This window comes from Budorcas taxicolor, chromosome 6 (genome assembly GCF_023091745.1).
Source record: "Budorcas taxicolor isolate Tak-1 chromosome 6, Takin1.1, whole genome shotgun sequence".
Lineage (NCBI taxonomy): Eukaryota > Metazoa > Chordata > Mammalia > Artiodactyla > Bovidae > Budorcas > Budorcas taxicolor.
Window position 1 is genome coordinate 13,694,523 of NC_068915.1, and position 72,089 is coordinate 13,766,611.

The 72,089-nt window shown below is 39.4% G+C and overlaps 2 protein-coding genes across 2 annotated transcripts; one reads left to right on the top strand and one right to left on the bottom strand.

Annotated features, from left to right (window-relative positions):
* Positions 1-12,794: 12,794 nt before the first annotated feature.
* Positions 12,795-19,656, top strand: TIFA (TRAF interacting protein with forkhead associated domain). The gene is made up of 2 exons (XM_052642328.1): positions 12,795-12,823; positions 19,075-19,656. Exon 2 carries the CDS (start codon positions 19,099-19,101, stop codon positions 19,654-19,656), a length of 558 nt encoding a protein of 185 aa, XP_052498288.1. The 5' UTR covers positions 12,795-12,823; positions 19,075-19,098.
* An 8,217-nt stretch (positions 19,657-27,873) lies between these two features.
* AP1AR (adaptor related protein complex 1 associated regulatory protein) lies at positions 27,874-55,075 on the bottom strand. The gene is made up of 10 exons (XM_052642173.1): positions 54,993-55,075; positions 44,710-44,758; positions 43,161-43,187; positions 38,827-38,852; positions 36,454-36,550; positions 35,162-35,260; positions 32,704-32,762; positions 31,939-32,012; positions 30,996-31,124; positions 27,874-28,225 (listed from the first exon to the last, which is right to left on the bottom strand). Exons 1-10 carry the CDS (start codon positions 55,073-55,075, stop codon positions 27,960-27,962), a joined length of 909 nt encoding a protein of 302 aa, XP_052498133.1. The 3' UTR covers positions 27,874-27,959.
* Between the last annotated feature and the right edge of the window lie 17,014 nt (positions 55,076-72,089).

Genomic DNA, 72,089 nt, shown 5'->3' on the forward strand with positions numbered 1-72,089 from the left:
GAAATGCACACATTTACTCTTAATAAAAATTCCAGCTTCTAAACCCAAGCTTAAATCACACAGCCCTTGAAGGGAGATTGTTACAGTTTAACAAGTCAGGTGCGCTCATTACACAGTATTATTTTGGGTGGGATTTTATAATATCCATCATAATTTACATATGGCTTTTTCAACTTCAAAAAATATTTATATATATTTATTGTCTCCCTACTTATGCAAGTAGATGAGTATAAAATTCTGGTGTCTTGCTGGGGGAAGAATTGAAGAATTCATCTCAGGCTCAAAAAGATATTTGAAGTAGAAAGTAAATCATTGCTAGAATAATTTAAAGTATTTTGTTTCCTTGAGGCTACAGGTTGATAGAATTTGGACAGAAGAGATGCGAAGGGAGACAAATTTTTTTTGGATATAAAGCGGATAGAAAGACTTGGTTTGACAATTGTTTAGGTCTGTGTGTCTTCCAAGTGGTAAATTAACCTACACCCACCCCCTACCCCAAATAATGCATACCATACAGTCACATAATCTGTTGACACACCAATCAGACCTGGGGGAACACAGCTTCTGTGATACGACTACTATTGCCCATTTTAGTTCGCAGGGAAGAAAGAGGAGAAAGAAAAGAATGTGGAGACCATGCTGAAACATCAGTAAAGACTTGTACAGCAAAAGTGATTACAAGTGAGGAATTAAAGATGTTTATAACAATAAAGTATTAGCCAACCAAAAGCGGATCCTGTTTCTCATAAGAGTGCTAGCTGCACCGAGTTTAAAGAGGCAGAGACAGATAGATGCGAACGCTACAGAGATGCCATTATGTTGTGACATAAAGCCCCCTCCTTTCCCACCCTGCCTCTTTGCACACTCACCCACCTGCAAATTCCAAACAATTCTAAAGGTTTTTAATCTGTGGCTTTCCAAAGTCATTTGGAGCCTTAATTTTAAATGCTAAAATTGGCGTTTTAATGAAAACGCTTTGGAATGAAAAGACTCTTTGGAATAGAAATACGAAGAATTTTAATTTTTCTAGATATTTTCCCTCTACATAATACTTCTTTATATGCAGAATTCCCCTCGGTTCGTCCCAAATGAGAAGAGTAATTCTCCAGCCAAAAGTGATAGCTGCTGTTATCACTACCTACATACTCCAGCCAAATGTCCCAGGGTTAATTTTTCAAATAAGTAATCCCAACTACTTAATCAAACACCTCAATTCAGTGATAAATGAAGCCAGATTTTCACTAGCAGCTCTAGCATGCCTCTGGACTTGAGGACTTCATCATTTAAACCTTAAAAAAACAAAAAACAAAAAACAAAAACCGTTTCTTTTCTTCTCTTCCTAATAACCTAACACCACTACAGGTGGCCCTTCCCCGGCCCCCACTCCCCCTCCCTTTCTAGGGAGTTTTCAGAAATGCAAATGTTCTGGAAACTCCAAAGTTATTTAAATGTAGAGAAGACCACTGGATGAAAACAGGATCACAATTTAAGAAAACACTTCCTTAAAAATTATTCCTTTATACCCACGTATACTGCGCTTTTGTCATTAGAAGGCTGATACTCACCATTATCTCGAGGAAGAGGAAATACACTTTAAACAAGCAAATCTAACTCTTAAAAAGTTAATTATAGCACAAGTTCCCTGAAATATACTGTTTCTCATAAACAGCCTCCATTTCAGGAAGTAGGAATTTAAAAGAAAACATGGCCTGTTATTGTCTCAGAGTCTGTGTAATTCAGCTCGGGGACTTTTCAGCAGTTCTGCGCCATAAGACACTCCCCTTTAGGAATTGCTTTAGTGAAAGGTATTCTGGGAGTTGTATTGCTCCAGAGAAGTCCCTTCTTAAAAAAGTGCAAGAAAACTCCTTATTTGGATTGAGTCAGAATGGAGAGCCAGTCCACTGAGAGCATTTCAGTTAGAAGAAATGAGCGTGACGTTGTTTTTTATCTATTATCAAAAGAAATTCTTGTGAAGGCTCCATTCAGTACTCTATCTATTTTAGAATTAGTGTGTACAGCTGAGCTTGTCACAGGGACACCTATATTACCAAGTTTTTTTGGGGGGGGGGGGTTGAAAAATGAGGTTGGAATTTATCTCATAGAAAATCTCGTTGGGCTGCTTGATTTAACAGTGAGGACTGTCTAATTGCATCACATAGTGGACATCATCCTTCAGTATAAATCTGCGCTCCAAATTCTGACAAAAAATACCAAAAGTACATGAAAAGGTTGGTAAATGTTTAACATTTTATTGAAAAAACTATTGATGTCAATACTTTTAATTTTCTCAGTCCTTTCTGAGCCTGCTGGGTTAAAGAAGTATCTGAAAGTGAAGGAATAAAAGATTTCACTAGTAGTAATTTGATAAATCTTGGTAGAGCCCTTTTGATATGTTTCCCCAAAACTGAGAAAGTAAATGACTAATAAAAAGAAAAAAAGTTTTAAGTGTTAGTCACTCAGTCATGTCCGACTCTTTGTGGCCCCATGACCAGGCTCCTCTGTCCATGGGATTCTCCAGGCAAGAGTACTGAAGTGGGTTGCCATTCCCTTCTCCAGGGGATCTTCCCGACCAGGCACTGAACCTGGGTCTCCGGCACTGCAGGCAGACTCTTTACAGTCTGAGCCGCCAGGGAAGCCCTGGTGGAACAATTCACTCTCCCAAACTGGCCCTTCTCCTCCTGCTTCCATAGCCTCTGGCTCTCATAATAAGTGATTGGGGATTCCAGGATCAGATCTACTGGGGATCTCATAAGCCACTGGGCTCCTCTAACCAAAAAAACCGTATTAGTGTTCTATTGTTACCTAAAAATTAACACAAATTTAACACCCATTAAACAATCTGTTCTATGAAGTAAATATAAAATATTTTATAAATGAAGATGCATTTAAATGTCTATAAAATGATATTATAACCAGATGTACATTTTATAAGCATTTAAGAATTTAAAAGAAAAGTTATAAAGGTTCTTTGGTATACAAAAGCAAAAAAAAAAAAAAAAAAAAAAAAGCAGGCCAACTCCTCTCTCTCCATCCTTCAAGTGCCCTGCCAATTTCCTTCTCACCATCTCATCATTCTCTTGAGAGCCTGAATTTTATTGCAGTTCTCCACATGTGAAAAATATTGAAGCATCAAAAAATTAAGTGAGAATTTAATGTGTGTGCTTAGTCACGTTCCATTGTTTGTGACCCCTGTGGACAGGCTTCTCTGTCCATGGGATTTTTCAGACAAGAATACTGGAGTGGGTTGCCATTTTCCTTCTCCAAGGGGTCTTCCCAACCCAGGGATCAAGCTTAGGTCTTCTGTGTCTCCTGCTTTGCAGGTGGATACTTTACCTGCTGGATGCAAGTCTCTGTCCTAGCAGACTGGAGTCCAAGATCCTCCTGCTGGTTTTGAAGTGAGTAGCCATGTTGTGACAGGGCCTGTGAGAGGCCAACAGCCCCATGGCCAGGAACCTCGAGTGACACCTGGGAGATGAAAGCACCCCAGATGCCAGCTAGCAAGAAAACAAGGGACCTCAGTCCTACAACCTCAAGTGAATCCCACCAACAACCACATGAACCAAGAAGAAAGAAAGAAAAAAAAAAAAAAAACCACAAGCTTCTAAAAGGAACACAGCCTACTTGTTGCGGGAAAGAGAGTAGGGTATGAGAGGATGGTCACATCCCAGGTCACATCTGAGTCCCTGGGAGAGCTGCCAAGTGTGAGTTCTTGGCTTCACAAAAAGAGGCCATCTCATAGGGCAAGAGATGGCAAGGTGTGGGGTTATCTGTTCTTATAGGGGAGGGTATTTCTTAGGCTAATAAGTGGGAGGAGCATTCCAGCTATTTGGGAGAAGGGGTGGGGATTTCTAAGAATTGGCCCCCTGCCCACTGTTTGACCTTTATGGCTGGCCTTGGAATGAGCATGGTGCTTGTGGGTGTGTCATCTCGCTTGCTGACGTATAACAGTGGAAGTTGACTCGTCCGCCATCTTGGAGCTATTTGGTTCTCTTTAGTTCCTGACGTGTTCTTGGATTATGTCATTCCTTTAATGGTTGCGCCCTGCCCCCTTCTTGTCTCATGACCAGCATTTTGATTATAACCTTACGAGACCCTAAGCAGAGGACCCAGCTAAGATACACTCAGATTCTAGATCCATAGAAGCTGTGGTATAGGAATTATATATTGTTTCAAACCACTAAATTTGGGGTAATTTGTCATGCTACAATATATAACTAATGCACATATGATAATCTCCTTCAAACTCCAATAACAATTATTCTCGCAAAAAAGGTTTGTGTTGCTAGTGCTATTTTCTTTCTCCATTAGAGGAGAGAATATAACTGAATAATTTATAGATGTGTACATCTCTATTTTAATTCAAAACTTTAATGTAGAATATAATGCTCCATGTATGAGTCTCAAAACATAAATTAGTTGAATTCAACATTAAAAAAATACCATTATCTTAGTACTTGAAAATTGAAGAGTATGCCCTCCCAAATCACTTCATTGTTATTTTTTTAATAAAGATTTTATTTTTAAAAGTTCAGAAGTGCAAAATTATTGTGAAGCTAATAGAGAATTACTGTATACCCCACTCCTAGTTTCTGGTGTTGTTATATCTTATATTGGGGTGGTACATTTTTCACAATTAGTGAATAAATATTGAATATTATTATTAACTAATAAAAGCTTCCCTGGTGGCTCAGACGGTAAAGCATCTGCCTGAAATGCGGGAGACCCAGGTTTGATCCCTGGGTTGGGAAGATTCCCTGGAGAAGGCAATGGCACCCCACTCCAGTACTCTTGCCTGGAGAATCCCATGGATGGAGAAGCCTGGTAGGCTACAGTCCATGGGGTCGTGAAGAGTCGGACACGACTGTGCGACTTCACCTTCACTTTACCTGCTGAGCCATCGGGGAGGCCCAAGAACGCTGGAGCAGTTTGCCATTTCCTACCTCAGGGGAAATCTCCCAACCCTGGCGATGCACCTGTGTCTCTTGCATCTCCTGCATTGGTAGGAGGATTCTTTACCCCTGGAGCCACCTGGGAAGACTTGGTTTTTCTTAAAAAACAAAAACAAAAGCAAAACTCTGTGTGTGTGTGTGTGTGTGTGTGTGCCATATTGCATGCAAATGAGACCGAGATACAAACAGTTTGGAAAAGTACGCAATGAAAAATCTCTTCCATGTCCACCTTCTCTGTCTCTCAAATTCTTTCTCTCAGATTAACTGATATTACAGCTCCATTTCTTGGATCGCTTTGTAGATCACGCGTTTACAGACATCTCCCCCCTCACCACCACAGTTATAGCATTTTTGTTCTGCACTTTGGTTTTTTGCTTTAGTGGTGCATCCAGCAGATCTTTCCACATAGATCTAAACTGTTTTAACTGCAGTCGTTTAACCCCACAAAAAGCGAGAAAGTGGAGTCCAGAGTAGCTTTTCTTCATTCTCAATACTTTGGACCTACTCTTGTCCCCCATTTAGGGGACAATGGGAAAAGAGCTGAGTTATCTCAGTTGATCCCGAACGTTTTCACAGGCTGGCAGAGACGATCAGCCTGAGAAGGGGCACTTCTGAACTGAGTTAGTCCGAATCTGAACATCTGAGCTGGATTGGTTAAAGTTAGATGAGTCTGTATCCAAGATGCTTAGAGTGCATTGAGCAGAGGAGAGTATCATAGAACCTGGTTACGAAGCAACACAAAAAAGCACCACTTTCTAATTTTTTTTCTATTGTGTGTGATTGCTCAGTTCAGTCGCTCAGTTGTGTCCGACTCTTTGCGACCCCATGAATCGCAGCACGCCAGGCCTCCCTGTCCATCACCAGCTCCTGGAGTTTACCCAGACTCATGTCCATTGAGTCAGTGATGCCATCCAGTCATCTCATCCTGTCATCTTCTCCTCCTGTCCTCAATCGTTCGCAGCATCAGGGTCTTTCCCAATGAGTCAGTTCTTCACATCAGGTGGCCAAAGGACTGGAGTTTCAGCTTCAGCATCATTCCCTCCAAAGAAATCCCAGGGCTGATCTCCTTCAGAATGGACTGGGTGGATCTCCTTGCAGTCCAAGGGACTCTCAAGAGTCTTCTCCAACACAGTTCAAAAGTGTCAATGCTTTGGTGCTCAGCTTTCTTTATAGTCAAACTCTCACATCCATACATGACCACTGAAAAAACCATAGCTTTGACTAGACGGACCTTTGTTGGCAAAGTAATGTCTCTGCTTTTTAATATGCTGTCTAGGTTGGTCATAACTTTTCTTTTATGGAGCAAGCATCTTTTCATTTCATGGCTGTGGTCACCATCTGCAATGATTTTGGAGCCCCTCAAAATAAAGTCAGTCACTGTTTCCATTGTTTCCCCATCTATTTGCCATGAAGTGACAGGACCAGATGCCATGATCTTAGTTTTCTGAATGTTGAGTTTTAAGCCAACTTTTTCACTCTCCTCTTTCACTTTCATCAAGAGACTCTTTAGTTCTTCTTCGCTTTCTGCCATATGGGTGGTGTCATCTGCACATCTGAAGTTATTGATATTTCTCCCAGCAATCTTGATTCCAGCTTATGCTTCATCCAGCCCAGCATTTCTCATGATGTACTCTGCATATAAGTTAAATAAGCAGGGTGACAATATTCAGCCTTGACGTACTCCTATCCCTACTTGGAGCCAGTCTGTTGTTCCATGTCCAGTTCTAACTGTTGCTTCTTGACCTGCATATAGATTTCTCAGGAGGCAGGTCAGATGGTCTGGTATTCCCATCTTTTTAAGAATTTTCCAGTTTATTGTGATCCACACAAAGGCTTTGGCATAGTCAATAAAGCAGAAATAGATGTTTTTCTGGAACTCTCTTGCTTTTTCCATGATCCAACAGATGTTGGCAACTTGATCTCTGGTTCCTCTGCCTTTTCTAAAACCAGCTGGAACATCTGGAAGTTCATGGTTCACGTGCTGCTGAAGTCTGGCTTGGAGAATTTTGAGCATTACTTTGCTAGTGTATGAGATGAGTACAATTGTGTGGTAGTTTGAACATTCTTTGACATTGCCTTTCTTTGGGATTGGAAAGGACACTGACCTTTTCCAGTCCTGTGGCTACTGCTGAGTTTTCCAAATTTGCTGGCTAATTGAGTGCAGCACTTTCACGGCATCATCTTTTAGAATTAGAAATAGCTCAACTGGAATTCCATCACCTCCACTAGCTTTGTTTGTGGTGATGCTTCCTAAGGCCCACTTGACTTCGCATTCCAGGGTGTCTGGTTCTAGCTGAGTGATCACACCATCATGGTAATCTGGATCATGAAGATCTTTTTTTCTATAGTTCTGTGTATTCTTGCACCTCTTCTTAGTATCTTCTGCTTCTGTTAGCTCTGTACCATTTCTGTCCTTTATTGTGCCCATCTTTGCATGAAATGTTCCCTTGGTATCTCTAATTTTCTTGAAAAGATCTGTAGTCTTTCCCATTCTGTTGTTTTCCTCTATTTCTTTGCACTGATCACTGAGGAAGGCTTTCTTATCTCTCCTTGCTATTCTTTGGAACTCTGCATTCCAATGGGTGTATCTTTCATTTTCTCCTTTGGCTTCTGTGTCTTCTCTTCTCAGCTATTGTAAGGCCTCCTAGGACAACCATTTTGCCTTTTGCATTTCTTTTTCTTGGGGATGGTCTTGATCACTGCCTCCTGTACAATGTCACGAACCTCTGTCCATAGTTTTTCAGGCACGCTATCAGATCTAATCCCTTGAAAATATTTGTTACTTCCACTGTATAACGTAAGGGATTTGATTTAGGTCATACCTGAATAGTCTAGTGGTTTTCTCTACTTTCTTCAATTAGTAGCCTAGGAATGCTTAAACCATCCAGAAAGCATTTTGCTTACTCTGTGTTATCTGTGAGCAACACTCACAGTATCTGGCTGTGTCAAATGAAGTTACAACCAAGGTTTGCTATTGTTGTTGTTTAGTGCTAAGTCATGCCTAACTCTTTTGCAGCCTCATGGACTGTAGCCTGACAGACTCCTCTGTCCATGAGATTTCCCAGGCAAGAATACTGGAGTTGGTTGCCATTTCCTTCTACAGGGGATCTTTCTCACGCAGGGATCAAACCTGAGTTTCTTGCTTAGCAGGAAGATTCTTTATCACTGAGCCACCTGGGAAGCTCTAACCAAGTTTTAAAGCCACCTCAAGTCTTCCTTCATTAAACTTACTGGAAAGGAGTTTAACCACATTATGTGTAATTCAAAATATGTTGACAGTCCATGAGTAGTTGTGAGTGCAAGAGAAAGTGCTTGAAACTTCAGAACTGAAGAATGGGTTTGTCAAAATAACAAAATCACATTGGAACCAAAACAAAAATTGTTTTGTTCCTTTCCAGAGAGGAAATCTGCAAATAAGAGGGCCTCAAAAGCGACTTTTAGCACGTACCTTCTCACGAGCACATTTGTGAGCACGTACTAGAATCCTTACCTTTCTTCAGTCTGATGTTACTTTGGCTGAAGTATTTTCAGAGGGCACTTCTTATGATTCATTGTTCTCAGAGAAATCATAGCTTGAGATGACTTTATTTTATAAACCTTTTCCTGTAATAGCTAGTAAACCTCCACCACAGAAAGTCCTACTGTATTCCTTCAACAGCAAAGGCATTTTCTTTATCAAAGAATGATTTCATGTTTTTCTGTAAACGCTATTGTTACTCTATTTAAACTCTGACCCTGAATAACAATAAAACAAGTAAAACCTGTAGTAAAACTTCAAAATAACCTCTTCTTTTAAAAATGCTTTTAGTGGTTTTACACAAACAGAAGCAGTAACAAAGTAAAGCACACACTGCAAATTACTTTGCCTAATTTAAATACCAGTGATTTAAAATCTCCTTTTTAAAGTGAAGTACAAATAACTTATGATACTATATGAGTTCCAGGTATACCAGAGAATGATTCGATATTTTTAGGTTTTATGAAATGATCACTCTGGTAAGTTCAGTTACCATTTGCCAACTAAGTTATGACATTGTTTATTGTATTCCCTATCTTGTACATTATATCTCTGTGACTTATTTATTCTATAACTGGAGACTTGTAAAACATACCATAACCAGGATGTTCTCTGTATCTAAGAGTGTTTCCATTTTTACTGTTTTTTTTTCAGTTTTTTTTTCTTTTCCAGATTCCACATATAAGTACAATTACACAGTATTTGTCTTTCTCTGTCTGACTTAGACCATGTAGCATAATGCCTTGTAGGTTCATCCATGTTGTCATAAATCCCAAGATTTCTTTCTTTTTATGACTATGTTACATCGTAAATATTTACCATATCTTCTTTATACTTTCATCTATCAGTGGACACTTAGGTTGCTTCTCTATCTTGGTTACTCTAAATAACGCTGCAATGAACATTGGGGGTGCACATACCTTTTCAAATCTGTGTTTTGTTTCCTTTGGATCAACATCCAGGAATAGCAATGTTGATCTGTATGGCAGTTCTATTTTTAACCTTTGTGGACTCTCTATACTGATTCCCATAGCGGCTGCACCAATTTAAATTTCCATCCACCATTCATGAGTGTTTCCTTTTCTCCAAATCCTTGCCAATACTTATTTGTTGTTTTTCTGATAATAGCCATCCTGACAGATATGAGATGATATCTCACTGTAGTTTTGATTTGCATTTCTCTGATGATTAGTGATGCTGAGCTTTTTTTCACGTGCCTGTTGGCCATCTGTATGTCTTCTTTGGAAGAATATTCATTCAGGTCTTCTATACGTTTTTAATTGGATTGTTTGCTTTTGAAAATAAATGTTATTATAATAGTTATATGAGTTCTTTGCATATGTTGAATGTAAGCTTCTTATCAGATACGTCATTTGCAAGTATCTTCTCCCACTGCGTTTCTTTTTTGGTTTGTGATGGTTTCCTTCACTGTGTAAAACCTTTTTAGTTTGATGCACTCCCATTTATTTTTGCTATTGTTGCCCTTGCCTGAGGAGACAGACCCTGCCCCCCGCAACTCTCTCACAAATATTGCTAAGACGAGTGTCAAAGAATGTAATGTCTATGTTTTCTTCCAGGAGTTTTAGGTTTCAGGGCTCACATTTAAGTTTTTAATCCATTATGAATTTATTTTTATATTTGTTGTAAGAAAATGGTCTGGTTCTATTCTTTTGCATGTAAACCGTCCTGTTTTCCCAACATAAATTATTGAAGACATGCTCTTTTCCTCTTAGTATATTTTTGCAGCCTTTGTCTAGATTAATCGGCGCATGGGCTTATTTCTGGACTCTATTCTGTTACATTGATCTATGTGTCTGTTTTTGTGCCAGCACCATACTGTTTGTTTTTTAAAAAGGCACTCACTCATTTTATTTTTTTAACTAATTAATTTATTCTCTGCTGCTGTGTGTGGACTTTCCCTAGCTGTGCTGAGTGGGGGCTACTCTAATTCGGTGTGTGGGCTGCTCTTCACTGGGGCTTCTCCTGTTGCCAACCACGGGCTCTAGGCACACAGGCTTCAGTAGCTGTGGCGCATAGGCTTATCTGCCCCACAGCATGTGGAATCTTCCCAGACCAGGGACTGAATCCACATCTCCTGCCTCGGCAGGCGGATTCTTAACTACTGGACCACTAGGGAAGTCCAGTACCATACTGTTTTGATTACTGTGGCTTTGTGGTATAGTTTGAAACCAGGAGTTGTAGCCAGCACCAAACGTCTCTTCAAACATTTAAGGAACAAAAACTTTTCAAAGGTGCACTCTTGGCTGTTTCTCAACTCGCACAAGACATTTTTGGTCTAAGGCCCATTATTTTTAACCAGTTGTCAGAGGGAGAAAACGATCACTGAGCTTAGAGTCTGACCTGGAATTGAAGGCATATTCAAATTTCATTTTGGATAATTTAGCAAATCAAATAAATCATCTTAAAGGACAGAGAAGCATGGAATAATGTTCAGCATCATGAATTTTATCATTTAATTTGGTCTTTTAGTTCATCAATAGCATGGAGTTAAATAATCCTTTGCAATTTATAGAGCATTTTCATATCTTCTTTGATTTTAAAGGTTAGAGATCAGACGCTGCAATTCAGATAACATTATTTTATTGTGTGACTTTATTGGTGTAGTCAAATTGCATGTCTTATCTTCCACCTGCTCTAATGTTCTTGGACAGAAAAAAGGTAGTGACTGTCTCTCAGGGAAGAAACGGCAAGTGTGATGATTAATGAACAAAATGCAGCCTTACAGGAATCTGCTTCACTTACAGACGCACTCATCCTTCCTCAGCTTTATGGTTCTTGATTATATGTAACTCTGAGAGCTCAATACCTAACCCCTCCTCAGAACCTCTTTATCAAGCGGTGAAGCAAGAGCAAGCATCACCGTTGTTTTATTGCTAGAGAAATGGACCCATAAACAAGCACTCATGGAGTCAAGGGTGGAACCCAGACAAATGAAAGGCTTTCACCAGACATTTACCAGAATTGATGGGCGGTTTCCCAAGCCCTGAAGTAAATAGGCCAGTACGACCTTGGCCGCTGTTCTGGGTCCTTTTCCTCCTGTTTCCCTCTAGACATCTATTGTCTTTAGGCTCTCTCCACCTTTAGTTCATCGCAAATCTTCTCCTTGAGGCAGGAAAAGAGTATCACCTTGTTCACCCTAAGTTCTATAAGCCTCTTGGGAGGTTGTGTTTCCTGTTGCGCCAAGTATCAGCCCTTACTTTTGGAACCCAGAACCCTGGGTGTTGAGTGAGGAGTCCCTTCAGGTGGATGGCGAGGAGAGGAAGCCCCTGGATGCTCGGGTGTAAGGTGAGGGCACCATGGGGTAGCAAGAGAGGGCTTAGGAGCTCTGCTAAGTCACTTCAGTCGCGTCCGACTCTGCAACCTCATACGCGTCAGCCCACGAGGCTCCCCCGTCCCTGGGATTCTCCAGGCAAGAACACTGGAGTGGGTTGCCATTTCCTTCTCCAATGCAGGAAAGTGAAAAGTGAAAGTGAAGTTGCTCAGTCGTGTCCGACTCTTCGCTACCCCATGGACTGCAGCCCACCAGGCTCCTCCGTCCATGGGAGCTCTGGGGCAAGTTTAAATACTGCCGCTCCTCACCGCCCCCCGGAAACCTAACCACTTTCTGGGCCTCAGTTTACTCATCTGTCGGGGGGACCTACTCTCCCGACTGTGAAGATTAGAAAAGAATAATGCGGGCCCTGCACCTGGCTTGCTTGCTAGGTTAATTCAGCTCTTCTCTCCCCACCCTTGGCAGTGTGTTTGTGGGGGAGGGGTGCCGGAGAAAGTCGCCCTTACTGCTACGGTGATCGCGTCCCCTTTTCAAAATTCACATCCTCTTCGGAGGGGCCCTTGTTTGGCAAGCGGGGTCCCCGCCAGGTTTACTACGCCTTACACCCGACCTGGGGGCTGGGCATTTGGTCTGAAAAGGCGGCTGGGGACGCGCAGAAGGCGCCAGAGCGGAGCAGGGGCGGGGTGGGCGGACGGCCCGGCGGATTCCCGGAACCTCGGCGCTTTCGGTTTACTTAAGGGTTGCGGGGAAGGGGCGCACTCGGCCGGCCGGTGGAAGGAGTCGCCGCGCGCGCCGGGCCTGGAGCCCGCAGTTTCCGTAGCCCCTGTAGCCCCCGACTGGGCCGCGTCTGCGTCCCTCTCCCCCTCGGCCCTGTCTCCCCGTCCCCAACCCCAAGCCCCCTGCGCGGTAGGTGCGGCGCAGCGGGCGGGCGCCCTCCCCGGCGGCGGCGCGGTGAGCGAGCGTGGCGGTCGGCGTCCCGCGATCCCGGGCCTCCGCGGGCTCGCGCGTTAACCCGGTGCGGCGCTGAGAAAGCGAAGCGAAGTTCACGGACACTCGAACCCCAAGGTACCTGCCAGGTGGCGGTCTGGGGGGCGCGGGGGCGGGGTGAAGTGGGGCTACATCGGGTCTGTTTATCGCCTGGAGAGAGAAGCTCTGTCCAGGAGCGTTGCAGGGAAAGTCATCACCTGCTCCTCCCGCTGGCTCGGCTGCGGGCAGACGCTCGAGCGATTGTTGACGGCGTGATTTTAGCTTTACAAAATAGAGGAATATTTATAAATGGAGCGGAGGAGCACTGACAGGAACTATTGGGATGCGTGTTCCTTGTACTTTTCTGTGCTTTGCAAAGTCCCCCCGCCCTTTAGTAAATAGAAAATAATTCCATGTATGAAGTGTAGCTCACCGCGCGATTGCGGGTATACCTGCCTTGCTTCAGACTGCTTGCTGCTGCTGCTGCTGCTGCTAAGTCGCTTCAGTCGTGTCCGACTGTGTGCGATCCCATAGACGGCAGCCCAACAGGCTCCCCCGTCCCAGGGATTCTCCAGGCGAGAACAATGGAGTGGGTTGCCATTTCCTTCTCCAATGCATGAAAGTGAAAAGTGAAAGTGAAGTCGCCCAGTCGTGTCCGACTCTTAGCGACCCCATGGACTGCAGCCTACCAGGCTCCCCCGTCCCTGGGATTCTCCAGGCAAGAACACTGGAGTGGACTGCCATTTCCTTCTCCAATAAATATATATAAATGTACATAAATATATACATATATGTATGCTGCTGCTGCAGCTGAGTCGCTTTAGTCGTGTCCGACTCTGTGCGACCCCACAGACGGCAGGCCAACAGGCTCCCCCGTCCCTGGGATTCTCCAGGCAAGAAAACTGGAGTGGGTTGTCATTTCCTTCAACCCACTCCATTGTTCAGACTGCTTTGTTAGGAAAATAACGTAATCCGTGGTTTTCTGGGACTTTCTCTAGCTTTCAGATTGAAAGGAATTTCTCAAATTTTTTGGAGCTTGAATACACACTGAGCCTCGCAGCGGAAGTCCGCTGCCACGCGGCATCCGACGCAGCAGTTTTGGCTAGAAACAAGCCAATCAGGCAGAGTGGGAGAAAGACGCCATCTCTGGGGGGAGAAAAACCTGAGCCTTTACTAAGCCTTTCCTCCCGCTGATTTTGGTTTTTACGACTCTCTTAGCAAGACCTGTTGCTTAACTGCTGATTCTGCTGAGCGTTGCGCTTGTCTTCAGAGCGAGACTGCTGGATGATGACCTGGTGCAGAGGGTCAGTGCTGTTTTTTGCTGTGCTTCCAAGTTTTCTCTTCCTTTCCTGTTAGCTCAGTGTCAGCAGAGTTATTGTGTTGATTTGTTAACACAAGTATTACTGTATGCCACACATCATTCCAGTGTTTTACAGCTTTTTGATGTCAGAGAACATAGTTTACCAGCTTTGATAATAATCTCTCAACTCCATTTAGTTCCGTAAAAATCAGGTGGTTTGTGACCTCCCAGTTGGCTCAGATGGTGAAGAACCTACCTGCAATGCGGGCAGATCAACCTGGGTCTCCACCCAGGTTTGATCCCTGGGTGGGGAAGATCCCCTGGAGAGGGGCATGGCAACCCACTCCAGCATTCTTGCCTGGAGAATTCCGTGGACAGAGGACCCTGGTGGGCTACAGTCCATGGGGTCAACAAAGAGTCAGACACGACTGAGTGACTAATGCTTTCTGACTTTGTAAAGAAAATATTTGTTATATGTTTGAATAGATATTAGATGCACATGGTATAAAATCCCACAGGTACAGAGTGTGCAGTGGAACACCTCCTTTCCACCCCTACCCCAGGTTCCCGAAGCTCCCTCACTATTAAGCTCTTTGTTCTTAGGTTTCTTTGATAACTTAGGCCAAATAGATTTGAAAAAGCTACTTTTGAGCACCTGCACACTAGCGATTATTTAAACGAGCCACCAATTTTATCATTTTGATTTTTTTGTTAGTGTCTTTTTCTCCTGACCACTCTGAAATGTCAGAGATTCAGGTCACTTTGTAGAGGGAACTTGCAGCTCTGGAAATTAATGAATAGCTTAGTTTCTAAGTTCCCTGAAGGCTGAGACCATGGTTCACTAACTTTGGAGCTCCCTAATCAGCCACCATAATTACTAGAGACATGCCAACATACGTACATGAGGCTTAAGGATAACTGATGCTCACTGTAATCTGGTGCTTCACAGCCTCTTCTATGAGGAGGCAGTAACAGTGCATTTTTCTTCTGAACACTAGATTCCTGGTGTCTTGCCAGTTCTGGCACACCCAACCCGTGGCCCTCTTCCCTGTTGATTGGCTGCTATAGTTTGTGAAGTAACTGGTGACGGAGTAGTGATGTTTGTAGTTGGCAAGAGTGTGCATTTCTCCTGTGTTTGAATCCTCCTTTTGGCAGGGCTTTGTGACCTGGGCTACCTAGCTAAACCCTCTGAGACTTAGCTCCCTCATCTGTGACGTCGTGATTTTGGCGGGTTATTTTGAAAAGCAGATAGTATCAATAACCTCAGATATGCAGATGACACCACCCTTATGGCAGAAAGTGAAGAAGAACTAAAGGGCCTCTTGATGAAAGTGAGAGAAGAGCGAAAAAGTTGGCTTAAAGCTCAACATTCAGAAAACTAAGATCATGGCATCTGGGCCCAGCACTTCATGGGAAATAGATGGGGAAACAGTGGAAACAGTGTCAGACTTTATTTTTCTGGGCTCCAAAATTGCTGCAGATGGTGACTGCAGCCATGAAATTAAAAGACGCTTACTCCTTGGAAGAAAAGTTATGACCGACCTAGACAGCATATTAAAAAGCAGAGACATCACTTTGTCAACAAAGGTCCATCTAGTCAAGGCTGTGGTTTTTCCAGTGGTCATGTATGGATGTGAGAGTTGGACGGTGAAGAAAGCTGAGCACCGAAGAATTGATGCTTTTGAACTGTGGTGTTGGAGGACTCTTGAGAGTCCTTTGGACTGCAAGATCCAACCAGTCCCTCCCGAAAGAGATCAGTCCTGGGTGTTCATTGGAAGGACTGATGCTGAAGCTGAAACTCCAATACTTTGGCCACCTGATGCGAAGAGCTGACTCATTTGAAAAGATCCTGATGCTGGGAGAGATTGAGGGCAGGAGGAGAAGGGGAGGACAGAGGATGAGATGGCTGGATGGCATCACCGACTCGATGGACAGGGGTTTGGGTGGACTCTGGGAGTTGGTGATGGACAGGGAGGCCTGGGGTGCTGCAGTTCATGGGGTCGCAAAGAGTCAGACACGACTGAGTGACTGAACTGATACTGATGTATAAAGAGCTAGCACTGTGCCTGGCATATGAAAGGCATACAGTAAGTGGCAGTCTTGTTACTGTTGGGCTCTGTAATCATTTCATATATTCATAAGAAAGGTGAGTGCGTATGTTAGGGAACATCATGGGTCAGTAACTGCTTAGAAGGCGGGTTGATTTGCTGCTCATATTATAAGTCTCTATGGTTGTTTTTGGCCCTCGCCTTTGAGACCCCATGCTTAGCTGTTCCTTCCGTGGCACTGACATGGCATACATGGAAGGAGGAGAGACAGGTCCATCTACATAGTGGTTTTTAAAACCTACCCTTGGAAATAAGCTTCCATGTTACTTCCATTCACATTTCTTTAATATGGTTGACACTGGAGTGGGAAGGATCATTTTTGCAAAGGGGCAGAACCAGTAGGGACAGGTCTGGTAGTGAGGGGCAGCAGATGGTAACACAGTCTACCTCATTGTTGGAGGGTCACAGCTGTGAAACCAGAAGTTCATCAAAAGCTGAGAACTGATTCACTTTATTGATTCAATTTATAAACCAGAATGTCAGATTTTTCCTCTGCAGTGAATAATGTACCTGCCCTGGGTAACTAGGCATTAAGAGCCTGTATAGGGCAACATTTTCTTGAGGGTGGATTTGCTCAAAAGGCTAAATTCTAAGCTAATAGGTTATACAAAGATCACAAGAACAAAAGTTAGGTGCTACCAAAAGACAATATCCAGAATATACTGTGTTTTAAAATCCAAGTCTCCTTTTGGAACTGTTATTGTGCAAAGCCCAAGAATGAATTTGAGTGATGGCAGTGTAGCCCAGACAAGGCGGAGATCATGATGATAGATTCTTGCTCTTTTTAGGCTTTTTACTTTTTAACAGCAAATTCTTTTCTTGTCAGCCACTAATTGCATCATCTCATGACTTGTTATAATTATTCTCCTTTAAGCTGTCTGCTTCTTGAATAATGACTTTATGATTGTAATTAAAGTATTTTCAAATCATGGTGATTAACCAGTTCTCCCCGCAGTGTGTTAATTCTTGCTGCCTTTGGTTTCATAGCAATTTTTATTACCCTTGCCCCAAGATTTTGAGTATTCTTCTCTTTTTCTGCTTATAGCTGGGCATTTGTTGTCTGATTGGCTAGGGCAATATGATATAATAATGTCAAGAAAGAACCTATTATGAAAGCAAATTAAAAATGTATTTCTAAATCAATAAAAAATTTTGCTTTGTTATATCATTTGTTGAGTAAGTCAATAAACTGAGTTTGATTTTTAGCAGTACAACTATGCAAAACAGAAGAAAAGACTGTACTTTAAAAGCAAACAGCATGGAAAAAAAAATTCTGTTTTTTTCCTGTTTAGCAAGCATAATTTTGATAGCAATATCTAATATAGATGGCAGACAAAACCCAGTAAAACTACAGATTACCTTAAGGCTGTTGCTCCCCAAACCCCACAGTAAATACTGTACAGTATTTAAAGAATGCAGGGAGCACTCAGTATCATTCCATCTACTGATGTAATTTACCACACCAGTTTAAAGGAATTCTATGCAGCTGTTTAAGATTGAGGTATATTTACAAGTAGAGATAAATGGAAAAAAATCACCCACTTGTATTATTAACTGAAAAAAATGCAAGGTCTAGAACTAAATACAGTATGTTCCTATTTGTATAAGAAAATTTTTCCTTTGTAGAAAATGTGTATGTCTTTGAAAACAAAGTTTTGCTTGTTGTGTAAAGAATTCTGTAAGGATAAAACCAACTTTCAGTTGGCTCTGAAAGAGTGAAAAAAAATGATTAGGTCAGAGAGGGAAGATACTTAAAAAGATCCTTTTCAAGTGTTTGAATTTTTAAAATCATGTACATGTAATTCTTTTAAAGCGAATTAAAATGGCAGTTTTGTGTCAAACCTTTCACAGATTTTAGTAACTAACTGCTGCTTAAACTACTCCACTGACTATTTAAGGTGCATACCGTGAAGTGGAGGGAAGGTCACCACAGGGCCATGCACTCTAGAGAGATGTGATTAAGAACAGTTAGATTGTGCTGCTTGGGGTAAATGACAGTTTGTCTGTCCAGTCATTAGGAGCCACTGACAAAAACAAATAACTCCAGTATGAGTACAGACTATGATATTTAGAACTACCTTGTGGAAATTGATTATTTTTTAAATTAAAAAATTATAGGATAAAATAAACTTTTAAAGCACTTACTATTTTTACCTTTACCTACCAGAAATCTAAATCAGGATATAAAGGACAAATGTTGCAGTTACTTGTTTCTAACGTCTACATTTCTTTAGTCAGGACAATACATAGTAAAAATCACAGAAGCCTTTCTCTGAGTATGACGGTTATTCATATTGTTCCACCCAAAATACAAAATTCATAATACATTAAATTTTAATTTAGCTAGTAAACTGTAGGTTTTCCTTATATGTATATCCTGAGGATTTAAACCAAAGGGATTCTTTTTTTAAAAAAAATTCATTTATTTTTAATTGGAAGATAATTGCTTTACCATGTTGTGTTGGTTTCTGCCATATATCAACATGACTCAGTATACATATTTCCCCTCCCGCTTGAACCTTCCTCCCACCTCCCATCCCCAAAGAGATTCTTTATTCCTGATTTTCTTTCTAAAGTACAAACAGCTGTTCTATTTGGTCTGGGCCCAAGTCATCCTATTTAAATGAGAAAGGAACTGAAGTTTCTATATGCTTCCCCCCACTAAATCATTTTATCAATAATCATTCCTTGTTATTGTCCAGATTATGGTCTTACTGTCAAATTGGAAATGAAAGAGAAGAAAATAGAATGCACTAGTGCATATGGGGCTTGGTAGAAGATTTCACATATCTACTAGTTAAATGAAAGCATCTTGCCTATGTATTGTTTTCTTGAAGTCTAAATCAGTTACCTATTGGAAAGCTTTTCATCAAAATATTGGAATCCGAGATCTCAGAATCTGATCTCTGGGGTGAACTAATGTGCTGATTTAATTGTTGCAGGCAGGTCAGATTCCGGTGCTCATCATGTCCAGTTTTGAGGATGTGGACACAGAAGAGACAGTAACTAGTCTCCACATGACTCTTTACCATCCTGGCCACCAGCGAAGTGGAATATTCCAATCAATAAAGTTTTGTAACCGAGAGACACTCCCCACCAGCGAAGTGGTGAAATTTGGCCGAAATTCTAGCACCTGTCGTTATACCTTTCAGGACAAACAGGTTTCTCGAGTTCAGTTTTCTCTACAGCTGTTTAAAAAGTTTGATAGTTCAGTTGTCTCTTTTGAAATTAAAAATATGAGTAAGAAGACCAATCTGCTTGTGGACGACAAGGAGCTGGGCTACCTAAATAAAATGGATCTTCCAGACAAATGCCTGATTAGGTTTGGCGACTATCAGTTCCTGGTCGAGAAGGAAGATGGAGAGTCATTAGAATTTTTTGAGATTCAGTTTTTTTTGTCGATAAGACCACTCCTGCAAGAAAACAAGTGGCTTCCCCAGAAGCCCACACCTGAGTGTGGCAGCTATTCACCCTGTTCCATTCAAAACAATTCTCCCATGGAAGCGGGTGAAAATGAGTGGTAAATGCTGAAAGCTAAGAGAATTATGAAGGACGAAGAAGTCTGTACTCGTTTTATAGGCATTCCACTTGCTACGTTTCTTAGTATAGTATTTTACTGTCATTTGTTAAAGCTAAGTTTGAGATCTGGTATTATTGTTTGAAGTCTGCAAATTGTGTTAGTAGTTGATTGAGTCACCCATTGCATTGTTGGATGTATGAAGAATTTTTCTTAAGTGTATATATGTGAGCATGAATGTACAACGTGTATTCTTCGTGATGAAGGAACAGTGTTCTCAAAATAAGGTTATGTTCTTTTCTTTTTATGCCTGATTTTGTTCCTATGTTTTGTATTGTTTCATTTTGATTTGTATGTTATCGTCTCTTGGTTTGGTCATGTTATCTCACAGCAGCCATTTGTTTTCAAGGTCAAGGCTACAAGCAAATTATTATGTGTGTTGTAGCCTGTTGGCATTTATAGTACCAGAGTATTAGAACAGGGCATGTGTTTTAGTGTGTGTGCCACTGAGGTTTTAATATGGGAAGACTTATTTGAGCAATAATACCTTGATTTTCTGTGTTTTTTATCTATAGAATTATAGTGTTTATTCCCAAGAATACAGTTCTCCTTTTCTATATTCAGTATCTGAAACTGATACTTTAAACATTCCAATGAACCACTGTTTAGAATTATTATTTTGTGTACTAACTTTTAGTTTTTAAATGTACTACAGGGTTTTTAACTCCATGAATTCAAAATTTTAACAACAGCTATGTACCTAATAAAGTCAGAGTGTAATTCTCTAACCATTTTCTTTGGAACTCTTTCTGAAGGAAGAACTGTTGTCGACGTCTGTAAGGGAGGAACGCAGGAGGCCACTGGCAAAGGCTGTGAATTCAGATGCGTCCCGCTGTGTCCCTCAGCGCATGCTGGCTCCGTTCCCTCTGTTCCTGCCTCCACATGGCGGCACGTGGCCAACAGTGGCTCCCAGATTTTATACGTTACTGATCAGCCACCTGAAGACAGCCTTACTCTCAATTCCAGTCCAAAGAAAAAGGGTCAGCTTAGGGCACATGCCCATTCTCCCGATCAACTCTCCTCAGGCCACGCTAAGTCACAGCTGCTCCAGTCAGTGATCAGGTGCAAAGGAAAAGCATTTTCTCAACAAATGGCCACAGTGGGTTGGGGTCTGAGGTTAGACAGTCTAGGTAAGGTATGACATGGTTTGGGGGTGAGGGCAAACAAAAATATTGGTGTCTGATACTACGCACTGCAGCTAAGTTGTGAAACATTTTCAGTTCTCAAGGGCTCATTTGTCCCAGGAAGTGATTTTTCTCTTGGGCTTTTTAAGTAGAGGGGTGTATTAATTGGTGCCAGTGTTAAGGCAGTGTCTTCTTGAACCTGCAACTTTATGACAAGAGGGGCTTTCCAGTGGTGAAGTCTCATATGCTATATGATTATATAACTACATTCTAGAAGATCCTGTCTCTGCTATCTACAGCATTGACTGATCTGAGGAAGCATTACTTTTATGCTCTAACATGAGTGTAGTATTTAATTAGTAGGCCTTGTAGAAAAATTAGTGAGTATTTTATTACCAGGAGATAACGATAATTACATACGTTGTGTGTATATCTTTGTCGCTGCTTCTATGTTATCTGGGCTTCCCTGGTGGTTCAGCTGGTGAAGAATCTGCCTGCAATGCCGGGGATCTGAGTTCGATCTCTGGGTTGGGAATATCCCCTGGAGAAGAGAATGGCTACCCACGCCAGTATTCTGACCTGGAGAATTCCAGGGACTGTGTAGTCCATGGGGTCTCAAAGAGTCAGACACGACTGAGTGACTTGCACTTTCTATGTAATGGCCCTTTTTAACTTTTTCAGTTCTCCAACATCTCTTTAATTCCTTACAGTAATTGTTATGTTAAAACAACAGGTGAGGTTACTCTTTTACTCTCTGAACCCTGATTGAAACAATTAGATCTTCCATCTCAAGTGAGGATGGAGGATGAGTGCTTGAAAAGCTGTGGCTGGAATTCCCTGGGCTTCTAGTTGATACAAATTGTCCCTAAGTCCACTCACTCACCCTTCTGCTATCCAACCTATATAAAAATATTTATTTGGCCAGTGGTATCTTTTTAAGCAATGCATTTAGGGTAGCGACACTGGTGAAAAAATAGGAAAGCAGTAATTTTAGTTCTCTTTCTGGTTTCAACATTTTGTTGTGGGTTGAAGGCCACTGAGGGACTAGAGCTGAGCCAGCTTGGCACTGCTTACAACACCTTTCTTAATAGTGTTGGCACAATCACTTCTCAAGAGTCTGTATCAAGGTAGCAACATTTTTTTTTTAATGTTTTAGTCCTGGCTGTGCTGGGTCTTTGTTGCTGAGTGGCCTTTTTCTCTAGCTGAGGTGAGCAGGAGCTACTCTAGTTGCAGGGCACGAGCTTCTCACTGTGGTGGCCTGACGTGGCGCCCGGGCTCTAGGGCGCGTGGGCTTTAGTAGTTGTGGTACATGGGCTCAGTAGTTGGGTGCACGGGCTTAGTTGCCCTGCGGCACATGGGAATCTTCCCAGAGCAGGGGTCAAACCTGGTCTCCTGCACTGGCAGGTGGATTCCTTACCACTGAGTCACCAGGGAAGCCCAAGGTGGTAACGTTTTTTGTTTTTTTTTTCCTTTTTTTTTTTTTTGTAACGTTTTAAAACAGGAAACTTCTGAGGTTAGATAGTCAAGATAAGGTATGGCGTGGGAATTCCCTGGCTGTCCAGTGGTTAGGACTCCTTGCTTTCACTGCTGAGGATACCGGTTCAGTCCCTGGTTAGGAAAGTGAGATTCCCGCCAGCCACACAGCGTGGCCAAAAGACGATAGTGGAACTTCACCTTAGGTCAAAATGCCTTTTTACAATAATATGATTTTTTATATCTCAAAACAATCTTTCAGTCATCCAAAGACAGACAGACTTAGTCTCATAGTTAAAAAGCCTCCAAACTTCAGAAAATCCTCAAAAACAATTCTGTTCTAATTTCTACAGAAAGGAAGCATGTGTAGTGCCGAGTGTGGGCTCTGAATCACACTGCTTGGGTTTAGCTACCATATCCTGTGTCACCTGTCATTAGCTCTGAGCTTCAGTTTCCTCCTCTGAAAAAACAGGGATTAAAACAGTGCCTCCTGTGAAGGGCTTCTGTGAAAATCAACTGAACTAAAGTACGGCGAGACCTCACCACACTGCTATATGTGGTACACGTTATTATGAGGGGCACTGAACACAAGCGGCTGCATATGAAAGATTTATTACAGAGAGTACTGCTTACTTCTGAGTGTCAGAAAGAACTCCTTTAATTTGTAATATTAAAAATCACATAAAAACTTAATATCATTTTTCCAATTTAATTTCATTTTCAGCTTTAATACTTCCTGAGGATGTAAGAGTCAGATACTGGAAATCTGTGTTTGATACTGAACTCGTTCATGACCTCCTTTCCTGCCAGATAATTAATCAGAGGTACCAAGTAAATGAATATGGGAGAACACTATTAATATATTTGATATACAGTCTTTTTTAGATGTCTGTGTTCTAAAATTATGATTAGGACATCTTTAAGTAAAGTAAAATGAAAATTCGGACCTCTACTAAAAAGACATATTTCTCCAATTACTGGATAAAAGAATAAAAGCAGGCATAATTCCTGGTTATATCATTTTAACAGTTCTAGCATCTGAACCCTCACACAACTCCACATACCCTCCAGTTACCCCGTTTCTTGCTCTGACAGTTCACTTTTCAAATAAATTGCCTACACTGACCATTCTTTATTCTTCATCTCTTACAAGATACTTTCCAGTTTCCATTCTTTCATTTGAAAAAATGATCACAAGCAACAAATATTCCTGTCCCCAGACCCACCAGATGTAGCCGTCCTTTCTCTCAGTGCCCAAGTTACATTTGATATCACTGACTCCTCCCTTTTTCTGACTCTGGTGACATCGTTCTTTGGTTCCTCAAATTCCTCCCGTATCTGCTGCTTCTGACCCATTCTCTATCCCTGACTTTTAAAGGTCAGCACTTAGCTGAGCTTCTCTGCCGGCTTCCTCAGGAGGATCTCAGCTGGAATAATGACTTACATTACTATTCACCTACTGCTGCTGCTGCTGCTAAGTCACTTCAGTCGTGTCCGACTCGGTGCGACCCCATAGATGGCAGCCCACTAGGCTCCTCTGTCCCTGGGATTCTCCACTGGAGTGGGTTGCCATTTCCTTCTCCTACTACTGACTCCTAGACTTGCACCCATTCTCTAAGCTGCAGACATATATCCCCATCACCTACTTGACATCTTCATTTCTGTTTTTTATAGATACCTCAGATTTAACTTTCCAAAACAGAACTTGCATTTCCCATACCTGTACCTCCTACTACATTTAAGTCAGAAACCAAGAAGTTATTGTCAAGAGTTGGCGGCAGTTGCTAGGTTTGGTTGTCATCCTTCCACAGATTTGGCCAATAGGGAGTCAATGAACTCAAATAGATTTAGAGAGTTTATTGCTCACAGACAGCAAAAGCAAGACCAGTGTGGAGTCAGTGACCCACATCTCTGGTGACTAGGGATGTCCCTAGCTGACACTGAACCAGGGGAGCCAGATGACAGATGCCTTAAGTGGAGGGTAGGTCTGCTATTGAGGGGCCAACTGTAAACTCCAACCAAGCAGTTTTATTAGCCTACATACTGTACCTCAATGTGGAAATCCCATGCCACACTGGAGCCAGCAAGTGGGATCAGAAAATGCCTCACAGCAGCCTTCTACAAGATACGAGGCAGATGATAAATGGCCCCGTGTGGCTCCTCTAAGACTGCCTGTCTTGCCACGTTCCAGGGAGGATCATAGGGCTTTCTGTAAAGATGTGTGTCAGGCTATGGTTGAGTGTTGCCATGTGGATATGCAAAGTGAGCAAGGTCATAAGGGCCCCATGCTGACTGCATCACCCTACAGTTAATGGGCAGAGGATCTGAAGATGTTTTTCCAAAGACGACATACAGAGGGCCAACGGGCACATGAAAAGATGCTCAACATCACTAATCATTAGGGAAGTGCAAATCAAAACCACAATAAGATATCACCTCACGTCTGTCAGAATGGCTATTATTAAAAAGACAGGAAATAACAAGCTGAATAGATATGTAGAAGAGGGAACCCTTGTGCACTTCTGGTGGGGATGTAAATTGGTGCAGCCACTACAGAAAACAGTGTGGAGATTACTCAAAAAATTAAAAACAGAACTACCATGAGATTCAGCAGTGCTACTCTGGATACTTATCTGAAGAAAATAAAGACACTAGCTAGAAAGGATATACGTGCTCCGGTGCTCACTGCAGCATTACTTACAATAGCAGAGAGATGGAAGCACCCAAAGCGCCCATCAGGAGGTAAATGGATAAAGAAGATGTGTATCACTCAACCATAAAAAGGACAAAGCCTTGCCTTTTGCAACAACATGGATGGACCTAGAGGGTATGATGGCTAAGGGAAGTGAGTCAGGGAAAGACGAATACTGTGTGATTTCACTTATGTAGAATCTAAAAAACAAATAAACGTAACAAAAACTGTCATAGACATAGAGGATAAACAACTGGTTCCCAAAGCGGGGGGTAGGTAAAGGGAGTACAGAAATAGGTGAGAGAGATTATGAGGTAAAAACTTCCAGTTGCAAAATTAATGAGTAATGGGTATGAAATGCCCAGTGTGGGGAATAGTCAGTAACTATGTAATAGTATCTTTGTATGGTGACAGATGATAACCAGACTTATTGTGGTGATCATTCTGGAATGTGTAATAGAAATACCAAATCATTATGTTGTATAACAGAACTCACAGTGTTGCAGGCCAATTATACTTCAAAAACAATACAAAACAACAAAAAACAGATCAGATTTATGATTAACAGCAGTGGAGGGGAAGGTGAGGGTGAGTTGGAAGAAGGCAGTCAAAAGGTACAAATTTTCAGTTATAAGATAAATAAGTACTAGGGATGTAATGTACAGCATGATAAATATATTAAATAAATGCTGCTGTATGTTATATATGAAAGTTAAAACAGTAAATACTAAGAGCTCTCATCACAAGAAAAATAACCTTTTCCTATTTAATTTTATATGTATAACACGATAAATGTTCACTAAATTCATTGCGATAATCATTTCATGAGGTATGTAGGTCAAATCATTATGCTGCATACCTTAAACTCATACAGTGCTCCGTGTCAGTTACATCTCAAAATGAAAACACCTTGTTGGTCTACCTGTGCACTCCTACAGCGATCATCAATCCAAGCCGCTCCATGTGCCACTGGGAGCACCGTACATTCACCCACAGAGGAATTTTTCAAAGATGCAAATCTTATCCCTGCACACTCTGGCTTACAAAAATTAGTGGCTTCCTATTATTATACATCAAGTAAAATTCACTCTCCCTAACATCCTATCGGATATAGTAGATTCTCTAATATTTGCTGAATAAACGTTATTTCTAGTGTTTTCTATAAACATATAAAGCAAGAAAATTGATATCCTTTTCTTAGCAGTTCAAACACAAACATTTTCAAGTTTATTTCCATCCTGCTTTACTAATTCATTCCTTTTTGTCTTCAATAAAATAGCTCTGTCAGGAGTCAAAATTGTTGCATGTTTATGGTATAAAACTAGTAATAATCAAATAATTTATTATTTTTAAATGTAAAAATGTGTTTATTCACAATCTTTGAGAAGTCACCATTCCTTCAAAAAGTTCTTTATGAACAAAATGCCAAGAAAAATTACAATAGTAGCTTATGCCAAACCAAAAATATACATCTTATGTATACAAACTTTAAAAAGCATAACACAGGCAATGTGAATATAGATTATCTTTAAAATATTTTCAGTGACATAGCTACAACTTAAATTATGTTAAGAGACATAAATAACAGCATTACCTAATATATTTACATATTTAAAGTGTCATATTTATTTCTAAGATTAAAAAAAGGAGACAAAACTATAGATGTTATGGCCCAGCTGTTCAAATATTGAAAGGGCCACATGATTGTTAAAGTACGGCAAGAACTTTAAGTTACTATTTATATCTGGACCTTCCTATATTTTTGAGAACATGCACTGTCATTGTTGCAAGAAAAAAAAACAAAAACAACTGAGGAATAATTGAAAAAAGTTTGCTTACTAAAATCATACTCAATCCTCAGCAAAATCAAGACAAGCAATAAGGAATGTGCCATATCCTTGGTCTTTTAAGTTGATACATAAACTTAAGAACAAAAAAAGTTAACTGTATATCATAAAATACAGTTATACATTGATTTACTTAGTTCCATCCTATTAAAGTACCTTGTATTACAAGGCAAAGGAAAGCTTAATGAAATCAATGAGATTCTTTCATATCAGAAAGGATTTTATTTACTTTGAAATACCCGTATTACCTTTTTTAGGTTTTCCTTTCTTAATAAACCATGCACAGAGAATATGTTCCATGTAAAATATTTGAAGACCATTCACTGGAAATATAGAATTTTAAAAAATGACAGCTAGAAATTTAATATATCAATTGACTAAATTCAACAATCATTTATAGTGGCACAGAAAAAAGGAACTGAAAAACCTAAGTATATATATTTTCTTAAATATCTTTTGATACTAACTTCAAGTGTCCAAATTCTGAAAGATTATTTTAATGTATCATATCCTTTGTTCAGACTGAATGAACATTGATATACTAGGATATGCAGTAACTGTAGGAAGAAACTGATATTTCAGGGTTTCTTTAGGGTCATCTACTCAAATTAATTGTGCTTACTATTAGATGACATAATTTAATAAGTCATAAGAATAAATAATGCTGGAAAAGGGAACACTATTCTGTCTGAATCTGGCAGTCCCTCTTCAGGCTCCCTTCATGTCTGCTGAGAATTAACACAAAATGCCTTAATATTTTCATAGTTAGCTACTGAAATAGGATTAAGGAAGTATTTGAAGTAAGATCAACAAAACTATTTTAAAAAGTGAAAAGCAATCAATAGTAAACAGGATTGCTAAAGAGTTAATAAATTTAATTAGTAACATGACAGAACCATTCAATTGTATTTGAAAAGCAGAAGGCAGATGATGAAATTGCACTTAATTCTGAAGCAGTTCAGACACAGCCTATCATTCCTATTCCTTTCTAATAAGCATTTACGAAACAATTTCTTACCTCCCCTCACAAAAAGGCTCAGCACAACCATTTATACATTCTAGTTGGTTTATAACATTTGGTCATAACTGATAAACAAGATCACACAATGTTTTCCTATCGTTTTTGTTGATCTGAATCATATTGCTTTAGACCAGAATCGGACAGTTCTAATACAGGATTTACAAATCCACAATACTCGGAATTGCCATTATCATCCATTTCGGCACTAACAAAATCGTTCTCCCACTCCAGCCCATTGGAATCATCAGAGGCTGATGTAGGATTACTTCCAGTCTTCTTGCAGCTATACTTCAGTGCTGCCCGAAGAATGTCTTCCTCTGTTTTGGAACGTTCTCTCATTGGGAGCATTCGATTCATTCCTATTATATGGGCAGAGTTGTTAGAAATCTCAGTGAAGATTTAAAAACTTTATTCAAAGACTGAAACTATCAGGCTTGACTTGTGAGTTAACTTAAAAAAACCAATCCTGGACTTCCCTGGTGGTCCAGTAAGTCCAATCTTCCTTGGTTAAGACTCTTCTTAACCAAGAATCTGCTTGCCAATGCAAGGGACCTGGATCTAATCCTTGGTCCAGGAAGATCCGACATGGCGCGGGGCAGTGAAGCCCGTGAGCCACAGCTCCTGAAGCCCGCATGCAACAGCCCGTGCCCTGCGGCAAGAGGAGCCGCTGCAGCGGGCGGCCGGCGCCCTGCGGCAAGAGGAGCCGCTGCAGCGGGCGGCCGGCGCCCTGCAGCAAGGAGCAGCTGCGTTTTGGATGGAGACCCAGTGCAGCCAAAAGTAAGGTTAAAGTGCCTTTAAAAATTAGACCAAGTTCTCAAAAATAAGCAGTCCTATGGAAGACTTTTTAAGGGAGATGTTAAAAGTCTAGTCCTATAGTGAGCATGAGCACTCAACAAAGGACGGTTTCCATGTAACTGATGAGATGAAACTTCTGAAAAGCTGTAAGTAAAGCAGAATGGATGGAGGATTTCGATTGCTATTAGTCTTATATGGGCAAGTTAGTGTGTGGGCCAAGCTTCTTTCCTACCTAGATAACAATTTCATTTCCCAGAGTTATAATAACTCTAATGATAATGATAACAATAGGCACATTTCTAGTACTTACTAGGTTCCAGTTAACACTGTTTGCAAATGACATATATGAGCTGATCTGGTCCTCAACTACTCTATGAAGATACACATAGCACGATCACTACACCCCATTCTGAAGCTGAGGGAAGCAGGGCAGGAAGAGGACAGTGATTCACCTGTGGTCACACAGCTGCAGGGGTGGTGGGGCAAGAATGTGAATCCATCCCCTTGGGCTTCAAAGTCTGTGCTCTTGCTATTCTGACTCTAGCATAACAAAACAGAGACATTTCTAGGGGAAACTGTTCTAGATCTAATTCTGAACAGAAAGAAACTGGTCAGTAAAGTGAAAGTAGCAAAAATCTTGGAAGGGAAAAAACATCATTTTGGCAGAACGAAGAGAGGGAGGACAGAAAAGAGCCTTGATCTGCGTGTGTAGGATCCACATTAGGAAGAGAATTAAAATCAAGGAAGGGATCGTAAGAGAGTAATCCCTAGACACGTTCAGCAATTTTGTTTTCCGAGCTTAAAGAATCCAATCCTACAATAACAATAATTAAAACTATATTTAATCTATCACTGTTATCACTCCCCTCAAATCACAGACTCAACCTAGCAAACTACATCATCTTTGTAGACATGATAAAAATGGGAGCTGGAAACTAATATAATTTTGAGGATTTGTATTCAATTGAATAATACTATGTCTAACGGAAGCTGAATTGTACATCATAAGGTTTCTAGTGAGTTCTGTCCTCTACGAAGTCTACTTTAATAATTCTATTATAATGACTTGAATAATGACCTTGAAAGTCATGTTATCTAAAAATTTAATTAGCATACAGCAAGGACGACAGAATCAGCAATTAAAAGACCTGAAAAGTCTTTAGATCAAATTGAACAAGTTGTTAAAATTAAGTTTAAAATTTTCTAATTGGGATCTAAATAATAAGAAAAATATAGGGCTGGAGAAATGGTATTTAGTTGAGAAGACGACTTAATTCAATCTTTGCTGAAGTTATTCAGTTTCTCTATTGATAAAACTAATGGCTTGTCTAAAGGATATCTAAGGTCTATTCCATCTCAAAATTCTAGGAAATATTTAATGTTTATGATTTTTCTTAAAGTCCTATGTTTTGCAATTGGTTCTTCCTTTTTGGATTACCTATTTCTTAAAATTGGAGAAGGAAATGGCAACCCACTCCAGTATTCTTGCTTGGAGAATCTCATGGACAGAGGAGCCTGGAGGGCTACAGTCCATGGGGTCGCAGAGTCAGACATGACTGACACATTTCTTAAAGTAAAAATAGAGGCTTGGGCCTTATTCAGTGAAAAAGCTTTAAACAAAATCTACATTTTAGCTACAATTTTGAGTACTTGCTATGTGTCACACTATGTGCTGGATGTTTTACTTAAATTTCATTTAATCCTCACAACATTCATGTTTTCATTTGTTCAAATACCTATAGATGCCTATTATGTGCCAAGCTTTTTTAGATCCTCACTATATAACAGTGAATAATCATTCTTTAAAGCAGCTTTATAATTTTCTTTTTATGATGAACTGCAGCTTAGAGAGATTAAGAAATCTATCTTAAGTACTACAGCTAGGAAGACACACCAGTAAACTTCTAATTCACGCCTGTGTTATGGCTTTTGTACTGCCAAAAAACCTAACAAACTGCTTATTTATTTCAGTTCAGTCACTCCGTCGTGTCCAACTCTTTGCGACTCCATGGACTGCAGCACACATCATTATGAAGAAAAAGTTAACTAGTTGCTCACAATGGGGCAGTGATTCCTACTGAGTTAAGCGGCTGCATTACAAAAATCTTAAAATGGAAACTAACATTTTCCTTCTAAATCTCAAGAAACATTAAGAATTAAGCAACCTTCTAAACAGTTCACCAACAAATGATAATCACGAATACGATAAGAGTCTAAGAAATTTTAAAGGCCTTGCATTCATTTCAGTTTAAGGAAAGTAAAAGACAAAGTAGATTTCTATAAATTAACACAAATCAAATAAAAATTTTCAGGTAAAATTTAAACATAAAATACCTTCTTCATCTTCCCATTCTAGATCTAAAGATGTGCTGTCATCGTTTCCACTAGTTGATTTAGTTTTGGTCATTAAATCACAACTGCTTTCTGTATTCGGTGTCAGAACTGTGGCATCTGATGAGAGCCCTAGAATATACACCAAAGCCAACTAGATGTAGTGACACAATACTCCTTTACTACAGCCATTTTCTTTGCAATAATGATCTCTCTTCAAATACTACTACTCCACTTAACACCGTAAGAAACAATTACCGAAATCATCACATTGGTAAGCTTCTGTCAGAGATAGTATAAATGGTTTCCCCTGCTTTCTTTTTACTCTCTTTTTTTGTCATCTAGCACAGTAAATACACAAATTTAAATGAATTACAGATTTTTCAAATATGATGAACTCAATGGAAAAAGGAGGGCCAGACTCCCTACACATAACTATAAAAATAGCCTGAGATTTTTCTTTACTCCAACACCTTTATTTTAAAATTTATTTTATTGAAGTATAGTTGATTTATAAGGTCATGTTAATTTCTGCTGTAAAGCAAAGTGAGTTATATATATGTATATATATACATATTCTTTTCTATTATGGTTTATTATAAGACATAGAATATAATTCACTGTGCATACAGGGGGGCCTTGCTGTTTCCACATTCTGTGTATAACAGTTTGAATCTGCTAGTCCTAAGCGCCCACCCCATCTCTCCTCCACCCCTCCTCCCCCTTGGCAATCACAAATCTGTTCTCTGTCGCTCTGAACTTGTTTCTGTTTCTCCAACTCCTTTAAAAAAGTAAAAATACAACTGTATATTTAAGAGCTAGTTATTTGGGCAACACAAATTGAAGGGCAGGAAGTTTGAGAAAAACAGAGTCAGGATCTTCAATTATCTGTTTAATGTGGCATAAAGTAACTTTAAAATGTACCCACATATTTTAAAAGACTTACTACTACTTCGAAAAACTTCATACTGTGACTTTATATTTCTCAAACAAGATTCAAAGTCATCTTCTGGTCCTGGACTGTAATAAAAGTGAATTTTTAAATATATATTAATAGTCAATACAACCTAATGCAGGCTAAAGTTAAATGATATCATTTTGATTAGAGAAGGTATATCCCACACAAATTCATAATTACTTACAATCAGAATACCCTAGTCAAAACAGGTCTCACTTTTCTTAATGCTAGCAATAAACTGAAAATAATATTGGTAAGATTTTGGTTAGTGTTGAAGTCAAATCCAAAGCTCAGCCATAAGTCTAACTTTATAATTTACATTACTGAAGCATGAACGAGGTTCTTTGGATGAGCAGGAAACACTCCTGGAAATGTGACACTGAAATTACATCTTCTAAAAAATGATTACACATAAACTTTATTTTAAGAAAAGAGCTAAGGAAAACAAAAACAAGCAAGGCATGAACAATTCATCCAAAGGTATTTCAATGTGCTATGCATCATATTCTATACGAAAGATGTAATCACTCTTAAGAATGCAATAAAGTCAATTTAAAATAAATAATGATGATTTTCTAACATAAAGAAACAAATGTTCTCAGTATTTTACAAGACAGTATCTTCAAGAAACAACTGTTCTTTTTATAGAGCACGTACACACAAACATGTATACAAACATCCAGAGATGAAATGCTTTCTCTTTAGAAATAATATTTCCTACCACAAAGGGAAGAAGTATGTTTCATTATTTACCTTTGATAGTCTCCATTGTTGGAAGCACGGCATCGCTGCACAACTCTCTGCCTTTCTTGCTTTGGAAACATAATGTGACACAAGATCAGTCTGCTGTAAAATTATATTTTCTAAAACTATTCATGAAATGCCAATATTTTAAAACTTAAAAAATTACTCTATTGAAGTCTTTTTCCTTAAATTCATCACAGTTCACTTCTATATCATCTTATTTAAGAGCAGAATTTCTCTTAATTTTTCAGTGTATAATCCTTACATGGTCAGAATATTCATAGGGCTATTAAAAATAACTTTCAAGATATATATTGGTAATTTCCTTATTGCACCTAAGAACTTCTAATAACTGGAAAGATGAGGAGCAAGAAAGTAATAGTTAAAACAGTATATGAAGTTCTGTTCTGGGTGAAATTAGCAATAAAATAAAAGAACTAAAAGACCTGGCTGAGTTTACTCAGAAATATTAAAAACAAAGGATTTAGAAAACCTGTCAGGAGTGGTGGCTCTGACAGTTATTAGTCGTGTGTCCCTGGCATGTCCTATATTTTCTGTTTCTTCATCTGTAAATTACAGATGGCTATAATACTGCCCTAGCAAATTCACAGGGCTATTGTGAAAATCAAACGAATTCGCATAATGTGTAACCTCTGCGCCAGTGCATGCTGTACAGACTGCATGTGTTCCCATATCTATTTATTCAAGAAGAAAAAAACTCAAGAACTCAAATAGATTCTGCATATGGAATCCTTTTTAGTCTTTAAAAGGCAAGCAGCAGAGAATTATAGTAGAAAGAGATGGTTAAATCAGAATCAGAAAAATATTTACTTTCTTAGTAAATGGTAGTTAATTTTAAACCTTTTCCATGCCTTAGAACTTACTAAACAAAATAAAACTCCCTCATATAATCTTATTAATCTGTCAAAACACCAAAAACAGGAGAAAGAGAGATAAAGAGCACACGTCACACAGAAATCACACAGAAACATGATACATGATTTTTTAGTTTCTCTAAGTTACAGTAGTTATTATGCGACATAATCCTTGTACTGCACTTCAGTTCACACGGCAGCAGAGTTCATGCGGGCAAAAGACGGCGCAAGACACTAAGCAGAAAACTGGCTGAGCGATGCTTGAACATGGGCTCTGCCACTTATTAGCTGTAGGATCTTCAGTTATTTAATATCTCTGTTCCTTGGTTTCATCGCCTGTGAAATGAGGATTAAAAACACTATCTTTCTCCCAGGATTGTTGTGAGGACTAAATAAGGTAAAACATGTAAACTAATCAAAACAGTTCCTGCCAGGGCTCCATAAATGTCTGGTATTAAGCTTGTCTGGCATTATGAGAATGCCATATTTGAAGACCACATGGTAAATTATGATAACACTATTGTTTTCTCTGATAATATGTCAAAGATTTCCAAAGACCCAAACTGTCAATCTCCCAAACACAAAAGTACAAAGATGAAAAATATAGTATTTCTATGTGGCGAAATCACTTAGCTTATCCCAATTTTAGGAAGCATAAGAAACTCTAACAGTTCAAGAAAATGGTGGCGGGGGTGCAAAAAAACTTCACAAAAATAAACTTAAAAAAGCTGCAAAAATTGTATTCAAAGGTCACTTTTGCAGTGTTTCATTGAAGAGTATATTTATTTTTCCAACAGAATACTGAATTTTGGAAAAGTAAATTTGTTCTTTGGGATAAACAAGAATTGGTGTTGTTCAGTCATTAAGCGGTGTCCAACCCTTCTGCAACCCCATGGACTGTAGCCCGCCAGGCTCCTCTATCCATATGATTTCCCAGGCAAGAATACTGGAGTGGGATGTCATTTCTTTCTCCAGGGGATCTTCCCAACCCAGGGATTGAACCTGTGTCTCCTGTATTGGCAGGAGGATTCTTCACCATGGAGCCACCTGGAAAACCCTAACAAGAATTAGCTTCTCCTAATTTAAAGCCAAACAACGCTCAATGTCAAGTATAAAATTTGATGCTATTTCTAGCTGCTAACGGAGAAGGCAAATGGCACCCCTCTCCAGTACTCTTGCCTGGAAAATCCCATGGACAGAGGAGCCTGGTAGGCTGCAGTCCATGGGGTTGCTAAGAGTCCGACACGACTAAGCAACGTGACTTTGACTTTTCACTTTCATGCATTGGAGAAGGAAATGGCAACCCACTCCAGTGGTCTTGCCTGGAGAATCCCAGGGACGGGGGAGTCTGGTGGGCTGCCGTCTATGGGGTCACACAGAGTTGGACACGACTGAAGCGACTTAGCAGCAGCAGATAGCTGCTAAAGACCCACTAATTTGCCTTTAAAATTCCTAAGAGTATAGGAATAAATACATTCATTGTTAAACAAGAAGCCCTTGATTCTAGGGGAAAAAATGTCCCAACTAAGATTTGTCGGAGAAAATCAGGAGAAAAGCAGCCCTAAGCATATGCTGGGGTCTTCTCCCCTCACCTCCAAGAGCTCTCGCTGCTTTGCTGCCCTGGCTGCTTCACGCTGTGCAGCGTATAAAGCTTCTTCTTCTAGTCTTAACTTCTCTTCTTGTAAGGCTAACTGTACATGAACAAAACAATAAGGATTAACAAAAATCAGAACCTGTCTAACTGCTCTAAAGATAAAATGTTTCTATTTATAAAATAAAAAGAAATTATTAAAAAAAGAATTGAGCTCTACAAAGCATAATAGAATTGAAATTTTTGTGATTTCAATTTCTCTTTTTACAAAGTATTTCAAATAGTATCAAACATATTACAGAATTCTTAGAAGTTGAGTTATAAAGTAGAGCATCTAGTTTGCATAAATACAAGACTGTTTCTTTCTTTAGAATATGCAGTGATCTTCATTCTCAACGATCATTCCAATGCCTATCACCCTACTTAGTTTATTGTTCGGGCCCTTGTTAGTTCAAGGTCTTCAAAACTAAGGTCAATCATATCACTGTCTACTAAAGTGAAGTAAGCTTTCACAAAGTTCATGTCACATTGATACATGTGTCCTGAATTTTATTACTATCATTAAAAAATTAATTCCAAATTTAAGTTCCTGCCATTCATAGTAGCATACAAACTGCTTTAGTGATAATTTGTTGCAAGTCAAATCAAATTTAAAAATCAAATTCCAGCACAATATTTTTCTTTAGCCTAATATTAGCATCTATTGTATAGCTTAAGTTAATGCTGTTGAAATCATTAATTGGAAATAATTTAGTATTAAATAGGTACTAAACAGACTATTTTAAAATGTATAATGGAATATGACTAATTCCATTTAGTTGAATGAATAGCAAAACTAATTATAGGCCATTTCTGTAAATATACTAAAATAAATAGAACACTTATGATTGTTAGAAGTACTTGGTTCACTTAGTAAGAGTAATTAAATCCAAGACTAACAGAAAGATTAAAAAAAATGAACCACTTTTTGTGAAACACAATCATTTTTTAATGTTAGTTTTAAACACAAAGGTTCAGGTATTTTACCACAGTGCCTAATTGTGAGTTCAGAAGATCATTTTCAGAAGGATGTATTCTCTTCACTTACTGGCAGCATACAATTGCTGATAAATTAAACCAAACTAAGCCAAATTATTATATGCTGGAATAATTTTTAACTTTTAAATAATTTTCATCTGCATATATCTAAATTTAGGTCCAATGACTATTCATATGCAATATATTATTTAATAACACCTTTCTCCTATAAACAGAGACATGATAAAATATATTAAGCAGCATGAGACTAATTACCTCTTTTTGGATTTTCATATCAAGATCTTTCTGTTTTTCAACAATGGAATCATAATGCTTCTCTCTCAGGTCAACAATTTCTTCCTCAGTAAGAGGCCTACACAGAAAAATAAGGAAGAGAAAAAGTGAAAAAAAAAGTGCTGATAAGTTCAACTTTAAATAAAACACTCATAAAATCAGTGAAATTCTGAAATTTTACTGTCAAAATGTGCTAAAGCAATTTGATGCTGATTTCAACTCTTAAGGGTAAAAGAAAAATCATACGTTCTCGTACTTTTTGCATGTACTAATTCGGTACGTAAGTTGAAGACGACATACTATCAAGAGTGTTTTCTAGCACTACAATCAACTGTAAAGAAACTCGGACTCCATGTACCCTTACTCTGGCTCTGGTTCTTTCTGACCATATCCCTAGATGTGCATCATAAAATATAAACCTCAGTACACTATACTCTTGGTATCAGCCCTCATGTCATTCTGTAATTCTTAACTCTCTTGCCCACTGCCCTCCTATTTATCCTGCTCAACCCCCTGGCCACCTGTCCTTCCCTTGTCTCTCCTGTTTATCTATCCTGATCATCTTCTGGCTTCACTTCACTTGCAACCAGTATGGACCCCATGGCAAATCTGAAGGACTCTCTTACCCACACAATCACCCTCCTGCACAACCTTCATTATGCCGTATTCACCCAGATTACTCATTCTCTGACTCTGGATCATTTCCAAGATTAGCTCTTCCTGCTGAGAGCTGCTAGGAAAAAATCAAACATACACTTGGGCCTCTGCCCCTAGCAATAACCCTTTACTTACCCGTGGCCAACTTCCTTGCATAGACTATTCTAATTATTTCAAAATCTTCACACACACACTCTTTAAGTTCCTCACGCAAACTCTTCTCTCTTAGAAGTCAACTGCATCCCACTATGAGACACGAGGAAACATGTCTCCAACCATCAAATCCCTCAATTTCTTGCCAGTCCTCCTCTCACCTAGGTCTATCCTCCCTTCTCTCCTTTCTTTCCTCTACACAAGTGGCATTCCTTAATTTGTTCAGGGTCACCCACCCTGCTTATACTTGATTCATGCGTTACTGGTGCTACTGCCATCCTACCTCTACTCCAGAGAATTCTGTGGGCCATTGCACCATCAATTAGCACCTCTCTTCTTAAGTCGACTCTTACCTGTTTTTACCTCTCTTCCTTGTGAAGACAGGAAGAAAGGAAAGAGGAAGGAAAAACTTTCAACTGACCTATACCTGTCTCTGACTACTGCTCCCTCTCTTTCCCATTTCGGCCAAAACGTCTGAAATTCAGTTTGATTGAAAACACATCTGGCAGTTACTATGTGTCAGGTTCTCTTTTATGTGTTTTGCATATACTAATTTTAACTTTTGCAACAACCCTGTAAGGTAGATGGATACGGGAAATGAGGCAAAGACAGATTATGTCCACGTAAGTCATGGCAAAGCTAGACTCTGAACCCAAGTAGTCTAGCTCCTTGCTCTTAGCTACTGTGTTTCTCTTACCTTCTATGTTCTTACTCCCCATTCTCTCATCGAAAAATGGCCGTCTGCCTCTGCTTTCATTACTAGGTAATCAATGGCTTCTATGTTGCCAAATGTAATAGACAGTTTTAAGTCCTTATACTATTACTTCCGTTTCCTGTGGCAATGCTGGCCATTCCCTCCACTCCATCTGTCTGTTAGTCTGTCTCTACCTCCTACCTTGGCTTTCTATGCTCTTCTGATTGCTTTTGCCCACTGCTTCTTGATTGTCCTCTGAATCCTCTTCTAAGTGTCTGTCTATTCAATCCTCAAACCACGAAACCAATGCTCTCTCTCCATGATCCAACCACCCCACCTCCTCATCTTCTCCAACCTTAGGTCTTGATAATTATCATGGTTTTAACCAGCACTGTATATAGTAACATCTCCTCCTACATTTGTTCCTCTAGCCCTAACTTCTGCTGGGCTTTTTGTGTGTGTGTGTGTGTGTGTTTTGAGGTATTATTTATACAAAGTGAAAAACATGATTAGTAAAACAAGTTTCAGAATGTCATTAAGGAAGGAAAAGGGGTATAAAAGTTTTAAAAAATTCAAAGAAATGTACTTATCAATATTAATATAGTTTTTTAAACTAAAATACACATAAAAACTTAGGTTCAATAAGAAAGCACTTAGGCACATTAAAATCTTTGATGTTTAAAACAATCTTTTGAAATGTTATTATTTATCTCAATCTTATAGAAAGAAATAACCAAGGTCCTGAAATGTAAACTGTTCAATGCCTCAAAGCAAGCAGATGACACAGCCTGGATTTTTAGAAGCTTATTATAGTTAACATAGAAGTAGTTTGTTTACAAAAAAAGCCTTACCTATGACTGCTTCCTGGGCTTTCTCCCTGTACAAGAATTAATTAAACAATTACACAAATTTTACTAGCTGAATTCTATTTAAGGCAAGCCAATAAAATTTTTATTTAGTCAAAATATTTTCTGCGTATCTATCTTTAACAGATTTCATTACTAAAAGTGTTTTAAACAAAAAGCTTTAACATTTTACTATTTCTCAAAGGCAGAATTTACTTTAATATCTAGCTTAATTAAAAAGCAACCAATTGCTGAGCATTTCCTAATTTTTTAATAACAAATATTTACTATATACCAGATGAACTTCTGGGTTCAAGATGGTACTAGACAGACAGACTCTCTATGCTCTTTTACAACTGATCTTCACTATTTGCAGACTCCAAAACTGCAAATTCACCAATGAGCTAAAATTTATTTGTAACATCAAAACCAATACTCCCTGCATTCTTGGGGTCATTCATGAGCATGACCAGAGCAGCAGCAACCCAAGCTGCCTGATACGCACACCCCAGCTCAAGCGGAAGGCGATGCTCTGCCTCCCTGTTTCAGCACCTGCTGGGTGCCCTCTGAGCAGCCTATGCAGCGCCACTTTTTTGCCCCTTTTTCTGTTGCTGATTTTGCTGTTTGAAATGACCCCCATGTGTAGTGCAAAGTGCTATCTATTGTTCCTAATCACACGAGAAGTTATGATAGTTTGTGAAGAAAATATGTGTTAGATAAGCTACATTCAGGCATAAATTATTACGTGCTGTGCACAGTGAGTTCAAAGTTAATGAATCAACAGTATACATTAAAAATAAGATGTCAAACAGAAACAAAAAACAAAGTTATATGTTGTTCAGCTGATAAAAATGTGATCAGAAGCTTGCAGGAAGCTACTGCTGTATTTTCCCTAGGAGTAATGTTCTGGTATTCACTAACTGAGCATTCACAGCAACTTTATAGAACATAATTACCATGGACTTATGCATTTCTTACATATTTGAGCTATTCACATCCCACAACTAAAATATATGACTAAGTAACTGCAGAAAGAAAATTCCAAATGGTCCACATCAACTTAGGAAAAAGCACTGCAAAGCAGGACATGACATTCAATTAAACCAAACACTATGACATGAGAGAGGGACAGACTGGTCAGCAGACAAACTCAAACCAACAAAATGCCGCTTAGGAAAACACAAGCAATCACATTTTTTTAAAGAAAAGTAGTGAAATGTGAGGATGAACTGTATTGAAGGTTAAGAGCTCTCTTACATTTAGTACTTGTCAGAAACTTTAAAAATACCCTGTTAAGTGCTTATTTAAAAAAATACATAAAATTAAAGTTACTTCTGAAAAGGGAAAGAAACTAGATTCTACGAAACATTAAAACTATCTGGGAGAAATTTTACTGGGAAACAAAAGGTTAAAAGATAGTTTCTCAAATATGTTCTATCAGATGATAATAAATATGTATTACTATTTTAAAAATGGAGTTATACCCAAATTAATTTGGGAAATGCTAAATTGGACAATTTGAAATGATTTTAACAGTTCTTTAACAATTTCTTTAATAGTTCTTCTCAGAACCTTTAATATGCTAATTTATACTGAGACTAGTACTGTGTACACACTATGGGAAATGCTGGGCTAAAGAATAATTTAAATTTGGTGTAATATATTTTCCTCTTTCCTCAGAAAACAAAAATGATACCGAAAGAGAAAACCAGCAATGCTCTTCTATATGCATTCACTTTAGAGATGTGAGAAGTAGGCTCAAGGAAGGTTAAGTAATTTGCACAAACTCATATAATTAGTAAAGATCAAAATTAACACACAAACTAAAACTCTAACTATACCAGTGCCTAAGAAACATATACCATACTGCACTAATTCTAAAATGTACTTTTTTTTCTTCCCATTTTAACATTTCTGTACTTGGGATACATCTTTAAATTGATTTTTAGATGAGGTGAAATGTAAAAGGAAAGATATATAAACATCTGAATGCAGAGTTCCAAAGAATAGCAAGAAGAGATAAGAAAGCCGCCTTCAGCGATCAATGCAAAGAAACAGAGGAAAACAACAGAATGGGAAAGACTAGAGATCTCTTCAAGAAAATTAGAGATACCAAGGGAATATTTCATGCAAAGATGGGCTCGATAAAGGACAGAAATGGTATGGACCTAACAGAAGCAGAAGATATTAAGAAGAGGTGGCAAGAATACACAGAGAAACTGTACAAAAAGATCTTCACGACCCGGATAATCACGATGGTGTGATCACTCATCTAGAGCCAGACATCCTGGAATGTGAAGTCAAGTGGGCCTTAGAAAGCATCACTACGAACAAAGCTAGTGGAGGTGATGGAATTCCAGTGGAACTATTTCAAATCCTGAAAGATGATGCTGTGAAAGTGCTGCACTCAATATGCCCACAAATTTGGAAAACTCAGCAGTGGCCACAGGACTGGAAAAGGTCAGTTTTCATTCCAATCCCTAAGAAAGGCAATGCCAAAGAATGCTCAAACTACCACACAGTTGCACTCATCTCACATGCTAGTAAGTAATGCTCAAAATTCTCCAAGCCAGGCTTCAACAATATGTGAACCGTGAACTTACTGATGTTCAAGCTGGTTTTAGAAAAGGCAGAGGAACCAGAGATCAAATTGCCAACATGCGCTGGATCATGGAAAAAGCAAGAGAGTTCCACAAAAACATCTATTTCTGCTTTATTGACTATGTCAAAGCCTTTGACTGTGTGGATCACAATCAACTGTGAAAAATTCTGAGAGATGGGAATACCAGACCACCTGACCTGCGTCTTGAGAAACCTGTATGCAGGTCAGGAAGCAACAGTTAGAACTGGACAGGGAACAACAGACTGGTTCCAAATAGGAAAATGAGTGCGTCAAGGCTGTATATTGTCACCCTGCTTATTTAACTTATATGCAGAGTGCATCACGAGAAACGCCGGGCTGGAAGAAACACAAGCTGGAATCAAGATTGCCAGGAGAAATATCAATAACCTCAGATATGCAGATGACACCACCCTTATGGCAGAAAGTGAAGAGGAACTAAAAAGCCTCTTGATGAAAGTGAAAGAGGAGAGTGAAAAAGTTGGCTTAAAGCTCAACATTCAGAAAATGAAGATCATGGCATCTGGTCCCATCACTTCATGGCAAATAGATGGGGAAACAGTGGAAACAGTGTCACTTTATTTTTTGGGGCTCCAAAATCACTGCAGATGGTGACTGCAGCCATGAAATTAAAAGACGCTTACTCCTTGGAAGAAAAGTTATGACCAACCTAGATAGCATATTGAAAAGCAGAGACATTACTTTGCCAACAAAGGTCCATCTAGTCAAGGCTAGCTATGGTTTTTCCAGTAGTCATGTATGGATGTGAGAGTTGGACTGTGAAGAAGGCTGAGCGCCGAAGAATTTATGCTTTTGAACTGTGGTGTTGGAGAAGACTCTTGAGAGTCCCTTGGACTGCAAGGAGATCCAACCAGTCCATTCTGAAGGAGATCAGTCCTGGGATTTCTTTGGAAGGAATGATGCTAAAGCTGAAACTCCAGTACTTTGGCCACCTGATGTGAAGAGTTGACTCATTGGAAAAGACTGTGATGCTGGGAGGAACTGGGGGCAGGAGGAGAAGGGGACGACAGAGGATGAGATGGCTGGATGGCATCACTAACTCAATGGACACGGGTCTGAGTCAACTCCGGGATTTGGTGATGGACAGGGAGGCCTGAAGTGCTGTGATTCATGGGGTCACAAAGAGTTGGACACGACTGAGCAACTGAACTGAACTGAACTGAAATGTAAAAATAAACAAAAAGAAAACTGATAAAAATATAATGGCTAAAGTCAGAAAGTGACTGTAAAACAAACATATATAAATTCTACTCTCAGAAATTTGTGAAAACTATGGGTCAAAGAATGGTTTACTCTGGATCATTGAGGAATTTAACCTACTTAGCGGCAAAATGTTAGAAATATCTTTTCTTAAAGTTCCTCAAGTTCTACAAAATACTGTTAAAACCTGTTTTAAAAATATGTATATATAAACACATATATAAGTGATAGATGAAACTATATATATTATATACATATGTGGTATTTTACAGAGGCTGCATATACATATGTAGTGTTACCTATCTTTCATCATAGAAAATTCTGAATAATTTGCTAATTACTAAGAGAAGGAAATAAGGGACTAAAAAGTAAAAATAAAAACTAAAATGTTAAAAATTCTGAAAGATAACATAATGAAAATGTTAAAAAATAACTGTCAGAAGTAGTGAGATGCTCTTTGATAACAAATTGGATTTTGTACTACTGTGAAAATACTTACTTCATCACTTTCTACTAGATTCTCAAACTGAAACAACAAGAAAGAAAGTGTTAGGATGAATATTTGTCTAAGGTACATGTCTCACAAAAAATTTTAAGTCACTTTTTCATTTCAAAAATAATATACCTTTATTTTATAAGATAAGATATAAGTAATGTATCTCTTCATACACCATTTCATTTGATTTATTAAACAAGACAGCCAAGACAAGAATACATCATTTGTGACTTTTATTAAAAATAATATGGAAAATTACAGCAATTTTCTACATAAATCAGGAACTTATATACCAAAACTTTCATCTGAACTAGCTGAATCAACTATTTCGTGGATCTTTTAAGTCCACACTGCCAGAATTTCCTAATTCACCTGAGCTCAGAAAGAATTATTTAATACTGTAAGTCCCTCAAGAAATAGAACTAAAAGGTATTCAAGAATTTATCTTATGTTTTTATTTATTCATCTATTCATTCATATAACTATTCACTGAAAATCAAGATGGTAGTTGCTATTTCTAAATACAGTGTCTTTCTAGAGATATAAATGTAAAAATTGATCATAATGTGATGAATGCTATCATGTCAAATGACCAAATGAAAGTCACCATATTAAATTATATTATGAAAACATTTATACTTTAAAATAGAAATAATATGATATGTGACTACTTGAAAGAAAGGAAAATGTAACTGTTAATATTTTTTTGTTGTTTAAAGATCAGGAAACAGTGAATTCAAAATGTTTAGAAACTACAAGAATCTAAAGTGATGACTTTAAAGTGTTTAACCTTATTACTTTGAACTTGTATTTTGTGCTGGTTTGTAATTTATTAAACACAAACAAATAAACCTAATTCCTGGTTCACATGTTTCTTCATTTAATATAACAGGCAGTTTTGGATTGGCTATAGGTGTTGCCACATATAAGTGTTGCAAAGTAGTCCAATTTGTTCTCCTGTCTAAGCCTCTGATTCTCACCCATAAAGCAAGGTGACAGCCACCTGTTCAACAGAATTGTAGCAAGAATGTGCAATGACATTGATAAACTATATGGTGAAGGCTGGTGCATAGTAGGGACTAAGCAAATGGCAGATTCTGTCATTATGTTTTACATAGGAAAGAATAATCAACTCAGTGAGTCTTTCTGTAGAATTGCTTCAGATCAGCTTGCTGCTCTGATTCTGTCACAGCTCTGCTAGGGCAGGCCAGTGATGTCTAGACTCACAGCTACTAAGCCGCTGAACTGACAGAAGAGTGCCCTCAACCTCAGCTGTGCAGGGCAGAAAAGACAAAAACAGAACACAAAAACACTCTCTCTTAAGCAATTCTATTAGAAGAACAGGACCTTAATCTTCTGCTAACTTGTTTTCCCCATTTACACTTCCCCCACCACTCCAATTCTTTCCTTCTTCACCAGCATGGATGATACTGAAATATAAATAGTCCATACTAAATTTAGGTTCACATCCTTCCCCCTTAATAAAAAAAAAAATGTCCCTCTTGCCCTTCTCAAGGTAGTTTTATCCAATCAGACTTACAACACTACTTACCTCTATAGTTAAGTGCTCACCTCTTGAGCATGTTCTAAAATACTTGGATCTGGGAAGAAAAACAGAATAACAACTTTAAAAATTACAACTAATGCTAAAACTGAGTTACTATAGTTTATAATGTAATAAAAATTATTCCCTCAAAAGCAACTTTAAATTCTCCAATATATGGCATCTTATATTTACAAAAAGGAAACATCGAACTTACAAAAGAATACAGATAGTCCAGATTTTTAAATGCAGTTTAAGCGTTTAGTCAACTCATAATTTTCTATTGGTCCTAACAGTTACGAAACTGGTAATCTTAAGTTAATTTATATATATTTATTACATAGAATAGAATACAATTAAATTTAAAATTTTATCTCATTCTTTTTACTGTATCAAGAAAAATATCTTATTAAAATACTGGTGTGTTAAATAATCTATAAGAGCATGTTCCCAATTTTGTTAAAGAAAATGTATAAACATATATGATCCCACAAACAACAAAAATCTAAAAAGATGCTAAGAGTGGTTATCTCTAGATGGTGGGACCACATGCAAGCATGCATGCCAAGTTGCTTCAGTCGTGTCTCTCTGTGACCCCATGGACTGCAGCCCGCCAGGCTCCTCTGTCCATGGGATTCTCCAGCCAAGAATACTGGAGTGGGTTGCCAGGCCCTCCTCCAAGGGATCTTCCTGACCCAGGGATCGAACCCATGTCTCTTATGTCTCTTGCATTGGCAGGAGGGTTCTTTACCACCAGTGCCATGTGGAAAGCCCCGGTGGGATCATATATGTTTATACAAAGCCATGCCTGCAAAAATAAGAGGAAGAAAATGAAAAACAATATACTTCATATATACATCAACCAAATAATCCATTAACTTTTCCAACTAGGGCCAAATATTGACTTTACTTTTAATTCCTCCTCACAATGTATACATATGTCAACTCACCATGATGCATACCTTATATGTCTTATAATTATGTCAAGTATATCTGAATAAAGCTGAAATTTAAAAATTCTAATCATTTTTTTCTGCTCCTACTAGTGAAACTCACATGCAGTCAAATAAGTGTCTCTTATGTAATACCTGCTCCAAAGATATGACCACATTCCATTAACTGTATGTCTTCTAACTATTACAGTATACAAGTTGGTACAGGTCAGAGTCCCTCAAACTCCTTTACTACTGCAAGTGCCTGGAAATTTTAAAACTTTCACTTATAACGTGGATCCTGTTATTGTTGCCTAAACTGATGGCAGAGAACACCCGCCATCTTCCCAAGGGGATCCAAAACTCACACTGTGGGTTCCTAGTGTGTCAGGATTCTTTAACAGAAAGCGCCCCTTTGGGAGATGGAAAAATCCAGGAGTTAGGACAGATCAGAATACTTTTTAATTTTTCCTGTACAATCTTTATTTGCTAACAGATGCAAAGCAGTTTTATTGCCCATTAAGAGATCATCAGTAAAAACCAAAACATTTGGTATTATCAGAATAATATTATTACCATAATAATAATTATATTATCATAATAATTCATGAAATATATGCAGTGTAAATAAAGTACCCTAATATTCCAGGCATCTAGTGCTCCCATTCTTCCATCTTTCCCATTTCTCAAATAAAAGCAGGAACGAGTTGAGTTTCCCAGCAGCACTGTGTTCTGGTGTCATGATTTGTGTTTAAAGTGCTATATGCTCTCCCTCAGCAATCATCACTCTCTTCCTTTAATGAAGAATTTGTCTCTGACTATATGGGGAATGAAAACACCATTATTTCCTTCAAGTTAAGAGAAAACGTGGGCCCTCATAAGAATTTGCTCCTGCAAGTGTCAGGAACCATGTGGATCATAGAGAAATGAGCGGGGATAAAGGCACAGAGAAAGAGGGGATGTACGGATAATTATGCAATTAAAATGTGAGCCTTGACAGTGTGGACTAGAGTGGTGTCATTGAGAGAAATGAATAGATTAAAGAAATATTTAGAAGATAAAAATCAGCTGGTGAGGGAGATGGACTGGAAAATGCAAGATGATGAGAAGGGTCATAATCTCAATGGGGATGTAACAGAAAAGAAGCAAGCGTCAGGAATGGAGGTGCAGGAGAAAAAATAAATGTGGTAAATCCAAGACCCAAAACTTAAATGCCAGAGAGGGAAAAGGAAAAAGGACAAAGTGGTGTAAAAAGCTGCAAAAGCCCTCTAGGATCACAGTAGCACATAAAATACAGCTGAGCGGTGATGAGCAGTGAAATAATTGGTTAAAGTCACATCACATGTGCATCATGAATTTCGTCATAAGCCCTGGAGGGAAGGGGAAGATGACAAATAAAATGGGGAACAATCCACCACTGTATTCAAGAGCATATATATTCAGGTGCACTAATTATGAGCTGCTGAAACAGGTTCCAAAACCAATAATTTAAAACAAAAGTCTATTTTCCCTCTTTTTAAATACAGTCTAGAACTCTCCAAAGCAATCCTTGCACATTTCTGTACACACAATCATCATGTCCCTGAGAGGTTTCTCTAAGTAATGTGAAGTTTCTGTATAACCATTCTACTGTTGCTAAAGATGTGAAAGTTGACTCCAGTATGTAAAGGATATTAAGGAGGTAGAACAGATAGGCTATCCTACTCCAAATGATCATGGCAAGTAAAAGAGCTTGTAAGAGTCTGAAAGTAAAAGGGTACAAAAATGGTGATTCTTGTATCTATTTATATATTTATATCTATTCTTATATCTATTTATCAGTGTTATCAAGGCAGATATCAAGACAATCATTTATTTAGGACAAAATCAGTCTCATTAAGAATAGAATGAAAATACAGTTATTTATGCTTCTACATGTTATTTTGCAAAGCAGGCAAATACTCTTTTATATCAAAGTGACTTCAGTAAAAGATAACTTAAAAATTCTCATAAATCCTACATTCTTGTAGTTCCTTTTCTTCATATTCTACTGTATAATATCTGTTAAAATAACAGTCTTTCATCTTCTGTTTGACATTATAAATAATTAATGAAGAATCATGGTAAATTTGTTCCATAGTCTATTAAAAATTAAAAGCTCCTCAGGACTCTTCTTTTCTGGACAGAGGATTGGAAAGGTTAGAGACAGAAGCCCTGGCAAAAGCTATTACATTGATGACTATGGACAAATCATTTTTCAAGTAGTATCAAATACATCAATGCAGGTTTAACCATTCCAATCTCAAGGGATAATCCATCAACAGATTCTCCAGGTAGGAACAGCATAAAGTAATAATATTTGCTGTTAAATTAGTCTCTCCCTAATGGAGGCAAATTTAGGAAGAATGGATGTTCAAAAAACTTAATTATGTTCCTTGGAAGAGAAGAGGCAAATCTTCCTGCTAAACATGTTGAAGACAGAAAACACGGATTAAAAAAAAAGCCACTGTCCTTTAAGAGAAACCTGACTTAGAAGAAACCAATAACTAAAAGGGACCTTAGAGGTCTTTTATTTCTTTCTCACTCATCTTCTGCAGTCTATGAGCAGCATCTGAAATTGTCGATAACCTTCTTCTTTTAAAAACTGTTGCTGCTTAATGTGTGCATGATCTTGAACCTTCTAATTCTTCTTACTTCCCTGGATGAATGACGGACATAGCTATGTATTTATATTTAAAACATAAAAATGAGTAAAAATTGACCCATGATTCAGGAGATTTACAGTCTAATGGGACACACACACAGGTGAATTAACAACTACCATGCTCTGAAAGGGCTGTGTTCTCAAGAGGAGCATCAAAAATCAGCTGAAGAAGCAATCAGCCAGGCCCCCAGGAGTGGAAAGGAATGTTTAGGGAGCAGCAGTAGCTACCAAAGGCAAAGGGGAATGAAAAGACCAAGACTGTACACATTGATTCTGTCAGCAAGCATTTACTGAGCATCTGCATGCCAAGCATATAACCTGGAGTTGGGTAGTCAATGGTGAGCAAAGTAAGCATGAACGTGTTCCTTTACACCGAGAGCACAAGACGACCATTAATCAAATAAGCACACTATTGCAGGTTTAATTATAGTCTGAGGAAGTGCTGACAAGATAAGGAAGACGGTTCCATTATGGTGAGAACTTATCCTCGGAGTGTGGGAAACAGACTGGGAAGACTTCTGTGAGAAATAATCTTTGAAATGGCAACTAAAAGATGAGTAAGTAAGATTTATCTAAGTAAATAGGGAAGAAATTGATTCAAGGCAGAGTGTGACAAAATGAGGCAAAAACAAACAAAAAAGGCAAGGAATAGATAATGTGAGGTCTTGAAAGCTACCCTGGAGATTTCAGTCTTTATCCTGGAAGTATGGTAAACCACTGAAGAAAATGGTAGGGGACATTCAGAAGGTATAATCTACAGAATGTGACAACTTGGACTTGGAGGATGAGTGAGAGGGAGGACTTTCATATGCTTCTCAGACTCATGGCTTCGGTAATTGTATATCGTTTTGCCATTCACAAAGTATGGCACAAAGTAGTAAAAATACTTGGGGTTTTAAAAAAATGGTGGGAAAAAAAAGGAGTAAAGAACTGTGAGAAGAAAAGGTGAGCTCAACTTTACAAACTGAATTTGAGGTTATGTTTGATACCCAAGGGGAAATACTCAGTAGGCAATTAAGATGCTCAGGGCTCAGACTGAGATGACTGAGCGCATTAGTATGCAGGTAGTAGGTAAAACCATGTGCTTTCCTGCCATCAGCCAGGAAAAGTATATTATGGAAGGCAAATATATTAAGGAAGAACAGAGGGAGATTCAGAACAGAGCCCTGGGGAGTCCTCAAGGTACAACCCAGAACGTCCAAGAAATTCATACTCATTTCAGGCTACTACAGTTTTCCTTCCTAACTTCTGAAATTCCAAGAGAAATGTCTTATGCTTATATATTTCTCAAAGCTGACAAATATGCAGAAAACCAAACTGAATCTCTCAATAATGACTATTGATTACTATATTTTAGTAATACACATAATTGTAAAATATTTTAAAATTCTCATCGGTACTCTACATGGTCTCTAAAAAGAAAGTCAACACAAAACTGGTGGGATGTATGTTTCACTGTGTAATGTTTTTCCAAAGGTAGGGGATAGCTTGAGAAATAAAAAAGAAGAATACATACTATTTCCTAGAACTTACAAGTTCACAAGTAATATTCATTTGACAAACATGAGATACTAAAAATGAAGAAAGATAAAACATAGTTCCCGACCTAGGAGAGCTCTCAGCCCATACCACTGTATATACCAGGAGGCAGCAGACTACAGTCCACAGGCCAAATATGGCTCAATGCCTGTTTCTGTTAATAAAGTTTTAATGGAACACAGTCACCTTCATTTATTTACATATTGTCCTTGGCTGCTTTTGTGCTAAAATGGCAATGGTGAATAGCTGCAACAGAGATGTTATGGCCTGCAAAGCCTGAAATGTGTATTAGTTGGCCCTTTACAGAAAAGGTTTGCAATCCCTAATACACAGTAGACTTAAGCCTGTAGGAAATACTATTTCCTCAGGGAGATAATATTGTTTCAGGGGGTTAGAGCAGGTTTCACAGGGAAGGTAATATTGAAGGACAAGTAAAAGCTCACCAAGAACAGGAAAAGAATAAAAATATCACATACAGAAAGGCATAAGAAGAGAGAACGCTGCATGTTAGGAGAGCAGAAACAGGTAGCATCCGTTTGGTATACCGGGTACTTGGCATATGCCGAGCGAAAAAATGACCGAGAATCCTTTCACTGACTTCCCCTGCCTATGCTGCCCTGTTCATGTCAACAAGGAATAAAACCTACAATTTTAATGCTGTACTCTAAGGGAACTATAAATAGAAAATGTAATTAGGCTGGAAAAATAGATGAAGGTTATCTTGTCAGGTGTCTGAACTTCATACTACTCTGAATTGGAAGATTATCATTTATCAAAAAAAGTTAAAATACTAAGGTTTATGAATGAGTTAAAAGTTTTCTGAGATTAGAATAGTCAATGTTTTCCTTTTAATGTTATTTTGATTGGTATTCTCACAAGATTTTCTGACAAAGAGTGAGATCACACTCTTTACCCAAATGCACACCTGCATATAATCCTGCGTATTCAGATGGACACTATGTTGTATGTTTGAATGCCATGCAACTCATCATCTGTCACGGAAGGAAAAAAAGGCTGGGCAACTTAGCTGTAGGAAATAGTGTGCAGATGGAAACTGTTAAGCCAGGGAAAGCCAAGTATGGGTTTTAGAAAGTTTAATTCCACTGACAGGAAAGGAAGATGGGCCAAAGCACAGAGATACACCAGGGAGAGCAGTCTAGATGTCACTGAGCAGGTGATTTGAAAGACAAAGTTTAAGGAAGAAGCACAGAGGAAGGACACCGGTTCAGTATATATTAAGAAGACACTGACTAGCAACTTAGGTGGTGCGTGCAGGCTCAATCGAGCCCAATCGTTTGCAACCCCATGCACTGTAGCCCGCCAGGCTCCTCTGTCCATGGAATTTTCCAGGCAAGAATACTGGAGTGGGTTGCCATTTCCTCCCCCAAGGGATCTTCCCAACCCAGGGATCGAACCTGCATCTCCTGCACTGCAGGGGGATTCTTCAGCCCTCTCCCCCAGAGGACATAAAGTCTATAGCACAGAGACTCTGAATGGGAGCTGTTAGAGGAGTCCCTAATCCCTGATTAGGGGATAAATGAAGCAGAGGAAGAAATCTAGGGGGAAAGAAAATGCAGGATTTCAGACATTTAATGGTAGACAGCTATTAGATTCTTTAGATAAGTTGACATGAGGAGCCTTGGTACATCCAAGTGTCCCTGTTCAGTAGACAACGGAAAACACAGTGCTTAACCACTGAAAAGAACCTGTTCAGAAGACGTGAGATCTCGAAGGGTTGCTGGCTGAAACCACAGGAGTGGACGAAATTAAGGGAACTAAATAAAAGACAAAGAAAAATTTAATATTTAATAGGCAGATAGAGTAAATACAGTCAGAACAGGAAAACAAAAAGATAAAAGCGATGTTGCAGAGAAGTGCATAGTTTCAAGAAAAGGAAGACAGCCTATCACACAAAAAATAAAGAGCCAAGTTTCTGAAATGCATAATATCTTCCAGTGACAACATATAAGATAATGCACTGAGATATGGCAATTAAATGTTTATAATGCTTATATGTTTAACAAGATTTTATAATGTTTAATATAAAGCCATATGATATTAGTGGTTAAGGATAAAGGCTCTCAATTCAGAAGGACCTGGGCTGCAAACCCAGCTCTGCTATCCTGGGCAAGCTAAACTTCCTAACCTTTAATTCTCAATCTATCATGTCTCTAACAGTACTCACCTTCCTCACAGGATTGTGGTGAGGAATAAATGAGATAATGCAAAATACTTAAGAATAGTGCCTGGAACACAGGAAGTAATCAAATGTTGGCAGTTATTATTAAAATCATTTTTACCAGGAAAAGAAAAAAAAAACAGAAAATCATTGTGAACTATCATCTGAAGGTAACTTTGCTGCTGGAGCCAAAAAGGCCAACACATGTTAAATATCAAGGGGGATATAAAACATGACCATTTCTTTTTATAGTCCATCTTAGCTGGAAGCACTATGTGGAATTATACAGTAAGATAAAAATGGGAATTAAAATACAACACAACAAAATATATTGGATCTTCAGTTTGAGAAAGAAAAAAACTAACATGCTAAGTGTCTATGCACCAGGTTTCTCCTATCACTCAAGAAAAAAGAACTGACCAGCAGATGGAGCCCTCTAGACTATATGGGTAAGGCAAAACTCCCTATAGTGAAAAAGGATGACTCATTAGGATGTCTAAATGTTATCCCTGAAAGATACTTAAAAGATATTTAACTTCTTTTGTTTTAACCACCAAATAACTTTACTAGTATCAAGATTTCTGACATAACACTGGTATTTATATTCTGACTAGTCGACATATTCTAGAACATAAAATACCAGAATTCTCTAACATTTTACAAATTTAAAAATAGATAATTCTGGTTTTGTACTTGGATAGTGAAAAATGAGTGATCTGACTCTGAGATACTTGTGGGAAATCTACAAGGCTCAAAAACCAGTCCCTGGATTATAACGTACCCTTGTGATGCCCAGCTTAAAGTGGCCTAAGAAAGCCCAGGATTCTTCATCTAAGGTCATCACATTGACAAACAGAAATCAAGTTTTTGTGATTGCTCCTCAACTTTTTTCTCCTTGGATGAACTACTAGTTAACCATCTAGACCTATACCTGAAAGAAAATCAGAACTACCAGGGGATTTAAAAAAAAAAGCAACTACTAAAATGACAGGTAAAGTTTAACCTTATTTGTAAACAAAAACAAACTATATTCACCTATCTCTGCATGTTTATCAGAAGCTCCTAAAATAAAGTTAAAATGAATAACAACAATAAGTTAATTAAAGATTCAAGTAGTGGGCTGTCCAAATCTACATTTCAGGATTAAAACAGAAGGATAGATGTCATCATTATATTGTTTTAGATGACAGTGTCTACAACCCACAGACTCTCATTGCCTCAATAGAACTTGTTTGTTCAAGTCTGGCCCACAACCAAATGAGTACAGATCCCACTATTAAGATTTTATGGCACATCTACAGACAATTAGCACTCAGAGTGATTCACTGATTTTTCCCTTATCTTCCCTAAGCTGCCAAGTTCATGTGCTCAGGGAGTAAAATCTGTAATTTTAATACTATACTCTAAGGAAAACATTTTTAGTTTGTAAAATCACCAGGAAAAGAACAAAAAGCCAAAATCCCAAAGACACCAAATAATGTACTCTGAAGTGAAACATAATGTTGTTTACTTCATTTGGGTATAAGATCCTACTTTTAATTATCCTACAATATAACTACATATAAGCATAAATAAAAACAATAACAAGGTCAAGGATTCTCTGACATCTAGTCCTAAGGCAAGCCTATTAAAGCAGCTTGACTAAATGAGAGCATCCACAAATAAAAATTAGAAGTAACTTAGATAGCTTCCGTTGAAAAGATAAAACAGCTGCCATGCTCCCCTGTAACGGTAATAGCCCTTAAGTTAGGGAAATTAAAATACGAAACTAGGCCCAAAGTCTTTAAATCCTTACTTTTTCATTCAAGGGACACAGTGTAAAGCCCTAGCTACTCAGAATCAGAGAGGTGACAAAATGCCTGATGAACCAATGAGTAATTCATATTAGATCTACATCACCAAAAGATCCAAATGATAAATCATTTGGCTTCAATGTATGCTGAACTACCTAATGATGTTGGTTAAATGGGACAGATCCTGAAAACTTGGCAATCTGTTTTAGAAAGTGCAAAATTAATGTCATTTCTTACATAAAGCGGTGTGCTTCAGATTTTCAATTCTAAGTTTGAATTCCTGGGAAATATTAAACAACAACAAAGTCAGTTTCAAAGGCATTTGTTTTAAGCTTTTTAATATCTTATGAAATAAACACAGAAAAAAGGAATAATTATGAAATTCTATTATTCTATGGATGATATGAGTAGAAAAATCTATGCATATCCCAGATTTAATCAAGAAAACTTCAGAAGGACTGTGATTTCCCTGGTGTCACAAAATTTGTGGGTAGCAATCCGGGTATGACATTCCTCTCGAAATTCCAAAAAATTAATATTAAAGAGTTATACACTGTCCCTCTTGTTACTGGTATTACGAATCTAAATGCCCACAGGAAACCTAGCAAATCGTAAATATCGAATTAACTGCTCAATGTCTGGAACAATTTTACTCCAACATCCAAATGATTTCTACTAAAAAACAAAAACAAAAACAAAACCCCTCTTAGAGACATTAACTTTTTGGAAGCAGATTCTTCACCTGCTCCGTCAGTGCCAAAGAGAGAATCAAATACAGAGCTACTACCACCTTCGGCAATAAACCCAAGTTCAACGCAGGGTGTGCTCAGGCTGCCGTGGATCCTCCTGCTCTACCGCCCTTTCCTGGGAGGGTGCCCCGAGCTTCCCAGACACGTTGCCTCCCGTGACTCTTCCCCGCGTGACAGCGCGCCCAGCAGGAATCTCGCTCGGAGGCGGCAGAAGCGACACCTCGCCCGCTTTTCAGCTTTCCCTGGAAGGCCCCTCCAGATCAGGGCCCCACTACGACCACCCACTCGACGTCTGTGCAGCCGCAGGGTCGCTGACCTCCCAGCCTCCTCTAAGCCGACGGGGGACTGACCGGGGTTCCCCGCCAGGCCGAATAGGAGGAGCCAGCGGGCGCCGGGCCCCTCCTCCCGGGGGCTTACCCTCCGCCGCCTCCTACACGCTGCAGCCGCCCAGCTTCCTTGCGGAGGAGTCCGAAGCACTGCGTCCAGCAGCAGTTCCCCATCGCATGCCGTCCAGGCGTCGCCGCTCCTCCTCCTCCCACTCAAAGCCCAAACCCAGGCCCGGAAGCCGCATCCGCGCGGCACGAGCCGAATGGGGACTCGGGGGCCAAGGGCGGGCCGGCCGGAGCGCGGCGGCCTGGAGGCAAGGGCGACGGAAGGAACAAAGACAGGGATTACTCTTGCGGCCGCCGAGTCGCCGCCGCGCGAGGGAGGAGGGCCGGGCAGGGTCTGGACTCCCTCGCAGTCCGCATGGCCCCTCGGTCGCCTCAGCCCCCGAGCCCAGTTCGAGTGACCGCCTCCCGCTGCCGAAGGAGGGCAGTCCCCGCCCTCCGGCGCGCCCAGGCCGGCGCCTCGCCACCGACGCCGCCACACCCCCGGCCTCTCCCGGGCCCCAATAGGCCGTTCCCTCGGCCGCCCCGCCTCCTGCGGCGACTGTCCCTGACGTCACTTCCGCCAACTCCGGCGTGTGCCGGGGAGTTCTTGAGTGTGTTTTGTTCTGTTGGACCTTGACCTGACTAGGAAATCTTAACACCTTGCAGTTACCCGCCTCTGGTCCCAAGAGTCTCCAGTGTCGTAGGAGCAAGGCTCTGTTTTCGAACTTTGTACCAAAGCCTTGTGAGCCCCAGGTCAAGAGGCATCAGGTGTGAAGGGGACACTTCTCTGGGAGGTGTGTGCTTAGGTTTTGTGTATATTACACCCTAAATGGCAAATAGAGAACCGATTGTGGTTGTTTTGAAGCACCAAGAATTTTTTCTATTTGGTCTCCAGTTTGCGTTGAAATCTCCATACTGTGAACATTGTACGGAAGTTTATAAACAGTACCCTACTGGCTTTCTTTGTTTAAAATCAAATCTTCAAATAATTTCAGAGGTCTAGAGGAAATAAATTAGCGGCCTAAGATAATTCAGGGACACCAGACTTACCAGTCCAAGCGTATTTTCCAGAACAGTAGTAGATGGGAAGAGATAGCTACTCTGATGCGACTTGGTTTGCCCCACTGTCTGCAAGTGCTGCTTTACAACTGGGTTTTTGTCTGTGGTTGACCTTAAAACCGGTGTAAGGCGTGGCTTAGTAAACGCATGGTCTAGAATGCTAACTAACCAGAAGTAGCCACTTTTAGACTGTCTTAATTTAACCTAGGAAAATTGTTACATTAAAAAAAATTATTGTTAATGATAACATGTTCTTTGACCTATTCATTTTCTTGCTTCCTAAGTTCTAGACCGACCTGGGTTTCAATCTTAACCCTGCTACTTAACTCATTTTGACCCCATTTTGGTCTTAGTCATTTTTTGTAATCAAGTGTATAGGGACATATTTGGCCCAATAATTTGCTATCAGTGAATATTGGTGGAATGACTTAATAACTTCCTGAATAATGACTATTTTCTTTCCCTCTCTCACCCCTGAAATCAAGTAATGTGTTTGTGAAACAGTCTTTAAGTTTTAACTCTAATTGTTTAAAGAAACTGTAATTTCTATTCCAGCTGGAATTTCTATTCCAATGGAATTTCCACTCCATGGAGTACTACTCAGCAATGAAAAGGAACATATTATTGATACATACACTGGAGGAGGGCATGGCAACCCACTCCAGTATGCTTGCTTGGAGAATCCCCATGCACAGAGGAGCCTGGCAGGCTACAGTCCACAGGTTCAGAGTTGGACAGGACTGAGTGACTAAGCACAGCAGAGCACTCTGATATATACATGTTGGCGTCCTTTAATGGACCAGAACCTGGTGGTCTGGAGTCGAAGATAGGAAAGTGAAAGAAGGAAAGAGGCTAATATTCCCTGGGTTATGCAGCTGGCCTTCGCGCTCCAGGGAATCAGCCAGAAATAGAGAGAGAGAGAAGGAAGGACATGGGGACCCAAGTCTGATGGAGCAAAGGTACTTTATTGAATTCTGTGTGGGTATATATACCATATTACAAGGTAGCTTCTTCAGATAAAGATCAAAAGACCAGGCTTTACAAGTTACCAAGGAAACAAGGAGCAATAGAGGCCATAAGGCCAAAAGGCAATCCATATCAAAAGAGGGTCGTAGATAATCTCTTTCACCATATGGAAAAGCTAATGAAGGAAATCCTATGCAAGAATCCCATCTCTTTGACCTCAGTCCTTGGAGTGGCTTGCCACTCCTCTTGATCCTTTCAGGAACTGATAAGGAACAGAGGGTTCAAGAGAGATAGGAAACAGCACACAGGAATCCTACTGTTAAACATACCCTGCCATACACACCTTAAGAGAATCTGTAGGAAAGTATATTAAGTGGATACAGCATCAGATTCCCAACTATGGGCTTCCCTGGTGGCTCAGAGGTTAAAGCGTCTGCCTGCAATGCGGGACACCTGGGTTCAATCCCTGGGTCGGGAAGATCCCCTGGAGGAGGAAATGGCAACCCACTCCAGTACTCTTGCCTGGAGAATCCCATGGACATAGGAGCTTGGTGGGCTACAGTCCACGGGGTCGGACACAACTGAGCGACTTCACTTTCACTTTCATATTTGGGAATGGTTATGAAATCAGTAAGACAATAGACAAATGTATCCTGGTAAGATATATATGTTTCATTCATTACAGCTAAAGAATTTATTCATATGGCAATTACCCAGACACAATATTCAGTTTACCGGTAAGAGACACAAATAGATTATTTACAATGATAGCCACTTAATGTCAGCCTTCTAGATAGATACCACTTGCCCACCTTCCAGGTAGTGGGACCTTTCTATGTCTTTGCCATCCCTTTCAGAAGTTCTTTTCTGTCTTGTAGTTTATCCTGTAGTCAAAGCAAGAGTTTTTCTTATGGATACTCTGGAGTCAATCAGGATGCAATCTGTACCTTGAACTGTCTTTTGGATTATGTAGTTCCAAATTTGAATCTCTTTTTGCTCATAACTCCTTCTATATTGACTACTAATCACTTTTTGTTGTTTTGAGATTGGTTGCTACCATCATGTTGTTCTTGGGCCTAGGGTTTCCCTGCTTGGGAAGAATTCTCTGCACCCCATTAGCACCCTGGCCTACTGAGTTTATAGAGGTAAATGCATCCTTTTAATTTACTGGAGCATGTTTGAATTACCAAAATTTGCACAGGATACTACATATGCCCACTATAGATAATAAAATTTGGCATTGTCAGTATAAATGATTAAGCGTTTAATCAAATGCTTAGTAACATAAAAGTGCTTAGTGTAATATACACTATAATTCCTGTAGTGTGCTGTATATTATGCTGTAATTATGTGTAATTTCATAAATGTAATATAAATATTAGTTGTTACTATTATCCACAAGCCAAAGGAGATTTTCATCAACAAGTATTCTCTCGTTTGTAGCTATATCCTTGGCATTCCATGAAAAAAACTTAGCTTTTTCAAAATTCTACCTTGTATACATGCATTCAGGCATACCCTACGTGACTTCTTAAAGTCAGGCTCTAAGAAAGTGTGGCCTACACAGGAATGAGTTCTCCAACTCTCAGGACTTATCTGTCCCATGATCTGCCTCTTTCTAGGATGGTCAAAATTGAGAATATCCACTAATAGGGAGACCTCATCCCTGGCCAACTAGGAGTTTTTGTCTTGGAAACCCCAAATCTCACCATAACACAATAATCCAGTATCATTATGGTCCCTAAAGTCTTGTTATTAATTTTATTTTTAAATTTTTGATTAGACTGGGTCTTCATTGCTGCGTATGGGCTTTCTCTAGTTGCCGTGAATAGGCTTCTCGTTGTGGTGACTTGCCTTGTTGCAGAGCATGGGCTTTAGAGCATGGACTGGGTAGAGTGACTCATGGGCTTAGCTGCCCTGCAAACTGTGGGGTCTTCCCAGAGCAGCGACTGAACCTGTGTTCCTTGCATTGACCACTGGGACCACTTAACCAGTGGACCACCAGGGGAGTCCATTAGTTCTTAACTATGTAAAAAGACCAATAGTCCAGTCCAGGCTTGACTTAACCCAACATTACCTAGTTTTTTGCTACATATTTACCTGCATTAAGAAGTGAAAAATTAAGTTGCACTAAAGCTAGTTTCAGCCTCTGAATACTCAACAACAGCTTGAAAAGAGCATAGTTCTATAAGATTAAGTCCTAACATTTTGCAGGCATGTCACAGCTTAACTTCAGACTTTAAAAACAAACACTTCTCCAAAAAAAGTGCAAGTGAACTAGCTCTGCCTACAGTGCAGACCACCTTTTTGTTATCATACAAGAGAGGCTTACCTCCTTAAAATCACTCTTCTCAAATGCCTTTAATTTCTGGAGTGGTCTTTTTGCAGAGGTAAATAGCTAAATGGACACTTTAAGTGATTTTCTGAGAACAAAGGAATACAGAGACAGGCTTAAGATAAACGGAAAACTAGAAGGGGAAATTACTTAACTCTTGGCTGAATCACCAGTGCTCCATTTATTCTCACTTTTGGTTGTATAATGAGCTTTATTAGCTGCTCAGTATGACTGAGTACAATGCACACAGTGATTTCCTTCCTTCTTTGCTCATTCAACATTTACGCTTCACAAAATGAGGGATTAATAAGAGCAGTTATGTGATTAATATGGAGTGCGTCCATTGGGCAGTTTGGTTTAGATCTTTCTTGCCTGTTCAGAAACTATACTAGTAATCTGAGCAGGGAAAACTTAACAGAAGGAATCATTACGTAGGTAAGTAGTGGTTAATTCTAGAAGGAAACTCGAAATCTAAAAGATGTAGGTACTACAGGGAGTCACCACCAGCCCAGGGCTGAGGAAAAAGGAAGAAGAAATTTAGATATTTAGAGGAAGGCCTTACATGGTAGACATTCAGACCTCTGAGAAGACAGTGTGAATGCCATAGAAACATGCTACCCATCACTGTGGTAACTGAGAAGCTACATGAGACATGTCTGCCTGTGAACCCATATCTGTGGGCTGGGGGTGGGGGCATTCACCATTGAAGTAGGAAGGCTGTGGCCACTATGGTAATCACTACCAGGGTTCCCTCCTGCTAATCTGCTTGCCACCATACAGAGAATAGAACAGCAGAAAAATATTGAATTGCTTCTTCCTTCCTTGCAAGTGTTCCTCCATCACCCTTATTAAAAGATCCCAACATAGAACCTGCCAGCGGAAGAGAAAGGTAGTGTGCAGAATTGATTTGTAGCATCAAAAAACAGGGCAGAGAAAGGTGGAAAACACAAAGGAAGTTTGTTAATGTTGATGTGATCTGGGTTAGGGGAAAAAAAAAAACCAAGGCTTACCATCTTACTAGTTAAGGAACTGGAATTTACAGTAACCTCAGGGTCTTGAAATGCCAGGCCAAGACATTAACATAAAAAGTGGGTTTTGATGCAATGATACCTTTGAGATTTCTTGCAAATTAAAAACAGAATCTCTCTGGGGGGAGATAACAGATCTAGTTTGCACAGGACTTCTGTAAATATAAAACCACACTGAAAATAAACCTGCAGTCACATATTACAAACGACCATGACATAGGCAAGACACAGGGATAGCAGAGGAAAAAACTCCCGTGAATTTTATAGAATAAATGTAATAAAGCAATCAGATACTATAACATATGTTTAAAATACTTAATGTCATAAAGAAAAAAGCAGGGACACAAGAGAATAGTTAATTAAAACAACTAATAGACATGAAAAGTGAAGGTAATAAAATTAAACTAATAGAGAAACTCCTGCTTTCAGTTAAGATGTAGAAGGATGTGAAAGACAAATCGTAGCAACAAGAAAAACCTCAACAAAAAAATCATATTTTTCAATGAGGTCAGCAAGGAATGAAGAATGAAGGAAAGCCCCGAGAAAGTGCTTTCCAAAGAGAAATAGGTATTCATAAATAAACAGAAAACCTCCAGTAGTCACCTGGAGAGTTGGGCTGTGAAGAAAGATGAGCACTGAAGAACTGATGCTTTTGAACTGTGGTGTTGGAGAAGACTCTAGAGAGTCCCTTGGACTGCAAGGAGATCCAACCAGTCCATCCTAAAGGAGATCAGTCCTGAATATTCATTGGAAGGACTGATGCTGAAGCTGAAACTCCAAAACTTTGGCCACCTGATGCGAAGAACTGCCTCATTGGAAAAGACCCTGATGCTGGGAAAGATTGAAGGCAGGAGGAGAGAGGGACGACATAGGATGAGATGGTTGGATGGCATGAGTGACTCAATGGACATGAGTTTGAGTAAGCTCAGGTAGTTGGTGATGGACCAGGAAGCCTGGCAGGCTGCAGTCCATGAGGTTGCAAAGAGTCAGATACGACTGAGTGACTGAACTAAGTAACTGACTGACTGACTAAATACAGGTGGATGGATAATTAGGTTGTCAAAGATGGAGAAGAGAAGAAATCAACCAAGATTTAGACAATAATGTGGGCTTGTGGGATGCAAAGGAATTTGGAAGAAGACTATAGTAGATTGAGTTTTCAAAGAAAATGTCCTCAAGAGTATCTTCCATCCTGCAGAATCTTTCCTACAATGTGACAATGACATTCCTTCCATGGAGTAGTAGTGTTCATGATTCTTGCCTTGAATCTGGTCAAATTTGTGACAATGGTGAAAATAATGATATGTGAATTCTGAGGCTGGCCCTCTTGGGATACATGATGTTGCAAATTCCACAGCAGTATAAGGAGTCCACAGCTGCTATGGTGTGAGGAAACGTCATGTGGTGGTGTTCAGGGTCATCCCAAGCTTAATTCTCAGCCAACATTTGGGATCAACCAGCAGGCACGTGATTGGAGCCATCTCTAGAAGATTCCTGCTCCCTGGAGGCAGGTTACCTCCAGCCTGATTCACATGGTTCCTGAATATAATACAATGGTCATATTTCAGTTTTTATTGTTTTATTTCAGTTCAAATGTCAGTATATCAAATGTTTAAACTTCTAAATTTGGGGCAATATGTGATGAAGCAATAGATAACCAGAATAAGCTCCAAATTTGACAATAAATTACCCACCTTGATAGTTCACCCCTCTCTACATGCCACTTATACACAAATATTACCAGGAAAGCAGCAATAAGGAGTAAAGCCTGGAAAATAGGTATTTAAAAACATAGTCCTCTATATCCTCACAATGTTTGGATTCTGGACCTTATCAGAGTTGAATCTAAAAATGAGCCCAAAATATCTGAAAGTACCCAACCTCTTCCCAACTCAAAGACTAAAAAAACAGAAAATCAAAGACATAGAGTTAATGTGTTGGGGAGTTAGGCTGATTATGAGTGAATTAAAGCTTGAAAATAAACCCTGTGTTGAACATAACTTGTAATAATCTGAATAATCACCCTCATCTTAACTAAGGAGTGGGCTTGCACTCTCTGGGAATAAGCAAAACAAAACAAATTATATTTCAGTTTTCAATGTTCTTAAAAATAAATATCTAAGTTAATTTTTTAATGGATGTGAAAATAAGCAGAAAAAAATGGGACCATAGTCAAGAAAAATATAGTCAATAAACGTAGACCTAGAGATGACCCTAGACATGAATTTGAGGTAATTCCAGGAGATAGTGGAGGACAAAGGAGCCTGGCATGCTATAGTCCATGGGTTCGCAGAGAATCGGACACAACTTAGTGACTGAACAACAGCAAAGAGAAGACCCACCTATTAGACTCTATAGACTGGAACTTTACCACAACTATTATAAATATATGGAAGCATATATAAGAAAGCATAGATACAATAGGTGAATAGCTATATAATATTTCAGTAAAGAAAAATATCAGAAGAAAATAAATTTTAGAACTAAAAATTGTATTGAAAAATGTAATACCAGAAATATTCTTTAAAAGTATCCATTAGTCTTAACATCCAGATTTGATAGTGTAGAAGAAAGGATTAGTTAACTCGAAAATGTTAAAAAGAAATTAACTAATCCCAAGAGAGAAAAGATAGGGGAAAAAAGTCAGATTGTCAACAGTCTATGAGATAATATCAAGTAGTTCAACCGATTTGCGCTTGAGTTACAAAAGAGAGGGAAAGAGAATTGGGTAGAAAAAAGTATTTGAAGAAGAAGTAATAGCAAAAAAAATTATTTACATTTGATGAAAAACATCAAACCATATATCCAAAAAAACTTAACAAACACTAAAACAGGATAAATACAAAGAATCAATACCTACACATATCATGGTCAAATTGCTGAAAATAAAGGATAAAAGGAAAATTTAAAAAACAAAAAAAGCTTCGAGGGAGAAAACACTCATTACAGGATAGCAATAGCAAGAGCTCCATCTGATTTATTAGAACAAGTGTAAGCCACAATGCAGGTCAGGAAGCAACAGTTAGAACTGGACATGGAACAACAGACTGGTTCCAAATAGGAAAAGGAGTACGTCAAGGCTGTATATTGTCACCCTGCTTAGTTAACTTCTATGCAGAGTACATCATGAGAAGCGGTGGGCTGGAAGAAGCACAAGCTGGAATCAAGATTGCCAGGAGAAATATCAATAACCTCAGATATGCAGATGACACCACCCTTATGGCAGAAAGTGAAGAGGAACTAAAATCTTAATGAAAGTGAAAGAGGAGAGTGAAAAAGTTGGCTTAAAGCTCAACATTCAGAAAATGAAGATCATGGCATCTGGTCCCATCACTTCATGGCAAATAGATGGGGAAACAGTGTCAGACTTTATTTTTTGGGGGCTCCAAAATCACTGCAGATGGTGACTGCAGCCATGAAATTAAAAGACGCTTACTCCTTGGAAGAAAAGTTATGACCAACCTAGATAGCATATTCAGAAGCAGAGATATTACTTTGCCAACAAAGGTCCATCTAGAAAAGGCTATGGTTTTTCCAGTAGTCGTGTATGGATGTGAGAGTTGGACTGTGAAGAAGGCTGAGCACCGAAGAATTGATGCTTTTGAACTGTGGTGTTGGAGAAAACTCTTGAGAGTCCCTTGGACTGCAAGGAGATCCAACCAGTCCATTCTGAAGGAGATCGGGCCTGGGATTTCTTTGGAAGGAATGATGCTAAAGCTGAAACTCCAGTACTTTGGCCACCTCATGGGAAGAGTTGACTCATTGGAAAAGACTGTGATGCTGGGAGGAATTGGGGGCAGGAGGACAAGGGGACGACAGAGGATGAGATGGCTGGATGGCATCAGTGACTCGATGGACGTGAGTCTGAGTGAACTCTGGGAGTTGGTGATGGACAGGGAGGCCTGGCGTGCTGCGATTCATGGGATCGCAAAGAGTCAGACACGACTGAGCGACTGAACTGACTAACTGACTGAAGCCACAATGGACTACTTTAAAGGGCTGAAAGGAAAAAACAACAACAACTGTTAACTTAGATGTCTGTATTTAGGGAATATATCCTTCAGAAATGAAGGCAGATTTTCTGATAAACACACACAATTTTTAATGCAACATATTTTTACTATAAAAGTGCTGGTCAGGCTCATCAGGCTGTATGGAAATGATACCAGATGGACAGGCAGATTTATAAGAAAGAATGAAGAGTGCTGGAAATGTGGATAAATATAAACCATTGGTTCTTTTCTTTAAAATTTTAAAAGGAAAACTGACTTTATAAGGCATAGTAGCACAAAGGAATGGAGAGGTTAAATAGAAATATACAGTTGTAAGATTCATCGATTAGCAGTATGTGTGTGTGTGCTCAGTCTCATCTGACTCCTTGCAACCCCGTGGACTGTAGCCTACCAGGCTGCTGTGTCCATGGAATTTTCCAGGGAAGAAATTCTGGAGTGGGTTGCCGTTTCCTGCTCCAGGGAATCTTCCCCGCCTAGGGACAGAGCCTGAGTCTCTTGCATCTCCTGCATTGGCAGGTGGATTCTCTACCACCGTGCCACCTGGGAAGCCCAGTAGAGAAATAGTTTAATATAATTTCAATTTCTATGGTAAATTAAGGATGCGTATGATAATTTCTAAAACAGGATTGCTTAATCTCAGCGTCATTGACATATTGGACCAGATGATTCTTTGTCATGGGGGTCTGTTCTGTACACTCAAGGATGTTTAGCAGCATCATTGGCCTCTAACCACCAGACGCATGGTATCCATGACCCCCAGTGTGACAACCAAAAATTCCTTCAGTTATTGCCAGTGTCCCCTGAGAAATAATATTGCCTCCTATTGAGAACCACTCCCCTAAGGCAATCATTGGAAGACACACGATGAAGGAAACACACACACACACCAAATAGTAATAGCTATAAAGTCTGTGGAAGAAGTAAAAAGGAATATTAAAAGCAAGGAAATAAACAGAGAATTCAATCCAAAATAGTGCAGTAAATAAGAAAAAAGAGGAAGAATTGATGGGATAAATGAAAGACAAATTACAAGATAGTAGAACCAACCATATTAATAATTACCGTAAATGGGCTAAACACTTCAATTCAAAAGTAAGAACTTTTTTCACAGACTGGATTAAAACAAAATCCCACTATGTGTTGTTCACAAGAGATGCACTTTTAATGTGGAAACAGATTAAAAGTAAGGGTCAAGATAACTATACAAACACTAATTAAACCATAGAACTGGTATGATTATGTTAATATGAGACAAATTGGACATCAGTACAAGGAACATTACCAGTGGTAAAGAGGGATGTTTTAATTGTGGTAAAACTGAATTAATCAAGAAGACATAGCAATTCTAACTTGTGCGTGGCGTGTATGCTAAGTTGTGCTGAGTTACTTCAGTCATGTCTGATTCTTTGTGACCCTATGGACTGTAGCCTGCCAGGCTCTTCTGTCCATGAGGATTCTCCAGGCAAGAATCCTGGAGTGGGTTGCCATGCCCTCCTCCAAGGGATCTTCCCAACACAGGGATCTAAACTATGTCTCCTGTGTTTCCTGCATTGTAGGTGGATTCTTTACCATCAAATCACCAGGGAAGCCCTAACTTGTGTCAAGTACTTAATAACTGAATCTGTGAATTTGGCTACCATGTTAGGCCCTATGAAAAAGAGCTGACGTGCTCTGCCCACAGCTCTGGCTGAGCTTCCAACTGGCAGCCCAGACAAATGGCCAGCTTCAAGAGAGAGTCATCTAAGCCTTCCAGTTGTCCAGTATCTTAGTTGGTATCACATGAAGAAGAACCACCATGTCACCTTACAGAATTATGAAAGATAATAAGTTGTTTTAAGCCACTACATTTTGGGTGGTTTGTTGTACAGCAATAGATAATAGATACGATACCTATATATCTAGAAAATCAAGAACCAGCAAGAAAAGCATGGTATTTAGTGATATGAAAGTCATATCGAAAGGGATCAGTAGAAAAAATTAAAGTGGTTGCCTCTTTGATACTTTAAACTCTTACCATGGTACAAATAATTTTTTTAAAAGAGAATTTATGCATTAATAAAAATTCTGAGCGAGTTGCCCAGGATTTAGTACAGAAAGATGGAAATATGAAAAAGAAGTTAATAGAGTAGGAAATAGAATGGACGGGTATAATAGGAGTTCTAGACGGAGAAACAAGAAAAGATAAGGTTTGGAAATACTCAAAGAGATAATAGCTGAAGTATTATCAATACTTGATGAGAAATGAAGCCTCAAATTTGGAAAATGCAACTCCTGAGAAAAAAAGAATCCATATCTAGAAGTATCATATGAAAACTGAAAAACACCTGCATCATAAAGATATTAAAAAAGAATGCCAAAGAAGAAACATATTATATTTATAGGAATAATGACCCTCAAAAGACTTCTCAATGCCTCAATAAAACCCAGAAGACCATGGAATAATATACTCAAAGTGCTGAGAGAAAATAAACCAATACCCAAATAAAACATTGTTCAGCAGTCAGAGCAAAATAAAAATATCTGTTATACCTATTTTATTAAAAATATCACACAACTGTTGTTCAGATACTGGGGTACTTTCATGTTGATTGGTAAATAGCTATTGCACCAAGCCCTCTGGGGGCTTCCTAGGAAGCGCAGTGTAAAGAATCTGCCTGCCAATGCAAGAGGCACAAGAGATGTGGGTTTGATCCCTGGGTCAAGAAGATCTCCTCGAGGAGGAAATGGCAGCCCACTCCAGTATTCTCGGCAGGAAAATTCCATGGACAGAGAGTGGTGAGCTACTGTTCATGGGGTCACAAAGAATCGTACAGGACTGAGCACACACAGAAGCCCTCGGAGTGTCCCTTAGCGCCTTCCCTCTCATCTCTCTACAGTCTAGCATTAAAAGGTTAATCCCTGGCACAGAGAGAGGCTTACAGGACCTTGCTCCAGCCCTGTGATTGGTTTCTAATTTGTTTAGTTGCGTCCGGCCCCCCAGGCACTGCCACTGGGTGTCCCAGAGAGCCTCCCAAGGACCAGCCTATGCTCTGCCTGCGCCTGTCACCTGGCACTGGTTGTGGGGGTGGGGTCCACATGGGTGCCACTGACAGTATGTGCAGGTGTCTGTGGCTCCCGGGTGCCAGCACCCATCACACAGTGTTCTCCAGGCCAAAGTGGCCGTCTGCCACACTGGTAGCAGCGCTTGTATCCTGGGGGACCAACACCCAGCACCGGGCTGGCTCTCTCCCCAGTGCTGTGGCCACCTGCTGCAGGCTGATGCTCCTTTGGATTCACCTTTAAATGACCACTTGTAGAACCTGTAATCTCCTTAGGACTTTGCCTCTGAGAAAGCTCTGATGAAACAGAGAAATCAGTTGATAGCAGTACTGGAGGACACCTTTGGCCCTGTGCTGATGCTGCAGGTTCTTCCAGCATAAGAGACATTCTGTGACAGACACAAGGCCAGAAAGGATAAGCAGACCAACATGAGTGGTTTGAAGCCAGAGGGTGCCCCTTTTGTTACCCTATTTATTTTCAGTTCTATTTAATTGGATGACTTTGTTAAAACCTTTTTTACACCCTCCATCATAGGCACACAACATTTGTTCTTGTAATAAAAATAAGCACTAAATTCTATACTGCTTCCTCTGTGCCAGGTGTCCCATTAAATGTGCATTAACACATCTGGGTCATAGAATTGTTACTACCACTCTCATTTTACAAATGGCAATGCTAAAACATAATGAAGACATTCAAAACTCAAGTTGTAGAATTGAGATTTGAACCCAGGAAGCTTCAACACAGAGCCAGTTGTGATCACTGCCGTACTGTGCTGCTTCTGGATTGTAGGATTAGAAAGTAAAAGTGAGTAAAGTCGCTCAGTCGTGTCCGACTCTTGGCGACCCCATAGCCTGTAGCCTACCAGGCTCCTCTGTCCATGGGATTTTCCAGGCAATAGTCCTGGAGTGGATTGCCATTCCCTTCTCCAGGGGATCTTCCCAACCCAGGGCTCGAACCCAGGTCTCCCACATTGTAGACAGACGCCTTACCGTCTGAGCCACCAGGGAAGCCATACGTTGTAGGATTAGGTGTAACCTAATTAAGTATGATAATCCAGTAAGAGATAATAGACTTAGTAACTATGTAAAAATCTTAGATGGCAATATGAGAATTGGGAAGAAATTAATATAAGTCAATATTTTAACAGTTAAAATTGTTAATGTAATTTCAGAACCAGCTCAAATTGGTCCTGCTCTGTCAACAGATAAATGGATGTCTAGTTGTCTTGCAGACACAGCAAAGCCAGAAGTGCAAGTCATGAATCCGAGCATGTGCAGATAAGGAAAGTCTCCCTCAGGTAACACTCAGAACCCACATCTCCTCCACTTGGAACCTGAACACTGGAACCCTTTCAGAAATAAGGGCTCCATTGTCCTGGAAGATCCGGTGCTAAAACCCACCATTCTGTACCTTACCGTCTACGGCCAAGTGTTGGGAAGATCTCCTGGAGAAGGGAAAGGCTACCCACTCCAGTATTCTGGCCTGGAGAATTACATGGACTGTATAGTCCATGGTGTCGCAAAGAGTCAGACACGACTGAGCGACTAAACACAAAGCTCTCCAATGGGAAACTGCCCCGCTAGCGCTTCTACATACCAGCCTGTCATCCATAATTCAAAAAAAGTTTAACCAAACCCTAGACAGGGGAGACAGACTTGAGCCCTGCCTCCTGCCATGACAGTTGACCTCGCACACAAGCTCTTTTTTTTGCTCAAAGGCTGGTGCAATATTATTGGCTTCTCTGCATGTCAAGCCCTTGCTCGGTAGCAATATTAAGAGAACTTCTTTATGTATTGAGACTATTAAGTCACCCAATTACTCTTAGTTTAGTGCAGAGTTTATTGAGAGAAGGGGACAACAGAGGATGAGATGGTTGGATGGCATCACTGACTCAATGGACATGAGTTTGGGTAAACTCCAGGAGTTGGTGATGGACAGGGAGGCCTGGCGTGCTGCAGTCCATGGGGTCGCAAAGAGCTGGACACAACTCAGTGACTGAACTGAACTGAACTGAATTAGTCTCAGTACCTGTTGCTGTTGTTTAACAGCTAAGTTGTGTCTAGCTCTTTTGCGACTTCATATACTATAGCCTGCCATGTGCCTCTGTCCATGGGATTCCCCAGGCAAGAATACTGGAGTGGGTTGCCTTTTGCTTCTTCAGGAGATCTTCCCAACCCCGGGATTGAACCTGTGTCTCCTGCTTGGCAGGTGGATTCTTTACCACTGAGCCACCTGGGAAGCTCTGTCTCAATACCAAGCATGGGTATCTTGAAAAGGCTCTCCGGGTAATACTAATTACTGTCAAGGTTGAGAACTACTGCTCAGCAGCTGAGGCTGGCAAACTACCGCCCTGAGCTGCCTATTTTTGTAGATAAAGTTTTATTGGAACATGGTCATCCTCATTTGTTGTGTGTTCTTTATGTCCACTTCTGTGCCACAGCACAGACTAATTGCCACAAAGGCCATATAGTCTGCAAAGCCTAAAATATTTTCTATCTGGCCCTTAACAGGAAAAGTTTGCCAGTCCTTTCTCTATAGCACTGAAAATGAATGAACTAAGGCAATGGCACTCCACTCCAGTACTCTTGCCTGGAAAATCCCATGGATGGAGGAGCCTGGTAGGCTGCAGTCCATGGGGTCGCAAAGAGTCGGACACGATTGAGCCACTTTACTTTCACTTTTCACTTTCATGCATTGGAGAAGGGAATGGCAACCCACTCCAGTGTTCTTGCCTGGAGAATCCCAGGGACGGGGGAGCCTGGTGGGCTCCCATCTATGGGGTCGCACAGAGTCGGACACGACAAGCGACTTAGCAGCAGCAGCAGCACTACTATGGTAATATTTTTTTTAAATCGCCAATAAAATTTTTAATTAAAAAAAGGCAAGCTGGTGAACAATATGTACAGAGTAATACAATTTATATGGAGTTCCAAAATATACAATACTACCGTAAGGTACTAACTTATATGATAAATTTTTTTTTAACACACAGAAATGTTAAGCACAACATTGAGGATAGTAGCTACAAGTAGGGAAGAAGGAAGGGAAATAAGATTGGGAAAAAATAGAGACAGAGGAGAGCTAAACCAAACAAAGAAACAAAACAAGGCACGATGGCAAGATTGACTAGAGCTGGAGTAGTTTTATGTCATTTCCCATACTTTTCTAAATGCTTAAATAATTAAAGAATGGTAGACACTGAAGCTTTCTTTTTTCTTCCATTACAGCAAAATATTTTGAATATATTAACTGTTTCTTTCTCACAATTATTCAGTGAAACAGATTTTTGTTTTTGTTTTTTTTTAAAATTGAAGTATAGTTGATTTGCAAAGTGAAACAAGTTTTAGTGTTAACTCCAAGAGGGTAGAAACTATATCTGTATTTGCTCACCACTGAATCACTAGCAACTAACAGTGCTTGGCACTTAGTATATGATCAAGAAACATCTGTTGAATAAACAAACTAATTAGTAATGAATGCATTCGTAACTGCTGAAGCCCAGTCAAATAAAGTGGCTTATGTGAAGTAAAATTGTTCATTTGTTTGAATTCAGGTTACTGACAACTAGTTGAGTCATTTATAATATTCTAAGTTAGCTTCTTTTCTCCTCCTTTTCTATAATGTCATGCCTTTGAACCAATGGCCTTGACAAGAAGTGAGCTCATGCTAGCATTTTTCCTGCAATTATGAGAAACATAATCTTGAGACCATCAAGTTAGTAATTTCATGTTTTTTGTTGTTTAGTATATACGGGAATGAGCTTATGTCTTGGTTAACTGTTTCTTATGGTATTAACATATTTTATGAATTATGCACCTGGGAAGAAGGGCTAGATTCACTGGTTAATTAGGATGGCTGCCTAGAAGGTAGATTGCTTTAGTATACAAATCTAATATTAACATTATTTCTAATGTAATTGTTTTTGTTAGTCATTTATTGAATGGACAGAAGGCCTGCTCCACCAGACTCCTCTTTCATGATGCCGTTGTATCATTTTCTTTTTCTTTTAATGTCTTGATTCTATTGATTATAGTTAAGGTGGTAACACTGTCAACCCCTCATCATCAACACCAGTTTCATTAAGGACAGAAACATAGTTTCATACCGTTTTAGAATCTTAAAGTTTAAATTAGTTATTTCATTTTTCCTTCTCAGTGAGGAAATTAGATTTGCAAATGAGAAAGCTGAAGTTAAAATAATTAGGCACTGTCCAAGCTCACAAAACAAAAATGTGGCATAGTTATGATTTAGGTCCAAATATAATTTCAAAAGCATTTTTTTCTTTACTGTTCTAGGAGGCTAACATCAAGCTGGACATGGGAAACTAAGGAGCAAGTCTAAAACAGTACCTTTCCTGATCTTAGAAGGTAGGTTGCTTTATCTGTCTTTCAATTCGTTTTTAGGTTTAGGATTTGTTATTTTCGGTTTAAAGTACCTAGTGAGTTCTAAAATTGTGTTGGGTTTTTAGGCCAAGGCTAGATTTCCAGAAAAAAATGTCTGCCACCTATCCTGCACTACACACTTGCTGACAAATGAGTGTTTACTCCATAATAGACTTTTTTCCCCAGTCTCTGAGTCCACGGTGGTTTAGATCTCTCCTACGAGGGCTGGCTCCAAACCAAACGGCTCAGTGCTTCCAGGCAACATCTGTCTATGCTTGCCAGTTCATACAATGTATTTCCCCTAGCCATATAAATCCT

Excerpts from the sequence above, each read along its gene's own strand:
- TIFA (XM_052642328.1), top strand. The coding sequence starts at position 19,099 with ATGTCCAGTTTTGAGGATGTGGACACAGAAGAGACAGTAACTAGTCTC.
- AP1AR (XM_052642173.1), bottom strand. The coding sequence starts at position 55,075 with ATGGGGAACTGCTGCTGGACGCAGTGCTTCGGACTCCTCCGCAAGGAA. Across the intron at positions 44,759-54,992 it reads CGTGTAGGAGGCGGCGGAGG|ATCCAAGTATTTTAGAACAT; the intron begins GTAAGCCCCCGG and ends TTTTCTTCCCAG. Across the intron at positions 32,013-32,703 it reads AACAATGGAGACTATCAAAG|TCCAGGACCAGAAGATGACT; the intron begins GTAAATAATGAA and ends CTTTTATTACAG.